Source organism: Camelina sativa, chromosome 10 (genome assembly GCF_030686135.1).
Source record: "Camelina sativa cultivar CO46 ecotype springtype chromosome 10, ASM3068613v1".
Lineage (NCBI taxonomy): Eukaryota > Viridiplantae > Streptophyta > Magnoliopsida > Brassicales > Brassicaceae > Camelina > Camelina sativa.
The window spans coordinates 17,707,455-17,779,543 of record NC_141889.1 but is presented as its reverse complement, the minus strand read 5'-3'; the positions used below and the strand labels follow the sequence as shown (position 1 = coordinate 17,779,543).

At 41.2% G+C, this 72,089-nt stretch overlaps 1 long non-coding RNA gene across 1 annotated transcript; it reads left to right on the top strand.

Moving 5' to 3' along the window:
- The first annotated feature begins 15,665 nt into the window (after positions 1-15,665).
- LOC147936250 (uncharacterized) lies at positions 15,666-62,569 on the top strand. The gene is made up of 4 exons (XR_015568952.1): positions 15,666-15,987; positions 16,059-17,052; positions 60,457-60,888; positions 61,973-62,569. It is a non-coding gene; the product is annotated as an uncharacterized LOC147936250 (long non-coding RNA).
- Positions 62,570-72,089: the final 9,520 nt, after the last annotated feature.

Sequence of the window (72,089 nt, the reverse complement as noted above, 5' to 3'; positions counted from 1 at the left end):
GGTGAGGCCGAGCTGCACAAGGAAGAAGAGAGTAGCCGGTAAGGCTGCTAGTACAAGAAGTGTGGCCGGTAAGGCCATGAGTGGTGTGGGAGCGGCCAGTAAGGCCGTGAGCACAATAAGAGTGGCCAGTAAGGCCATATGGGCCGTGAGAACAATGAGAGTGGTCAGCAAGGCCATAAGAGCAATGTGAGAAGAATTGTGAAGTAAAGGCCTTATAAGAAGAAGAGGCCCAAGAAGAAGTTAAATGTCTCACAAAGGGAAAAGAAGGGAAGGAAGGAAGCATGTGAGACCTTGGTTGGTGAAGAATGAGACAACCAAGGGAAGGAGCTGTCCCTTTCACCATACACCCACTTGTGCACCAACGGCTATATGTCACTCTCACCTCTCATTTATCTCAAACGGCCATATACATTTGTTCTCCTATATTAAGCATTGTAATCTCTCATTTTGTAATACATCACAACACATTATTCAATAGAAGAGAAACCGATTTCCTCTCTATACTTGTGTTCTTGTTTCATATTAACAATGTAGAGAGTTTAGGATTAGCGGTTAGGGGCTGCCCTTAAGGCAGCCTATTCTCTTCTCAAATCCACCTAAACTCTTCTTATTTACTGCTTTACTTAGCCTAGATTACTGATTCTTAATCCTCCTTCTCCTAAGTACACAAACTCTAAGTGTTGTGATACTAGAAGAGGATAAGTCTCAAACTAGTGCTTCTCCTAGTTAGGATCCGCTTACTCTCTAGTATTTGGGTTCTATCTAGCTTGTTTATGGGGAGTTCATCACAAGTTGATGTTCTCTCCTCCCCCTTGAGAATGAGTTAGTTTGTTGTGGGTAAAGGGGGATTCATTCACCAAGTGTTTGTCTACCCTCTCTTGTGAGCTTTGTCTCATAAATCCCAACAGAATCAACGTTTTCTTGGTTTTAGCCTGTTTCAGGACAAAATGGGTAAAAGTGGTATCTAAACACTCCAAATTCAACCCGAACTCTTATAATTAGTCAAATGCATTGGATTGCTACATATTTTGACCCTAGAAAGACTAACATAGCGGTTTACTGCTTCAAATCAATGTTTTCTCTCGGTTTTAGCCTGTTTTCTTGGTCTAAGCCTCTTTTGGGATAAAACGGGTTTAAGTGTTGTCTAGACACTCCAAATGCATCCCGAACTCTTACAACTAGTCAAATGCATTGGATTGTCACACATTCTGACCCTAGAAACAGTAACAAAGCAGTTTACTGCTTAGAATCAACGTTTTCTCGGTTTTAGCCTGTTTCAGGAAAAAATGGGTAAAAATGGTGTCTAAACACTCCAAATTCAACCCGAACTCTTATAATTAGTCAAATGCATTGGATTGTTACATATTGTGACCCTAGAAAGAGTAACATAGCGGTTTACTGCTTCAAATCAATGTTTTCTCTCGGTTTTAGCCTGTTTTCTCGGTCTAAGCCTGTTTTGGGATAAAACGGGTTTAAGTGTCGTCTAAACACTCCAAATTCATCCCGAACTCTTACAACTAGTCAAATGCATTGGATTGTCACAGATTCTGAAACTAGAAACAGAAACAAATCTGTTTACTGCTTAGAATCAATGTTTTCTCGGTTTTAGCCTGTTTCAGGACAAAATGGGTAAAAGTGGTGTCTAAACACTCCAAATTCAACCCGAACTCTTATAATTAGTCAACTGCATTGGATTGTTACAGATTTTTACCCTAGAAAGAGTAACATAGCGGTTTACTGCTTCAAATCAATGTTTTCTCTCGGTTTTAGCCTGTTTTCTCAGTCTAAGCCTGTTTTGGGATAAAACGGGTTTAAGTGTTGTCTAAACACTCCAAATTCATCCCGAACTCTTACAACTAGTCAAATGCATTGGATTTTCACACATTCTGACCCTAGAAACAGTAACAAAGCTGTTTACTGCTTAGAATCAACGTTTTCTTGGTTTGAGCCTGTTTTAGGACAAAATGGGTAAAAGTGGTGTCTAAACACTCCAAATTCAACCCGAACTCTTATAATTAGTCAAATGCATTGGATTGTTACAGATTTTGACCCTAGAAAGAGTAACATAGCGGTTTACTGCTTTAAATCAATGTTTTCTCTCGGTTTTAGCCTGTTTTCTCGGTCTAAGCCTGTTTTGGGATAAAACGGGTTTAAGTGTTGTCTAAACACTCCAAATTCATCCCGAACTCTTACAACTAGTCAAATGCATTGGATTGTCACACATTCTGACCCTAGAAACAGTAACAAAGCAGTTTACTGCTTAGAATCAACGTTTTCTCGGTTTTAGCCTGTTTCAGGAAAAAATGGGTAAAAATGGTGTCTAAACACTCCAAATTCAACCCGAACTCTTATAATTAGTCAAATGCATTGGATTGTTACATATTGTGACCCTAGAAAGAGTAACATAGCGGTTTACTGCTTCAAATCAATGTTTTCTCTCGGTTTTAGCCTGTTTTCTCGGTCTAAGCCTGTTTTGGGATAAAACGGGTTTAAGTGTTGTCTAAACACTCCAAATTCATCCCGAACTCTTACAACTAGTCAAATGCATTGGATTGTCACACATTCTGACCCTAGAAACAGTAACAAAGCTGTTTACTGCTTAGAATCAACGTTTTCTCGGTTTTAGCCTGTTTCAGGAAAAAATGGGTAAAAATGGTGTCTAAACACTCCAAATTCAACCCGAACTCTTATAATTAGTCAAATGCATTGGATTGTTACATATTGTGACCCTAGAAAGAGTAACATAGCGGTTTACTGCTTCAAATCAATGTTTTCTCTCGGTTTTAGCCTGTTTTCTCAGTCTAAGCCTGTTTTGGGATAAAACGGGTTTAAGTGTTGTCTAAACACTCCAAATTCATCCCGAACTCTTACAACTAGTCAAATGCATTGGATTGTCACACATTCTTATTAGAATGTACCAAGGAGGAGAGAGGAGAGGCCGGTAAGGCCGAACCTTGGAAGAAGAGAAGAAAGGCCGGAAAGGCCATGTAAAGGCCGGTAAGGCCATGTCCGTGTCCGTGAGCGACCATGTACCGTGTCCGGTACCATGTACCGTGTCCGTGAACGGACCCATGTCCGGAGAGCGGCCAGTTAGGCCGTGAACACATTGAAGAGCAGGCCCGTCCGTACAGGCCCGTCCGTACAGGCCCGTCCGTACAGGCCCGTCCGTACAGGCCCGTCCGTACTATTAGTATATATGAAGGAGAAGAGAGAGTGAGGCCGGTGAGGCCGAGCTGCACAAGGAAGAAGAGAGTGGCCGGTAAGGCTGCTAGTACAAGAAGTGTGGCCGGTAAGGCCATGAGTGGTGTGGGAGCGGCCAGTAAGGCCGTGAGCACAATAAGAGTGGCCAATAAGGCCATGTGGGCCGTGAGAGCAAGGAGAGTGGTCAGCAAGGCCATAAGTGCAATATAAGAAGAACAAAGGCCTTATAAGAAGAAGAAGCCCAAGAAGAAGGAAATATCTCACAAGGAAGGGAAGAAGGATCCAATGGCCATAAGGGAAGGAGATCTAACGGTCACAAGGCATGGAAGGGAAGGAAATCACGTGTGGCTTTGGTTGGGAAGCATAGCGAGTCAACCAAAGACAAGGAGCTGTCCCTTTCATCTCTCCTTTGAATCCCTTGTGTGCCTAACGGCTCTATGCCTTTGTTTTCTCTATATTAAGCTGTAATTCTCTCATATGTAATCATTACAATATTATTCAATAAGAAGAGAATCCGATTTCCCCTCTTTTACCTTGTGTTCTTGTTCTTAGCTTCAATGTAGATAGTTTAGGGAATCGGTTAGAGGCTGCCCTTAAGGCAGCCTATTCTCTTCCCAAATCTCACCTAAAGTCTTCTTATTTACTGCTTTACTTAGCCTAGATTACTGATTCTTAATCCTCCTTCTCCTAAGTACACAAACTCTAAGTGTTGTGATACTAGAACAAGGATAAGTCTCAAACTAGTGCTTCTCCTAGTTAGGATCCGCTTACTCTCTAGTATTTGGGTTCTATCTAGCTTGTTTATGGGGAGTTCATCACAAGTTGATGTTCTCTCCTCCCCCTTGAGAATGAGTTAGTTTGTTGTGGGTAAAGGGGGATTCATTCACCAAGTGTTTGTCTACCCTCTCTTGTGAGCTTTGTCTCATAAATCCCAACATGGTATCAGAGCAGGTTCTGTTCTTGGTGATTTAAACTCATTCTCAAAGTCGTTTTCTTAGGAGTTAGCTTAGTTAAAGTTTTAGACTTTGCTTAGGTGTTAAATCGCTTAGCTTAGTTTCTTTAAAGCTTTAATTTTGCTTTTGTTGATTAAATCGATTCTCTAGCAGCTCATTGTTGAGTAAGCTTGGTCTCTTGTCTTGTTAGAATTTGTAGACCAAGTGTGTGGAAAGAAATCGATTTTACAAGCCCCATCCTTAAGCTTTACCGATTTGGTAATAGCTTTGTTTATTTTGGGATGTGTGGGAAGTGATGAACCATTGAGCAAATTGTGTTGTTCAGGGTGAGGATTCACGGTTCTTGTGTGCTTGTATGAGCCACGAAATTCTTAGGATTTAGCTCTCTTAGGATTTAGTTAATTTTCCTCTAAAGGTTTGATTTTGCTTTTGTTAAATTTCCTTTAAAGGCTTAATTACTAAATCGCTACTTCTTCTTCTCAATGTTGAGAAAGCTTTGTTTCTGGCCCTATGGTGTGTCCAGATTCAAGCTTGAAGAAGAGAGAGATCTTAATTTTCGCATCTCATGTCCGCTTGGTCAACTAGACTAAAGCTGTTCAAAGATGCATTCTTTTAACCGTTGGACAATAGGCTGTTCCAAAGGCTTTTGTTGTTTCTTCTTTGCTTGGGACCACGAAAAACATCTTCTATATGTTATCTTCGTGGATCTAAAGCCTTAATCTCTTGAAGAACACTTGTTTAAGTGATTCTACAAGGAGTTTTGTTGTTAAACCTTTGGAGAAACTAATTTTCCATAAGGTCCATTGTGTTTCAGCCATTAAAGCACCAAAAGAGATTGTCTTCTTGGATGTTCTTGGCTGTCAAAGCTTCGTTCAACTCAAGAAAACAGAGTGAAACTCTGTCCATAAGAACTCTTGAGCAGATTCTCTATTCTACTCTCCATTCATCTTATACTACCGCCAATACTCTCCCTTATACTCTCACTTTCTATACTCTTGGTTACTGATTCTCTGTTCTCTATTTATACTCTTACTTATTCTCTAAATTCTATTTTATTTTTCAGTATTATTCTCTATACTCTAATCTCTAACAATCTCTTGTTTAGAATCTGTTCCATTGATTTTTGGTTTCAGTTTCAGCATTGAAGATTGTGTGGAGCTCGCTCACTATCTCAAGGAGAAGAAGTGGCGAGGTTGAAGGCTACAAGATAGCCATGTAAGAGCGCAGCACAATGCCTGGAGTTAGAACCAAGGGCCACCAAGTCTTTGTTAAGCTGGTGGAAGGTGATGAATCAGTCCAAGAGCATGTGTGTTAGTGCCAAGTTGTTGATCGGATGTGCACAATGGTCTTTAGGAAAGGTGATGCACAAGGTTTCAACTGTTGATTGGATGTGCACAAGAACGGTGATGCACAAGGCTTCAACTGAGGTGATGAGGTTTCAGCCCATCATCAAGTAAAGGTTACGGGGGAGATCAAGTGACTTCAGACCGTACCTCACAGATTCTGCTCGGCCACAAGCAAAAGTCTTTACTTAAAGCTCAGCCGAAGCGTCTCAAAGATCGACTCGGACGAAACCCTTCCACTGCGATTCGGCTTCCGCGTTCTTCATTAAAGTTCGAGACCACAGAGTCATCTTGCCAGTGGAAGTGGAATCATACCAATCCGAGCAGCCGTTCGAAAGTTATGTCCGATTCAGTGGGCATGTGTCAGTCTGACAAATAAAACTGACCAGGTTTAAAAACCATGGTTAGAGTAGGAGCGGTCTCAAGGAGGAATTCCAAACCGCAACAGTGATCAACTCTCTCCCTCCTATCCATCAAAACACCATAAAGGCTGTGCTCTAAACTCTTCTCTATTTTAATTCATAAATTCATTACCTTAGTTTCATTACTAGTCTTTAGTCTTTAATATGTTCTCTTAAATTGTCACACTTTTAGAAATTTTCTTTGATATTCCTCATAGCAAACACTTATTCTTTTCTTCTTTATCACTTGTTTAAGGGGTAAAGGAGACTATGAGAGCCTCAAAGAAATTCTAAAGGCGCAAGGATGGAGATCATAAGGAATGTGCTAAAGGCAAGGTGGGCTAAGGAGTAGGAGCGGTTCAAATCATGAAGAGAAGGGAGCTAGTTCTTTGCAAACCAAGGTCAAGGGACATCATGGATAGTGGAGTCTATACTCTTTCCTTAACAAAGTTTTATCCCAAGAGGTTTTCTTTGTTGAGGTTTTTTTAATGAGGTAGATGACACTAGTCCACCCTTGATCTTTGGTCCCCATGGTGTCCCACCGATCAAGCGTGCGGGGGAGTATTAGAATGTACCAAGGAGGAGAGAGGAGAGGCCGGTAAGGCCGAACCTTGGAAGAAGAGAAGAAAGGCCGGAAAGGCCATGTAAAGGCCGGTAAGGCCATGTCCGTGTCCGTGAGCGACCATGTACCGTGTCCGGTACCATGTACCGTGTCCGTGAACGGACCCATGTCCGGAGAGCGGCCAGTTAGGCCGTGAACACATTGAAGAGCAGGCCCGTCCGTACAGGCCCGTCCGTACAGGCCCGTCCGTACAGGCCCGTCCGTACTATTAGTATATATGAAGGAGAAGAGAGAGTGAGGCCGGTGAGGCCGAGCTGCACAAGGAAGAAGAGAGTGGCCGGTAAGGCTGCTAGTACAAGAAGTGTGGCCGGTAAGGCCATGAGTGGTGTGGGAGCGGCCAGTAAGGCCGTGAGCACAATAAGAGTGGCCAATAAGGCCATGTGGGCCGTGAGAGCAAGGAGAGTGGTCAGCAAGGCCATAAGTGCAATATAAGAAGAACAAAGGCCTTATAAGAAGAAGAAGCCCAAGAAGAAGGAAATATCTCACAAGGAAGGGAAGAAGGATCCAATGGCCATAAGGGAAGGAGATCTAACGGTCACAAGGCATGGAAGGGAAGGAAATCACGTGTGGCTTTGGTTGGGAAGCATAGCGAGTCAACCAAAGACAAGGAGCTGTCCCTTTCATCTCTCCTTTGAATCCCTTGTGTGCCTAACGGCTCTATGCCTTTGTTTTCTCTATATTAAGCTGTAATTCTCTCATATGTAATCATTACAATATTATTCAATAAGAAGAGAATCCGATTTCCCCTCTTTTACCTTGTGTTCTTGTTCTTAGCTTCAATGTAGATAGTTTAGGGAATCGGTTAGAGGCTGCCCTTAAGGCAGCCTATTCTCTTCCCAAATCTCACCTAAAGTCTTCTTATTTACTGCTTTACTTAGCCTAGATTACTGATTCTTAATCCTCCTTCTCCTAAGTACACAAACTCTAAGTGTTGTGATACTAGAACAAGGATAAGTCTCAAACTAGTGCTTCTCCTAGTTAGGATCCGCTTACTCTCTAGTATTTGGGTTCTATCTAGCTTGTTTATGGGGAGTTCATCACAAGTTGATGTTCTCTCCTCCCCCTTGAGAATGAGTTAGTTTGTTGTGGGTAAAGGGGGATTCATTCACCAAGTGTTTGTCTACCCTCTCTTGTGAGCTTTGTCTCATAAATCCCAACAATTCTGACCCTAGAAACAGTAACAAAGCAGTTTACTGCTTAGAATCAACGTTTTCTCGGTTTTAGCCTGTTTCAGGAAAAAATGGGTAAAAATGGTGTCTAAACACTCCAAATTCAACCCGAACTCTTATAATTAGTCAAATGCATTGGATTGTTACATATTGTGACCCTAGAAAGAGTAACATAGCGGTTTACTGCTTCAAATCAATGTTTTCTCTCGGTTTTAGCCTGTTTTCTCGGTCTAAGCCTGTTTTGGGATAAAACGGGTTTAAGTGTTGTCTAAACACTCCAAATTCATCCCGAACTCTTATAACTAGTCAAATGCATTGGATTGTCACACATTCTGACCCTAGAAACAGTAACAAAGCTGTTTACTGCTTAGAATCAACGTTTTCTTGGTTTGAGCCTGTTTTAGGACAAAATGGGTAAAAGTGGTGTCTAAACACTCCAAATTCAACCCGAACTCTTATAATTAGTCAAATGCATTGGATTGTTACAGATTTTGACCCTAGAAAGAGTAACATAGCGGTTTACTGCTTTAAATCAATGTTTTCTCTCGGTTTTAGCCTGTTTTCTTGGTCTAAGCCTGTTTTGGGATAAAACGGGTTTAAGTGTTGTCTAAACACTCCAAATTCATCCCGAACTCTTACAACTAGTCAAATGCATTGGATTGTCACACATTCTGACCCTAGAAACAGTAACAAAGCAGTTTACTGCTTAGAATTATTAGTATATAAGAAGGAGAAGAGAGAGGGAGGCCGGTGAGGCCGAGCTGCACAAGGAAGAAGAGAGTAGCCGGTAAGGCTGCTAGTACAAAAAGTGTGGCCGGTAAGGCCATGAGTGGTGTGAGAGCGGCCAGTAAGGCCGTGAGCACAAGAAGAAGGGCCGTGGAGGCCCATGAAGGCACATAAGAGATGTGCCAATCTCGTGTCCGTACGGTCAGCCTCTCCCTATGTCCGTACGGTCGTGCTCTTAGGGCTGCTCTCGGTCCATGTGATGGAAAGGCCGAGTTTGAGTGGCTTAGGAGAAGGAAAACGAGGCCTTACAAGAGAGAGAGGCCCATGAAGAAGAAGGAAAAGGAAGGAAGAAGGAAAAGGAAGGAAGGGAGATTCACGTGTGCTTTTGGTTAGGTGAAGGAAGAGAGAAGTCGCTCTCTTCTTCCTCTACTCGAGACAAACGGCTACAAGTCACTTTCATACCTTCCCCTTCTCTCTTTGTGTCTAACGGTCATATGACCTTGTTTCTCCTATATTAAGATGTAATCTCTCATATGTAATACATCACAACACATTATTCAATAGAAGAGAAACCGATTTCCTCTCTATACTTGTGTTCTTGTTTCATATTAACAATGTAGAGAGTTTAGGATTAGCGGTTAGGGGCTGCCCTTAAGGCAGCCTATTCTCTTCTCAAATCCACCTAAACTCTTCTTATTTACTGCTTTACTTAGCCTAGATTACTGATTCTTAATCCTCCTTCTCCTAAGTACACAAACTCTAAGTGTTGTGATACTAGAAGAGGATAAGTCTCAAACTAGTGCTTCTCCTAGTTAGGATCCGCTTACTCTCTAGTATTTGGGTTCTATCTAGCTTGTTTATGGGGAGTTCATCACAAGTTGATGTTCTTATTGATCAAGAGAATAAGCCTAAGGCAGCCATGGCCGTCCGTACAATTATGGGGCCGTCCGTACAACCAAGCAATAAGGCCGAGTCATGTAAGTGTGTAAAGACAATGAGGAGGCCTGCTCTCCTTAGGCCCATGAGAAGGATCTAGAATGTCGCTTGTAGCCGTTAGAGAGGAGGAACAAGTGGAGTCACGGGTTATGTTGTGTTTAAGGAGACTAGGACGGGTCACTATCACCGTTGGGATTAGTTCTATCTCTCTCCTTGTCCCTATCACTTATACGATCGGTTGGTAGAGGGTGTAGCCCTAATTTTCCCTTGATATATATAGACTTTAGCCTACATTGTAATATGTATTCTTATGGAACAATAACCTAATCTTTTCTTCTTCCTCATTCTCTTTGTCTACCGATATCTCTCATCAATCTCTTGATTCTCTTCTTTATTCTACAAAGTCTTACATGGTATCAGAGCAAGTTCTTCGATTCTCTACAGTCTAATCTCATTCTCCTACTCATTTCTACACTCTAGTCTCCTTATCTTCGTTTCTTCTTACTCGCATCTCCTTTATTCTCCGGGTAAAAGCTTTACCCATCGGTCCATAGAAATCCGACCATGGAAAACGCCAAGCCCATTGTTTCACCGGTTGTCCTAAAGGGGACAAACTACTTGCTGTGGACAAGAACCACAAGAACCGCCCTTGGAGGTCGTGGCCTTTGGAGTCATGTCGAGTCCGACTATGTCCCAAAGAAAAACCCCAAAGGAGAGGACGCTTCCGAGGCGGAAGCGGAGGAAGAGAGCGAGAGGAAGGCCAAATGGTTCCAAGAAGACCAAGTTGTCCTATCTGTTCTCCAAAACTCTCTGGACACGCCTATCCTTGAGGCCTACTCATATTGCGAGACGGCCAAGGAACTGTGGGAAACACTTAAAGGCGTGTATGGTAATGTCTCTAACATGACTAGAGTCTTTGAGGTCAAGAAGGCCATAAATGATCTTAACCAAGATGATGTGGAGTTCACTAAGCATCTTGGTAAGTTCCGTGCACTATGGTCCGAGCTTGACATGTTGCGGCCAAGTACACTTGAGGCAAGTGTGCTAAACGAAAGAAAGGAGCAAGACAAAGTCTTCGGACTCCTACTTACCTTGAACCCGTCCTTCAACGACCTCTTGAAGCACATCCTAAGGGCAGAGAAGCTCCCCTCCTTTGAGGATATTTGCTCCCAAATTCAGAAAGAGCAAGGATCCCTTGATTTGTTTAGCGGTAAGGGGGAGCTTGCTTCGGCCAACAAAGGAATGTACAAGCAAGAGGAGAGGAAGTTGTTGGTGTGCGACCACTGCAAGAAGCGGGGTCATCTGAAAGACAAGTGCTGGGTTCTCCATCCTCATCTCAAGCCGGCCAAGTTCAAAGCCAACCTCTCAAAGGAAGCGGTTAGCGATAAAGGAGCCGGATCATCAAAGCAGGGAGATGAGGTGGCCATGACCGCAGCCTACGGAGATGTGGTGAGGAAGTCAGACCTTGAGGCTCTCATCCGCTCCATTGCTTCACTCAAGGAGTCTGGTATCTCTTTCTTTACTTCTAGGCCTAGCAAATCGCTTGTTATTGACTCGGGAGCCTCACATCATATGATTAGTAACCCTAGTTTAATTGACAACATAAAACCGGCCTTAGGAAATGTTGTTATTGCAAATGGAGAACAAATACCAGTAAAGGGAATAGGGGACTTGAAACTATTTGATAAAACCTCAAAAGCTTTCTTTATGCCTACCTTTACCTCCAATTTACTATCGGTTAAGAGGGCCACAAATGATTTGAATTGTTATGCAATCTTTGGTCCTAACAATGTTTATTTTCAGGATATTGAGACTGGAAAGGTTCTTGGAGAAGGGCAAGGGAGTGGAGATCTCTATGTCCTAGAGAAAACCGATCCAAATTTATCCTCTACTAAGTCTTGTTTTGTTGTTGATTCGAATATGGTGTGGCATGCTAGGCTAGGCCACCCACATTCACGTGCTTTAGGGTTGATGTTTCCTAATATTTCTTTTGATAACTCTACTTGTGAACCTTGTATTCTTGGAAAACATTGCAAGTCTATCTTTCCTAAGTCAACTACTATTTATGAGAATTGTTTTGATTTGGTTCACTCAGATGTTTGGACATCACCATGCCTATCTAGAGATAATAACAAGTATTTTGTGACTTTTATTGATGAAAAATCAAAATACACTTGGATTACCTTGTTGCCATCTAAAGATAGAGTATTTGATGCCTTTATCAATTTTCAAAATTATGTGACTAATCACTTCAATGCTAAACTTAAGGTACTTAGGTCTGATAATGGGGGGGAATACACAAGTTGCAAGTTCAAAGAACATCTCTCCAAGCATGGCATTCTCCATCAAACTAGTTGTCCCTACACGCCACAACAAAATGGTGTGGCCGAGAGGAAGAACCGGCACCTCATGGAAGTGGCGCGGGCAATCATGTTCCATTCGAGTGTTCCTAAACGATATTGGGGTGATGCCGTGATGACTGCATGCTACCTAATCAACCGAACACCAACTAGAGTTCTTCATGACTTATCTCCATTTGAAGTACTAAACAAATTTAAACCATCTCTTGATCACTTACGAGTTTTCGGCTGTGTTTGTTTTGTGTTAGTACCAGGAGAACAAAGGAGTAAGCTGGATGCCAAAAGTACAAAGTGTATGTTCATTGGCTACTCCACCACACAAAAGGGGTACAAATGTTATGATCCGGCCACAAGTCGACTATATGTCTCTCGAGACGTCCGGTTTCTAGAACATGTGGGCTACCATGACAAGAGGGATTGGAACAGCCTTAAAGATCTCTCTCACTCACCTAATGACCGAGCTTCGAGTCTACGGTTCCTTCTTGATCACCTTGGCAACCCATCTCCACCAACGGGTGCCGTGCGGCCAACACTAAGTCAAAATTCTACCGATGGTGGGTCTGACCAAGGAGATGCAAATGACAATGGTTCAGCCCAAGATGGTGAATCTCTCGGGTCTGGCCTACCCATAACCGGTGTTCCCGTCCCTGGCCCTACAACGGACACGCATGCTCCGGCGGCGGCCTCTACCGAGGAAAACACGGAGACGGCTCCTACGGACGGTACGTCCACCGTGTTGCCTAGCGTGGATCCACTTCCGGCACCAGTCCTGCGTCGGAGCACCAGACCTCGATCAGATCCCTCCACTTGGAAGAACAAGCGTGTCTATTACAACAGCCAAGCTGTCGCTCATCCCATTCAGTCCGTTTGTTCCCTTGAGCTGTTACCTGCTGATCACCAAGCTTTCTTCGGCCAAGTGGACGCCAATTGGATCCCGCAGACATATGATGAAGCTAAGGAACATCAAGTTTGGTTAGATGCGGTCAAGAATGAAACTGGCGCCATGATCCGGAATCATACGTGGGACGAATCGGATCTTCCTCAAGGCAAGCGGGCAGTTAGCTCCAAATGGGTGTTTACCATAAAGTATTTGAGCAATGGTGACATTGAACGGCATAAAGCCAGGTTAGTGGCCCGTGGCTTCACCCAAACCTATGGCGCGGACTACACGGACACCTTTGCACCCGTGGCCAAGCTCCATACGGTTCGGGTTGTGCTGTCTCTTGCTGTCAACCTCTCATGGGACTTATGGCAGATGGATGTGAAGAACGCCTTCCTTCAAGGTGAACTTGATGAAGAAGTGTACATGACGCCTCCTCCCGGCCTTGAAGACATGGTTACACCCGGAAAAGTCTTGAGGCTACGTAAGGCCATCTATGGCCTTAAGCAGTCCCCACGAGCGTGGTACCACAAACTAAGCTCCACTCTCAAGACTGATGGTTTTACGCGATCGGAGGCTGATCATACTCTCTTCACGCGTCGCACCTCTATTGGTTGGGTGGTGGTGCTCATATACGTCGACGACATCATCGTGACTGGTGATGATAAGGCGGCCATTCAGGACACCAAGGACTCTCTCAAGTCGGTATTTGACATCAAGGACCTTGGGGAACTCAAATACTTTCTTGGTATTGAGATTTGTCGCTCACCGGAAGGACTCTTCCTCTCACAACGCAAGTTTACTCTTGACTTGTTAGAGGAGACTGGCAAGCTTGGTGTGTCTCCGGTTGCTACGCCCCTTGATGAAGATTACCAGCTCAAGCGAAAGGGGGAGAGCTTACGGGCAAAAGAAGGCCGACCTAAGGAACCGATGGACGAGCCATTCTTAGACGTCACACGCTACCGCCGGCTTGTAGGTAAGCTGATATACCTTACTATCACACGACCTGACATATCCTATGCTGTGAATCAGGTTAGCCAACATATGAAGGCACCAAGCAAGTACCAATGGAGTCAAGTCGAAAGGATCCTAAGCTATCTCAAGGGCAGTCCGGGTCAAGGTATTTGGATGGGCAAGAATGACAACACCGAAATCGTTGGCTATTGTGATGCGGATTACAATGGCGACACGCTGGATAGGAGATCCACCACTGGGTACTGCACGTTTGTTGGAGGCAACTTGGTTACATGGAGGTCTAAGAAACAAAAGGTGGTTTCATGCTCTAGCGCCGAGGCCGAGTATAGAGCTATGAGGAAGCTCACTAACGAGATGACATGGCTGAAGGGCCTACTCAAGGACTTAGGCATCGAGACAAAGCAGCCCATGACCATGCACTGCGACAATGAAGCGGCTATCCACATTGCCACAAACTCAGTCTTTCATGAGAGGACCAAGCACATAGAAAGCGATTGCCACAAGGTGAGAGAGAAGATTGAAGAAGGAGTGGTGTTACCATGCCACACAAGGAGTCAAGATCAGCTAGCTGACATCTTCACCAAGTCTGCAAGCTCCAAGGTTTGTGATCACATCTACAGCAAACTTGGACTTGTAGACATTACACGGCCATGATCAAGCTTCCCTAATCCGTGGACAGCACACTCTTTTTCCCTTGACTTGGTTTTGTCCCGTGAGGTTTTCTAAGTCAAGGTTTTTAATGAGGTGCTGCTTCACGGGTTCCAAGCTTAGCCATTTCACTCGGCTAAGCTTGAGGGGGAGTATTGATCAAGAGAATAAGCCTAAGGCAGCCATGGCCGTCCGTACAATTATGGGGCCGTCCGTACAACCAAGCAATAAGGCCGAGTCATGTAAGTGTGTAAAGACAATGAGGAGGCCTGCTCTCCTTAGGCCCATGAGAAGGATCTAGAATGTCGCTTGTAGCCGTTAGAGAGGAGGAACAAGTGGAGTCACGGGTTATGTTGTGTTTAAGGAGACTAGGACGGGTCACTATCACCGTTGGGATTAGTTCTATCTCTCTCCTTGTCCCTATCACTTATACGATCGGTTGGTAGAGGGTGTAGCCCTAATTTTCCCTTGATATATATAGACTTTAGCCTACATTGTAATATGTATTCTTATGGAACAATAACCTAATCTTTTCTTCTTCCTCATTCTCTTTGTTTACCGATATCTCTCATCAATCTCTTGATTCTCTTCTTTATTCTACAAAGTCTTACAGTTCTCTCCTCCCCCTTGAGAATGAGTTAGTTTGTTGTGGGTAAAGGGGGATTCATTCACCAAGTGTTTGTCTACCCTCTCTTGTGAGCTTTGTCTCATAAATCCCAACATGGTATCAGAGCAGGCTCTGTTCTTGGTGACTCAAACTCGTTCTCAAGTTGGTTCTCTTAGGAGTTAGCTTAATTAAAGTTTTAATCCTAGCCTAGGTGTTAAATCGCTTAGCTTAGTTTCTTTAAAACTTTAATTTTGCTTTTGTTGTTAAATCGATTCTCTAGCAGCTCAATGTTGAGTAAGCTTGGTCTTGGGTCTTTGTAGAGTTCATAGACCAAGTGTGTGAAAGAAATCGATTTTAAAACCTCATCCTTAGGCTTCACCGATTGGGTAAAAGCTTGGGTTTAAATTGAGGTGGTGATGAACCAAGGAGCAAATTGTTCTTGTTCTTGGTAAGGATTCACGTGTTTTTAGGCTTGTATAGAGCCACGAAATCCTTAGGATTTTTCCTAGGATTCTCTTAAGATTTAGTTAATTTTCCTTTAAAGGTTTAATTTTGCTTTTGTTAAATTTCCTTTAAAGTTTAATTACTAAATCACTTCTTCTTCTTCTCAAGGTTGAGAAAGCTTTGTTTCTGGTCATATGGTGTGTCCAGGTTCGAGTTTGAGGAAGAGAGAGACTTTATTTTAGCATGTAGAGCCCGCTTGGTCAAATAGATTCAAGTTGGTCCAAGATGCATTCTTTTAACCGTTGGACAATAGGCTGTTCCAAAGGCTTTTGTTGTTTCTTCTTTGCTTGGGACCACGAAAAACATCTTCTATATGTTATCTTCGTGGATCTAAAGCCTTAATCTCTTGAAGAACACTTGTTTAAGTGATTCTACAAGGAGTTTTGTTGTTAAACCTTTGGAGAAACTAATTTTCCATAAGGTCCATTGTGTTTCAGCCATTAAAGCACCAAAAGAGATTGTCTTCTTGGATGTTCTTGGCTGTCAAAGCTTCTTTCAACTCAAGAAAACAGAGTTAAACTCTGTCCATAAGAACTCTTGAGCAGATTCTCTATTCTACTCTCCATTCATCTTATACTACCGCCAATACTCTCCCTTATACTCTCACTTTCTATTCTCCATATATACTCTTATTAATTCTCTAAATTCTCTATTTAATTTCAGTAATATTCTCTATACTCTAATCTCTAACAATCTCTTGTTTAGAATCTGTTCCATTGATTTTTGGTTTCAGTTTCAGCATTGAAGATTGTGTGGAGCTCGCTCACTATCTCAAGGAGAAGAAGTGGCGAGGTTGAAGGCTACAAGATAGCCATGTAAGAGCGCAGCACAATGCCTGGAGTTAGAACCAAGGGCCACCAAGTCTTTGTTAAGCTGGTGGAAGGTGATGAATCAGTCCAAGAGCATGTGTGTTAGTGCCAAGTTGTTGATCGGATGTGCACAATGGTCTTTAGGAAAGGTGATGCACAAGGTTTCAACTGTTGATTGGATGTGCACAAGAACGGTGATGCACAAGGCTTCAACTGAGGTGATGAGGTTTCAGCCCATCATCAAGTAAAGGTTACGGGGGAGATCAAGTGACTTCAGACCGTACCTCACAGATTCTGCTCGGCCACAAGCAAAAGTCTTTACTTAAAGCTCAGCCGAAGCGTCTCAAAGATCGACTCGGACGAAACCCTTCCACTGCGATTCGGCTTCCGCGTTATTCATTAAAGTTCGAGACCACAGAGTCATCTTGCCAGTGGAAGTGGAATCATACCAATCCGAGCAGCCGTTCGAAAGTTATGTCCGATTCAGTGGGCATGTGTCAGTCTGACAAATAAAACTGACCGGGTTTAAAACCATGGTTAGAGGAGCGGTCTCAAGGAGGAATTCCAAACCGCAACAGTGATCAACTCTCTCCCTCCTATCCATCAAAACACCATAAAGGCTGTGCTCTAAACTCTTCTCTATTTTAATTCATAAATTCATTACCTTAGCTTCATTACTAGTCTTTAGTCTTTAATATGATTCTTCTTAAATTGTCACACTTTTAGAAATTTTCTTTGATATTCCTCATAGCAAACACTTATTCTTTTCTTCTTTATCACTTGTTTAAGGGTAAAGGAGACTATGAGAGCCTCAAAGGAATTCTAAAGGAACAAGGATGGAGATCATAAGGAATGTGCTAAAGGCAAGGAGGGCTAAGGAAGTGTAGCGGTTCAAAGGCTTAAAGAGAAAGAGAGCTGGTTCTTGACAAACCAAGATCAATGCTGTTGGGATTTATGAGACAAAGCTCACAAGAGAGGGTAGACAAACACTTGGTGAATGAATCCCCCTTTACCCACAACAAACTAACTCATTCTCAAGGGGGAGGAGAGAACATCAACTTGTGATGAACTCCCCATAAACAAGCTAGATAGAACCCAAATACTAGAGAGTAAGCGGATCCTAACTAGGAGAAGCACTAGTTTGAGACTTATCCTCTTCTAGTATCACAACACTTAGAGTTTGTGTACTTAGGAGAAGGAGGATTAAGAATCAGTAATCTAGGCTAAGTAAAGCAGTAAATAAGAAGAGTTTAGGTGGATTTGAGAAGAGAATAGGCTGCCTTAAGGGCAGCCCCTAACCGCTAATCCTAAACTCTCTACATTGTTAATATGAAACAAGAACACAAGTATAGAGAGGAAATCGGTTTCTCTTCTATTGAATAATGTGTTGTGATATATTACAAAATGAGAGATTACAATGCTTAATATAGGAGAACAAATGTATATGGCCGTTTGAGATAAATGAGAGGTGAGAGTGACATATAGCCGTTGGTGCACAAGTGGGTGTATGGTGAAAGGGACAGCTCCTTCCCTTGGTTGTCTCATTCTTCACCAACCAAGGTCTCACATGCTTCCTTCCTTCCCTTCTTTTCCCTTTGTGAGACATTTAACTTCTTCTTGGGCCTCTTCTTCTTATAAGGCCTTTACTTCACAATTCTTCTCACATTGCTCTTATGGCCTTGCTGACCACTCTCATTGTTCTCACGGCCCATATGGCCTTACTGGCCACTCTTATTGTGCTCACGGCCTTACTGGCCGCTCCCACACCACTCATGGCCTTACCGGCCACACTTCTTGTACTAGCAGCCTTACCGGCTACTCTCTTCTTCCTTGTGCAGCTCGGCCTCACCGGCCTCCCTCTCTCTTCTCCTTCTTATATACTAATACTCCCCCGCACGTTTGATCTGCAGGGCACCATGGGGACCAAAGATCAAGCGTGGACACGTGAGGACTACCTCATTAAAAACCTTAACAAAGAAAACCACTTGGGAGAAAACTTTGTTAAGTAAAAAGAGTGTAGTCTCCACGGTCCTTGATGTCGCATTGATCTTGGTTTGTCAAGAACCAGCTCTCTTTCTCTTTAAGCCTTTGAACCGCTACACTTCCTTAGCCCTCCTTGCCTTTAGCACATTCCTTATGATCTCCATCCTTGTTCCTTTAGAATTCCTTTGAGGCTCTCATAGTCTCCTTTACCCTTAAACAAGTGATAAAGAAGAAAAGAATAAGTGTTTGCTATGAGGAATATCAAAGAAAATTTCTAAAAGTGTGACAATTTAAGAAGAATCATATTAAAGACTAAAGACTAGTAATGAAGCTAAGGTAATGAATTTATGAATTAAAATAGAGAAGAGTTTAGAGCACAGCCTTTATGGTGTTTTGATGGATAGGCGGGAGAGAGTTGATCACTGATGCGGTTTGGAATTCCTCCTTGAGACCGCTTCTCTAACCATGGTTTTTAACCCGGTCAGTTTTATCGTCAGACTGACATATGCCCACTGAATCGGACATAACTTTCGAACGGCTGCTCGGATTGGTATGATTCTACTTCCACTGGCAAGATGACTCCATGGTCTCGAACTTTGTTGAAGAACGCGGAAGCTGAATCGCAGTGGAAGGGTTTCGTCCGAGTCGATCTTTGAGACGCTTCGGCTGAGCTTTAAGTAAAAACTTTTGCTTGTGGCCGAGCAGAATCTGTGAGGTACGGTCTGAAGTCACTTGATCTCCCCCGTAACCTTTACTTGATGATGGGCTGAAACCTCATCACCTCAGTTGAAGCCTTGTGCATCACCGTTCTTGTGCACATCCAATCAACAGTTGAAACCTTGTGCATCACCTTTCCTAAAGACCATTGTGCACATCCGATCAACAACTTGGCACTAACACACATGCTCTTGGACTGATTCATCACCTTCCACCAGCTTAACAAAGACTTGGTGGCCCTTGGTTCTAACTCCAGGCATTGTGCTGCGCTCTTACATGGCTATCTTGTAGCCTTCAACCTCGCCACTTCTTCTCCTTGAGATAGTGAGCGAGCTCCACACAATCTTCAATGCTGAAACTGAAACCAAAAATCAATGGAACAGATTCTAAACAAGAGATTGTTAGAGATTAGAGAATAGAGAATATAGAATATTACTGAAAATAAAATAGAATTTAGAGAATAAGTAACCAAGTATAAGTAACCAAGAGAATAAAGTATAAGAGAGTATAAGAGAGAATATGGGCGATAGTATAAGGTGAATGGAGAGTAGAATAGAGCTCAAGAGTTCCTATGGACAGAGTTAGACTCTGTTTTCTTGAGTTTGCAGAAGCTTTGACAGCCAAGAACAACCAAGAAGACAATCTCTTTTGGTGCTTTAATGGCTGAAACACATGGACCTTATGGAAAATTAGTTTCTCCAAAGGTTTAGGACACTTCTCATGGTAGAATCACTTAAACAGGTGTTCTCCAAGAGTCTAATGCCTTCAAGGATCACGAAAGAGCATATAGAAGATGCTTTCCATGTTCAAAATTCAAATAAAAGAAGAAACACCTTTGGAACAACCTTTTGTCCATTGGTTAAAAGAATGCATCTTGGACCAACTTGAATCTATTTGACCAAGCGGGCTCTACATGCTAAAATAGTCTCTCTCTTCCTCAAACTCGAACCTGGACACACCATATGACCAGAAACAAAGCTTTCTCAACCTTGAGAAGAAGAAGAAGTGATTTAGTAATTAAACTTTAAAGGAAATTTAACAAAAGCAAAATTAAACCTTTAAAGGAAAATTAACTAAATCTTAAGAGAATCCTAGGAAAAATCCTAAGGATTTCGTGGCTCTATACAAGCCTAAAAACACGTGAATCCTTACCAAGAACAAGAACAATTTGCTCCTTGGTTCATCACCACCTCAATTTAAACCCAAGCTTTTACCCAATCGGTGAAGCCTAAGGATGAGGTTTTAAAATCGATTTCTTTCACACACTTGGTCTATGAACTCTACAAAGACCCAAGACCAAGCTTACTCAACATTGAGCTGCTAGAGAATCGATTTAACAACAAAAGCAAAATTAAAGTTTTAAAGAAACTAAGCTAAGCGATTTAACACCTAGGCTAGGATTAAAACTTTAATTAAGCTAACTCCTAAGAGAACCAACTTGAGAACGAGTTTGAGTCACCAAGAACAGAGCCTGCTCTGATACCATGTTGGGATTTATGAGACAAAGCTCACAAGAGAGGGTAGACAAACACTTGGTGAATGAATCCCCCTTTACCCACAACAAACTAACTCATTCTCAAGGGGGAGGAGAGAACATCAACTTGTGATGAACTCCCCATAAACAAGCTAGATAGAACCCAAATACTAGAGAGTAAGCGGATCCTAACTAGGAGAAGCACTAGTTTGAGACTTATCCTCTTCTAGTATCACAACACTTAGAGTTTGTGTACTTAGGAGAAGGAGGATTAAGAATCAGTAATCTAGGCTAAGTAAAGCAGTAAATAAGAAGAGTTTAGGTAGATTTGAGAAGAGAATAGGCTGCCTTAAGGGCAGCCCCTAACCGCTAATCCTAAACTCTCTACATTGTTAATATGAAACAAGAACACAAGTATAGAGAGGAAATCGGTTTCTCTTCTATTGAATAATGTGTTATGATATATTACAAAATGAGAGATTACAATGCTTAATATAGGAGAACAAATGTATATGGCCGTTTGAGATAAATGAGAGGTGAGAGTGACATATAGCCGTTGGTGCACAAGTGGGTGTATGGTGAAAGGGACAGCTCCTTCCCTTGGTTGTCTCATTCTTCACCAACCAAGGTCTCACATGCTTCCTTCCTTCCCTTCTTTTCCCTTTGTGAGACATTTAACTTCTTCTTGGGCCTCTTCTTCTTATAAGGCCTTTACTTCACAATTCTTCTCACATTGCTCTTATGGCCTTGCTGACCACTCTCATTGTTCTCACGGCCCATATGGCCTTACTGGCCACTCTTATTGTGCTCACGGCCTTACTGGCCGCTCCCACACCACTCATGGCCTTACCGGCCACACTTCTTGTACTAGCAGCCTTACCGGCTACTCTCTTCTTCCTTGTGCAGCTCGGCCTCACCGGCCTCCCTCTCTCTTCTCCTTCTTATATACTAATAAATGCGACATCAAGGACCGTGGAGACTACACTCTTTTTACTTAACAAAGTTTTCTCCCAAGTGGTTTTCTTTGTTAAGGTTTTTAATGAGGTAGTCCTCACGTGTCCACGCTTGATCTTTGGTCCCCATGGTGCCCTGCAGATCAAACGTGCGGGGGAGTATTAGTATATAAGAAGGAGAAGAGAGAGGGAGGCCGGTGAGGCCGAGCTGCACAAGGAAGAAGAGAGTAGCCGGTAAGGCTGCTAGTACAAAAAGTGTGGCCGGTAAGGCCATGAGTGGTGTGAGAGCGGCCAGTAAGGCCGTGAGCACAAGAAGAAGGGCCGTGGAGGCCCATGAAGGCACATAAGAGATGTGCCAATCTCGTGTCCGTACGGTCAGCCTCTCCCTATGTCCGTACGGTCGTGCTCTTAGGGCTGCTCTCGGTCCATGTGATGGAAAGGCCGAGTTTGAGTGGCTTAGGAGAAGGAAAACGAGGCCTTACAAGAGAGAGAGGCCCATGAAGAAGAAGGAAAAGGAAGGAAGAAGGAAAAGGAAGGAAGGGAGATTCACGTGTGCTTTTGGTTAGGTGAAGGAAGAGAGAAGTCGCTCTCTTCTTCCTCTACTCGAGACAAACGGCTACAAGTCACTTTCATACCTTCCCCTTCTCTCTTTGTGTCTAACGGTCATATGACCTTGTTTCTCCTATATTAAGATGTAATCTCTCATATGTAATACATCACAACACATTATTCAATAGAAGAGAAACCGATTTCCTCTCTATACTTGTGTTCTTGTTTCATATTAACAATGTAGAGAGTTTAGGATTAGCGGTTAGGGGCTGCCCTTAAGGCAGCCTATTCTCTTCTCAAATCCACCTAAACTCTTCTTATTTACTGCTTTACTTAGCCTAGATTACTGATTCTTAATCCTCCTTCTCCTAAGTACACAAACTCTAAGTGTTGTGATACTAGAAGAGGATAAGTCTCAAACTAGTGCTTCTCCTAGTTAGGATCCGCTTACTCTCTAGTATTTGGGTTCTATCTAGCTTGTTTATGGGGAGTTCATCACAAGTTGATGTTCTCTCCTCCCCCTTGAGAATGAGTTAGTTTGTTGTGGGTAAAGGGGGATTCATTCACCAAGTGTTTGTCTACCCTCTCTTGTGAGCTTTGTCTCATAAATCCCAACAAGAATCAACGTTTTCTCGGTTTTAGCCTGTTTCAGGAAAAAATGGGTAAAAATGGTGTCTAAACACTCCAAATTCAACCCGAACTCTTATAATTAGTCAAATGCATTGGATTGTTACATATTGTGACCCTAGAAAGAGTAACATAGCGGTTTACTGCTTCAAATCAATGTTTTCTCTCGGTTTTAGCCTGTTTTCTTGGTCTAAGCCTCTTTTGGGATAAAACGGGTTTAAGTGTTGTCTAGACACTCCAAATGCATCCCGAACTCTTACAACTAGTCAAATGCATTGGATTGTCACACATTCTGACCCTAGAAACAGTAACAAAGCAGTTTACTGCTTAGAATCAACGTTTTCTCGGTTTTAGCCTGTTTCAGGAAAAAATGGGTAAAAATGGTGTCTAAACACTCCAAATTCAACCCGAACTCTTATAGTTAGTCAAATGCATTGGATTGTTACATATTGTGACCCTAGAAAGAGTAACATAGCGGTTTACTGCTTCAAATCAATGTTTTCTCTCGGTTTTAGCCTGTTTTCTCGGTCTAAGCCTGTTTTGGGATAAAACGGGTTTAAGTGTTGTCTAAACACTCCAAATTCATCGCGAACTCTTACAACTAGTCAAATGCATTGGATTGTCACACATTCTGACCCTAGAAACAGTAACAAAGCTGTTTACTGCTTAGAATCAACGTTTTCTTGGTTTTAGCCTGTTTTAGGACAAAATGGGTAAAAGTGGTGTCTAAACACTCCAAATTCAACCCGAACTCTTATAATTAGTCAAATGCATTGGATTGCTACAGATTTTGACCCTAGAAAGACTAACATAGCGGTTTACTGCTTCAAATCAATGTTTTCTCTTGGTTTTAGCCTGTTTTCTCGGTCTAAGCCTGTTTTGGGATAAAACGGGTTTAAGTGTTGTCTAAACACTCCAAATTCATCCCGAACTTTTACAACTAGTCAAATGCATTGGATTGTCACACATTCTGACCCTAGAAACAGTAACAAAGCTGTTTACTGCTTAGAATCAACGTTTTCTTGGTTTTAGCCTGTTTCAGGACAAAATGGGTAAAAGTGGTATCTAAACACTCCAAATTCAACCCGAACTCTTATAATTAGTCAAATGCATTGGATTGCTACATATTTTGACCCTAGAAAGACTAACATAGCGGTTTACTGCTTCAAATCAATGTTTTCTCTCGGTTTTAGCCTGTTTTCTTGGTCTAAGCCTCTTTTGGGATAAAACGGGTTTAAGTGTTGTCTAGACACTCCAAATGCATCCCGAACTCTTACAACTAGTCAAATGCATTGGATTGTCACACATTCTGACCCTAGAAACAGTAACAAAGCAGTTTACTGCTTAGAATCAACGTTTTCTCGGTTTTAGCCTGTTTCAGGAAAAAATGGGTAAAAATGGTGTCTAAACACTCCAAATTCAACCCGAACTCTTATAATTAGTCAAATGCATTGGATTGTTACATATTGTGACCCTAGAAAGAGTAACATAGCGGTTTACTGCTTCAAATCAATGTTTTCTCTCGGTTTTAGCCTGTTTTCTCGGTCTAAGCCTGTTTTGGGATAAAACGGGTTTAAGTGTCGTCTAAACACTCCAAATTCATCCCGAACTCTTACAACTAGTCAAATGCATTGGATTGTCACACATTCTGACCCTAGAAACAGTAACAAAGCTGTTTACTGCTTAGAATCAACGTTTTCTTGGTTTTAGCCTGTTTCAGGACAAAATGGGTAAAAGTGGTGTCTAAACACTCCAAATTCAACCCGAACTCTTATAATTAGTCAAATGCATTGGATTGTTACATATTGTGACCCTAGAAAGAGTAACATAGCAGTTTACTGCTTCAAATCAATGTTTTCTCTCGGTTTTAGCCTGTTTTCTCGGTCTAAGCCTGTTTTGGGATAAAACGGGTTTAAGTGTTGTCTAAACACTCCAAATTCATCCCGAACTCTTACAACTAGTCAAATGCATTGGATTGTCACACATTCTGACCCTAGAAACAGTAACAAAGCTGTTTACTGCTTAGAATCAACGTTTTCTCGGTTTTAGCCTGTTTCAGGAAAAAATGGGTAAAAATGGTGTCTAAACACTCCAAATTCAACCCGAACTCTTATAATTAGTCAAATGCATTGGATTGTTACATATTGTGACCCTAGAAAGAGTAACATAGCGGTTTACTGCTTCAAATCAATGTTTTCTCTCGGTTTTAGCCTGTTTTCTCAGTCTAAGCCTGTTTTGGGATAAAACGGGTTTAAGTGTTGTCTAAACACTCCAAATTCATCCCGAACTCTTACAACTAGTCAAATGCATTGGATTGTCACACATTCTGACCCTAGAAACAGTAACAAAGCAGTTTACTGCTTAGAATCAACGTTTTCTCGGTTTTAGCCTGTTTCAGGAAAAAATGGGTAAAAATGGTGTCTAAACACTCCAAATTCAACCCAAACTCTTATAATTAGTCAAATGCATTGGATTGTTACATATTGTGACCCTAGAAAGAGTAACATAGCGGTTTACTGCTTCAAATCAATGTTTTCTCTCGGTTTTAGCCTGTTTTCTCGGTCTAAGCCTGTTTTGGGATAAAACGGGTTTAAGTGTTGTCTAAACACTCCAAATTCATCCCGAACTCTTACAACTAGTCAAATGCATTGGATTGTCACACATTCTGACCCTAGAAACAGTAACAAAGCTGTTTACTGCTTAGAATCAACGTTTTCTTGGTTTTAGCCTGTTTCAGGACAAAATGGGTAAAAGTGGTATCTAAACACTCCAAATTCAACCCGAACTCTTATAATTAGTCAAATGCATTGGATTGCTACATATTTTGACCCTAGAAAGACTAACATAGCGGTTTACTGCTTCAAATCAATGTTTTCTCTCGGTTTTAGCCTGTTTTCTTGGTCTAAGCCTCTTTTGGGATAAAACGGGTTTAAGTGTTTTCTAGACACTCCAAATGCATCCCGAACTCTTACAACTAGTCAAATGCATTGGATTGTCACACATTCTGACCCTAGAAACAGTAACAAAGCAGTTTACTGCTTAGAATCAACGTTTTCTCGGTTTTAGCCTGTTTCAGGAAAAAATGGGTAAAAATGGTGTCTAAACACTCCAAATTCAACCCGAACTCTTATAATTAGTCAAATGCATTGGATTGCTACATATTTTGACCCTAGAAAGACTAACATAGCGGTTTACTGCTTCAAATCAATGTTTTCTCTCGGTTTTAGCCTGTTTTCTCGGTCTAAGCCTGTTTTGGGATAAAACGGGTTTAAGTGTCGTCTAAACACTCCAAATTCATCCCGAACTCTTACAACTAGTCAAATGCATTGGATTGTCACAGATTCTGACCCTAGAAACAGAAACAAAGCTGTTTACTGCTTAGAATCAACGTTTTCTTGGTTTTAGCCTGTTTTAGGACAAAATGGGTAAAAGTGGTGTCTAAACACTCCAAATTCAACCCGAACTCTTATAATTAGTCAAATGCATTGGATTGTTACAGATTTTGACCCTAGAAAGAGTAACATAGCGGTTTACTGCTTTAAATCAATGTTTTCTCTCGGTTTTAGCCTGTTTTCTCGGTCTAAGCCTGTTTTGGGATAAAACGGGTTTAAGTGTTGTCTAAACACTCCAAATTCATCCCGAACTCTTACAACTAGTCAAATGCATTGGATTGTCACACATTCTGACCCTAGAAACAGTAACAAAGCTGTTTACTGCTTAGAATCAACGTTTTCTTGGTTTTAGCCTGTTTCAGGACAAAATGGGTAAAAGTGGTGTCTAAACACTCCAAATTCAACCCGAACTCTTATAATTAGTCAAATGCATTGGATTGTTACATATTGTGACCCTAGAAAGAGTAACATAGCGGTTTACTGCTTCAAATCAATGTTTTCTCTCGGTTTTAGCCTGTTTTCTTGGTCTAAGCCTGTTTTGGGATAAAACGGGTTTAAGTGTTGTCTAAACACTCCAAATTCATCCCGAACTCTTACAACTAGTCAAATGCATTGGATTGTCACACATTCTGACCCTAGAAACAGTAACAAAGCAGTTTACTGCTTAGAATCAACGTTTTCTCGGTTTTAGCCTGTTTCAGGAAAAAATGGGTAAAAGTGGTATCTAAACACTCCAAATTCAACCCGAACTCTTATAATTAGTCAAATGCATTGGATTGTTACATATTGTGACCCTAGAAAGAGTAACATAGCGGTTTACTGCTTCAAATCAATGTTTTCTCTCGGTTTTAGCCTGTTTTCTCAGTCTAAGCCTGTTTTGGGATAAAACGGGTTTAAGTGTTGTCTAGACACTCCAAATGCATCCCGAACTCTTACAACTAGTCAAATGCATTGGATTGTCACACATTCTGACCCTAGAAACAGTAACAAAGCTGTTTACTGCTTAGAATCAACGTTTTCTTGGTTTTAGCCTGTTTTAGGACAAAATGGGTAAAAGTGGTGTTTAAACACTCCAAATTCAACCCGAACTCTTATAATTAGTCAAATGCATTGGATTGCTACAGATTTTGACCCTAGAAAGACTAACATAGCGGTTTACTGCTTCAAATCAATGTTTTCTCTCGGTTTTAGCCTGTTTTCTCGGTCTAAGCCTGTTTTGGGATAAAACGGGTTTAAGTGTTGTCTAAACACTCCAAATTCATCCCGAACTCTTACAACTAGTCAAATGCATTGGATTGTCACACATTCTGACCCTAGAAACAGTAACAAAGCTGTTTACTGCTTAGAATCAACGTTTTCTTGGTTTTAGCCTGTTTCAGGACAAAATGGGTAAAAGTGGTGTCTAAACACTCCAAATTCAACCCGAACTCTTATAATTAGTCAAATGCATTGGATTGCTACAGATTTTGACCCTAGAAAGAGTAACATAGCGGTTTACTGCTTCAAATCAATGTTTTCTCTTGGTTTTAGCCTGTTTTCTCGGTCTAAGCCTGTTTTGGGATAAAACGGGTTTAAGTGTTGTCTAAACACTCCAAATTCATCCCGAACTCTTACAACTAGTCAAATGCATTGGATTGTCACACATTCTGACCCTAGAAACAGTAACAAAGCTGTTTACTGCTTAGAATCAACGTTTTCTTGGTTTGAGCCTGTTTTAGGACAAAATGGGTAAAAGTGGTGTCTAAACACTCCAAATTCAACCCGAACTCTTATAATTAGTCAAATGCATTGGATTGTTACAGATTTTGACCCTAGAAAGAGTAACATAGCGGTTTACTGCTTTAAATCAATGTTTTCTCTCGGTTTTAGCCTGTTTTCTTGGTCTAAGCCTGTTTTGGGATAAAACGGGTTTAAGTGTTGTCTAAACACTCCAAATTCATCCCGAACTCTTACAACTAGTCAAATGCATTGGATTGTCACACATTCTGAACCTAGAAACAGTAACAAAGCAGTTTACTGCTTAGAATCAACGTTTTCTCGGTTTTAGCCTGTTTCAGGAAAAAATGGGTAAAAATGGTGTCTAAACACTCCAAATTCAACCCGAACTCTTATAATTAGTCAAATGCATTGGATTGTTACATATTGTGACCCTAGAAAGAGTAACATAGCGGTTTACTGCTTCAAATCAATGTTTTCTCTCGGTTTTAGCCTGTTTTCTCGGTCTAAGCCTGTTTTGGGATAAAACGGGTTTAAGTGTTGTCTAAACACTCCAAATTCATCCCGAACTCTTACAACTAGTCAAATGCATTGGATTGTCACACATTCTGACCCTAGAAACAGTAACAAAGCTGTTTACTGCTTAGAATCAACGTTTTCTTGGTTTTAGCCTGTTTCAGGACAAAATGGGTAAAAGTGGTATCTAAACACTCCAAATTCAACCCGAACTCTTATAATTAGTCAAATGCATTGGATTGCTACATATTTTGACCCTAGAAAGACTAACATAGCGGTTTACTGCTTCAAATCAATGTTTTCTCTCGGTTTTAGCCTGTTTTCTTGGTCTAAGCCTCTTTTGGGATAAAACGGGTTTAAGTGTTGTCTAGACACTCCAAATGCATCCCGAACTCTTACAACTAGTCAAATGCATTGGATTGTCACACATTCTGACCCTAGAAACAGTAACAAAGCAGTTTACTGCTTAGAATCAACGTTTTCTCGGTTTTAGCCTGTTTCAGGAAAAAATGGGTAAAAATGGTGTCTAAACACTCCAAATTCAACCCGAACTCTTATAATTAGTCAAATGCATTGGATTGTTACATATTGTGACCCTAGAAAGAGTAACATAGCGGTTTACTGCTTCAAATCAATGTTTTCTCTCGGTTTTAGCCTGTTTTCTCGGTCTAAGCCTGTTTTGGGATAAAACGGGTTTAAGTGTCGTCTAAACACTCCAAATTCATCCCGAACTCTTACAACTAGTCAAATGCATTGGATTGTCACAGATTCTGACCCTAGAAACAGAAACAAAGCTGTTTACTACTTAGAATCAACGTTTTCTTGGTTTGAGCCTGTTTTAGGACAAAATGGGTAAAAGTGGTGTCTAAACACTCCAAATTCAACCCGAACTCTTATAATTAGTCAAATGCATTGGATTGATACAGATTTTGACCCTAGAAAGAGTAACATAGCGGTTTACTGCTTTAAATCAATGTTTTCTCTCGGTTTTAGCCTGTTTTCTCGGTCTAAGCCTGTTTTGGGATAAAACGGGTTTAAGTGTCGTCTAAACACTCCAAATTCATCCCGAACTCTTACAACTAGTCAAATGCATTGGATTGTCACAGATTCTGACCCTAGAAACAGAAACAAATCTGTTTACTGCTTAGAATCAATGTTTTCTCGGTTTTAGCCTGTTTCAGGACAAAATGGGTAAAAGTGGTGTCTAAACACTCCAAATTCAACCCGAACTCTTATAATTAGTCAAATGCATTGGATTGCTACAGATTTTGACCCTAGAAAGACTAACATAGCGGTTTACTGCTTCAAATCAATGGTTTCTCTTAGTTTTAGCCTGTTTTCTCGGTCTAAGCCTGTTTTGGGATAAAACGGGTTTAAGTGTTGTCTAAACACTCCAAATTCATCCCGAACTCTTACAACTAGTCAAATGCATTGGATTGTCACACATTCTGACCCTAGAAACAGTAACAAAGCTGTTTACTGCTTAGAATCAACGTTTTCTTGGTTTTAGCCTGTTTTAGGACAAAATGGGTAAAAGTGGTGTCTAAACACTCCAAATTCAACCCGAACTCTTATAATTAGTCAAATGCATTGGATTGCTACAGATTTTGACCCTAGAAAGACTAACATAGCGGTTTACTGCTTCAAATCAATGTTTTCTCTTGGTTTTAGCCTGTTTTCTCGGTCTAAGCCTGTTTTGGGATAAAACGGGTTTAAGTGTTGTCTAAACACTCCAAATTCATCCCGAACTCTTACAACTAGTCAAATGCATTGGATTGTCACACATTCTGACCCTAGAAACAGTAACAAAGCTGTTTACTGCTTAGAATCAACGTTTTCTTGGTTTGAGCCTATTTTAGGACAAAATGGGTAAAAGTGGTGTCTAAACACTCCAAATTCAACCCGAACTCTTATAATTAGTCAAATGCATTGGATTGTTACAGATTTTGACCCTAGAAAGAGTAACATAGCGGTTTACTGCTTTAAATCAATGTTTTCTCTCGGTTTTAGCCTGTTTTCTTGGTCTAAGCCTGTTTTGGGATAAAACGGGTTTAAGTGTTGTCTAAACACTCCAAATTCATCCCGAACTCTTACAACTAGTCAAATGCATTGGATTGTCACACATTCTGACCCTAGAAACAGTAACAAAGCAGTTTACTGCTTAGAATCAACGTTTTCTCGGTTTTAGCCTGTTTCAGGAAAAAATGGGTAAAAATGGTGTCTAAACACTCCAAATTCAACCCGAACTCTTATAATTAGTCAAATGCATTGGATTGTTACATATTGTGACCCTAGAAAGAGTAACATAGCGGTTTACTGCTTCAAATCAATGTTTTCTCTCGGTTTTAGCCTGTTTTCTCGGTCTAAGCCTGTTTTGGGATAAAACGGGTTTAAGTGTTGTCTAAACACTCCAAATTCATCCCGAACTCTTACAACTAGTCAAATGCATTGGATTGTCACACATTCTGACCCTAGAAACAGTAACAAAGCTGTTTACTGCTTAGAATCAACGTTTTCTTGGTTTGAGCCTGTTTTAGGAAAAAATGGGTAAAAATGGTGTCTAAACACTCCAAATTCAACCCGAACTCTTATAATTAGTCAAATGCATTGGATTGTTACAGATTTTGACCCTAGAAAGAGTAACATAGCGGTTTACTGCTTTAAATCAATGTTTTCTCTCGGTTTTAGCCTGTTTTCTTGGTCTAAGCCTGTTTTGGGATAAAACGGGTTTAAGTGTTGTCTAAACACTCCAAATTCATCCCGAACTCTTACAACTAGTCAAATGCATTGGATTGTCACACATTCTGACCCTAGAAACTGTTGGGATTTATGAGACAAAGCTCACAAGAGAGGGTAGACAAACACTTGGTGAATGAATCCCCCTTTACCCACAACAAACTAACTCATTCTCAAGGGGGAGGAGAGAACATCAACTTGTGATGAACTCCCCATAAACAAGCTAGATAGAACCCAAATACTAGAGAGTAAGCGGATCCTAACTAGGAGAAGCACTAGTTTGAGACTTATCCTTGTTCTAGTATCACAACACTTAGAGTTTGTGTACTTAGGAGAAGGAGGATTAAGAATCAGTAATCTAGGCTAAGTAAAGCAGTAAATAAGAAGACTTTAGGTGAGATTTGGGAAGAGAATAGGCTGCCTTAAGGGCAGCCTCTAACCGATTCCCTAAACTATCTACATTGAAGCTAAGAACAAGAACACAAGGTAAAAGAGGGGAAATCGGATTCTCTTCTTATTGAATAATATTGTAATGATTACATATGAGAGAATTACAGCTTAATATAGAGAAAACAAAGGCATAGAGCCGTTAGGCACACAAGGGATTCAAAGGAGAGATGAAAGGGACAGCTCCTTGTCTTTGGTTGACTCGCTATGCTTCCCAACCAAAGCCACACGTGATTTCCTTCCCTTCCATGCCTTGTGACCGTTAGATCTCCTTCCCTTATGGCCATTGGATCCTTCTTCCCTTCCTTGTGAGATATTTCCTTCTTCTTGGGCTTCTTCTTCTTATAAGGCCTTTGTTCTTCTTATATTGCACTTATGGCCTTGCTGACCACTCTCCTTGCTCTCACGGCCCACATGGCCTTATTGGCCACTCTTATTGTGCTCACGGCCTTACTGGCCGCTCCCACACCACTCATGGCCTTACCGGCCACACTTCTTGTACTAGCAGCCTTACCGGCCACTCTCTTCTTCCTTGTGCAGCTCGGCCTCACCGGCCTCACTCTCTCTTCTCCTTCATATATACTAATAGTACGGACGGGCCTGTACGGACGGGCCTGTACGGACGGGCCTGTACGGACGGGCCTGTACGGACGGGCCTGCTCTTCAATGTGTTCACGGCCTAACTGGCCGCTCTCCGGACATGGGTCCGTTCACGGACACGGTACATGGTACCGGACACGGTACATGGTCGCTCACGGACACGGACATGGCCTTACCGGCCTTTACATGGCCTTTCCGGCCTTTCTTCTCTTCTTCCAAGGTTCGGCCTTACCGGCCTCTCCTCTCTCCTCCTTGGTACATTCTAATACTCCCCCGCACGCTTGATCGGTGGGACACCATGGGGACCAAAGATCAAGGGTGGACTAGTGTCATCTACCTCATTAAAAAAACCTCAACAAAGAAAACCTCTTGGGATAAAACTTTGTTAAGGGAAAAAGAGTATAGACTCCACTATCCATGATGTCCCTTGACCTTGGTTTGCAAAGAACTAGCTCCCTTCTCTTCATGATTTGAACCGCTCCTACTCCTTAGCCCACCTTGCCTTTAGCACATTCCTTATGATCTCCATCCTTGCGCCTTTAGAATTTCTTTGAGGCTCTCATAGTCTCCTTTACCCCTTAAACAAGTGATAAAGAAGAAAAGAATAAGTGTTTGCTATGAGGAATATCAAAGAAAATTTCTAAAAGTGTGACAATTTAAGAGAACATATTAAAGACTAAAGACTAGTAATGAAACTAAGGTAATGAATTTATGAATTAAAATAGAGAAGAGTTTAGAGCACAGCCTTTATGGTGTTTTGATGGATAGGAGGGAGAGAGTTGATCACTGTTGCGGTTTGGAATTCCTCCTTGAGACCGCTCCTACTCTAACCATGGTTTTTAAACCTGGTCAGTTTTATTTGTCAGACTGACACATGCCCACTGAATCGGACATAACTTTCGAACGGCTGCTCGGATTGGTATGATTCCACTTCCACTGGCAAGATGACTCTGTGGTCTCGAACTTTAATGAAGAACGCGGAAGCCGAATCGCAGTGGAAGGGTTTCGTCCGAGTCGATCTTTGAGACGCTTCGGCTGAGCTTTAAGTAAAGACTTTTGCTTGTGGCCGAGCAGAATCTGTGAGGTACGGTCTGAAGTCACTTGATCTCCCCCGTAACCTTTACTTGATGATGGGCTGAAACCTCATCACCTCAGTTGAAGCCTTGTGCATCACCGTTCTTGTGCACATCCAATCAACAGTTGAAACCTTGTGCATCACCTTTCCTAAAGACCATTGTGCACATCCGATCAACAACTTGGCACTAACACACATGCTCTTGGACTGATTCATCACCTTCCACCAGCTTAACAAAGACTTGGTGGCCCTTGGTTCTAACTCCAGGCATTGTGCTGCGCTCTTACATGGCTATCTTGTAGCCTTCAACCTCGCCACTTCTTCTCCTTGAGATAGTGAGCGAGCTCCACACAATCTTCAATGCTGAAACTGAAACCAAAAATCAATGGAACAGATTCTAAACAAGAGATTGTTAGAGATTAGAGTATAGAGAATAATACTGAAAAATAAAATAGAATTTAGAGAATAAGTAAGAGTATAAATAGAGAACAGAGAATCAGTAACCAAGAGTATAGAAAGTGAGAGTATAAGGGAGAGTATTGGCGGTAGTATAAGATGAATGGAGAGTAGAATAGAGAATCTGCTCAAGAGTTCTTATGGACAGAGTTTCACTCTGTTTTCTTGAGTTGAACGAAGCTTTGACAGCCAAGAACATCCAAGAAGACAATCTCTTTTGGTGCTTTAATGGCTGAAACACAATGGACCTTATGGAAAATTAGTTTCTCCAAAGGTTTAACAACAAAACTCCTTGTAGAATCACTTAAACAAGTGTTCTTCAAGAGATTAAGGCTTTAGATCCACGAAGATAACATATAGAAGATGTTTTTCGTGGTCCCAAGCAAAGAAGAAACAACAAAAGCCTTTGGAACAGCCTATTGTCCAACGGTTAAAAGAATGCATCTTTGAACAGCTTTAGTCTAGTTGACCAAGCGGACATGAGATGCGAAAATTAAGATCTCTCTCTTCTTCAAGCTTGAATCTGGACACACCATAGGGCCAGAAACAAAGCTTTCTCAACATTGAGAAGAAGAAGTAGCGATTTAGTAATTAAGCCTTTAAAGGAAATTTAACAAAAGCAAAATCAAACCTTTAGAGGAAAATTAACTAAATCCTAAGAGAGCTAAATCCTAAGAATTTCGTGGCTCATACAAGCACACAAGAACCGTGAATCCTCACCCTGAACAACACAATTTGCTCAATGGTTCATCACTTCCCACACATCCCAAAATAAACAAAGCTATTACCAAATCGGTAAAGCTTAAGGATGGGGCTTGTAAAATCGATTTCTTTCCACACACTTGGTCTACAAATTCTAACAAGACAAGAGACCAAGCTTACTCAACAATGAGCTGCTAGAGAATCGATTTAATCAACAAAAGCAAAATTAAAGCTTTAAAGAAACTAAGCTAAGCGATTTAACACCTAAGCAAAGTCTAAAACTTTAACTAAGCTAACTCCTAAGAAAACGACTTTGAGAATGAGTTTAAATCACCAAGAACAGAACCTGCTCTGATACCATGTTGGGATTTATGAGACAAAGCTCACAAGAGAGGGTAGACAAACACTTGGTGAATGAATCCCCCTTTACCCACAACAAACTAACTCATTCTCAAGGGGGAGGAGAGAACATCAACTTGTGATGAACTCCCCATAAACAAGCTAGATAGAACCCAAATACTAGAGAGTAAGCGGATCCTAACTAGGAGAAGCACTAGTTTGAGACTTATCCTTGTTCTAGTATCACAACACTTAGAGTTTGTGTACTTAGGAGAAGGAGGATTAAGAATCAGTAATCTAGGCTAAGTAAAGCAGTAAATAAGAAGACTTTAGGTGAGATTTGGGAAGAGAATAGGCTGCCTTAAGGGCAGCCTCTAACCGATTCCCTAAACTATCTACATTGAAGCTAAGAACAAGAACACAAGGTAAAAGAGGGGAAATCGGATTCTCTTCTTATTGAATAATATTGTAATGATTACATATGAGAGAATTACAGCTTAATATAGAGAAAACAAAGGCATAGAGCCGTTAGGCACACAAGGGATTCAAAGGAGAGATGAAAGGGACAGCTCCTTGTCTTTGGTTGACTCGCTATGCTTCCCAACCAAAGCCACACGTGATTTCCTTCCCTTCCATGCCTTGTGACCGTTAGATCTCCTTCCCTTATGGCCATTGGATCCTTCTTCCCTTCCTTGTGAGATATTTCCTTCTTCTTGGGCTTCTTCTTCTTATAAGGCCTTTGTTCTTCTTATATTGCACTTATGGCCTTGCTGACCACTCTCCTTGCTCTCACGGCCCACATGGCCTTATTGGCCACTCTTATTGTGCTCACGGCCTTACTGGCCGCTCCCACACCACTCATGGCCTTACCGGCCACACTTCTTGTACTAGCAGCCTTACCGGCCACTCTCTTCTTCCTTGTGCAGCTCGGCCTCACCGGCCTCACTCTCTCTTCTCCTTCATATATACTAATAGTACGGACGGGCCTGTACGGACGGGCCTGTACGGACGGGCCTGTACGGACGGGCCTGTACGGACGGGCCTGCTCTTCAATGTGTTCACGGCCTAACTGGCCGCTCTCCGGACATGGGTCCGTTCACGGACACGGTACATGGTACCGGACACGGTACATGGTCGCTCACGGACACGGACATGGCCTTACCGGCCTTTACATGGCCTTTCCGGCCTTTCTTCTCTTCTTCCAAGGTTCGGCCTTACCGGCCTCTCCTCTCTCCTCCTTGGTACATTCTAATAGAAACAGTAACAAAGCAGTTTACTGCTTAGAATCAACGTTTTCTCGGTTTTAGCCTGTTTCAGGAAAAAATGGGTAAAAATGGTGTCTAAACACTCCAAATTCAACCCGCACTCTTATAAATAGTCAAATGCATTGGATTGTTACATATTGTGACCCTAGAAAGAGTAACATAGCGGTTTACTGCTTCAAATCAATGTTTTCTCTCGGTTTTAGCCTGTTTTCTCGGTCTAAGCCTGTTTTGGGATAAAACGGGTTTAAGTGTCGTCTAAACACTCCAAATTCATCCCGAACTCTTACAACTAGTCAAATGCATTGGATTGTCACACATTCTGACCCTAGAAACAGTAACAAAGCTGTTTACTGCTTAGAATCAACGTTTTCTTGGTTTTAGCCTGTTTCAGGACAAAATGGGTAAAAGTGGTGTCTAAACACTCCAAATTCAACCCGAACTCTTATAATTAGTCAAATGCATTGGATTGCTACATATTTTGACCCTAGAAAGAGTAACATAGCGGTTTACTGCTTCAAATCAATGTTTTCTCTCGGTTTTAGCCTGTTTTCTTGGTCTAAGCCTCTTTTGGGATAAAACGGGTTTAAGTGTTGTCTAGACACTCCAAATGCATCCCGAACTCTTACAACTAGTCAAATGCATTGGATTGTCACACATTCTGACCCTAGAAACAGTAACAAAGCAGTTTACTGCTTAGAATCAACGTTTTCTCGGTTTTAGCCTGTTTCAGGAAAAAATGGGTAAAAATGGTGTCTAAACACTCCAAATTCAACCCGAACTCTTATAATTAGTCAAATGCATTGGATTGTTACATATTGTGACCCTAGAAAGAGTAACATAGCGGTTTACTGCTTCAAATCAATGTTTTCTCTCGGTTTTAGCCTGTTTTCTCGGTCTAAGCCTGTTTTGGGATAAAACGGGTTTAAGTGTTGTCTAAACACTCCAAATTCATCCCGAACTCTTACAACTAGTCAAATGCATTGGATTGTCACACATTCTGACCCTAGAAACAGTAACAAAGCTGTTTACTGCTTAGAATCAACGTTTTCTTGGTTTTAGCCTGTTTCAGGACAAAATGGGTAAAAGTGGTATCTAAACACTCCAAATTCAACCCGAACTCTTATAATTAGTCAAATGCATTGGATTGCTACATATTTTGACCCTAGAAAGACTAACATAGCGGTTTACTGCTTCAAATCAATGTTTTCTCTCGGTTTTAGCCTGTTTTCTTGGTCTAAGCCTCTTTTGGGATAAAACGGGTTTAAGTGTTGTCTAGACACTCCAAATGCATCCCGAACTCTTACAACTAGTCAAATGCATTGGATTGTCACACATTCTGACCCTAGAAACAGTAACAAAGCAGTTTACTGCTTAGAATCAACGTTTTCTCGGTTTTAGCCTGTTTCAGGAAAAAATGGGTAAAAATGGTGTCTAAACACTCCAAATTCAACCCGAACTCTTATAATTAGTCAAATGCATTGGATTGTTACATATTGTGACCCTAGAAAGAGTAACATAGCGGTTTACTGCTTCAAATCAATGTTTTCTCTCGGTTTTAGCCTGTTTTCTCGGTCTAAGCCTGTTTTGGGATAAAACGGGTTTAAGTGTCGTCTAAACACTCCAAATTCATCCCGAACTCTTACAACTAGTCAAATGCATTGGATTGTCACAGATTCTGACCCTAGAAACAGAAACAAAGCTGTTTACTACTTAGAATCAACGTTTTCTTGGTTTGAGCCTGTTTTAGGACAAAATGGGTAAAAGTGGTGTCTAAACACTCCAAATTCAACCCGAACTCTTATAATTAGTCAAATGCATTGGATTGATACAGATTTTGACCCTAGAAAGAGTAACATAGCGGTTTACTGCTTTAAATCAATGTTTTCTCTCGGTTTTAGCCTGTTTTCTCGGTCTAAGCCTGTTTTGGGATAAAACGGGTTTAAGTGTCGTCTAAACACTCCAAATTCATCCCGAACTCTTACAACTAGTCAAATGCATTGGATTGTCACAGATTCTGACCCTAGAAACAGAAACAAATCTGTTTACTGCTTAGAATCAATGTTTTCTCGGTTTTAGCCTGTTTCAGGACAAAATGGGTAAAAGTGGTGTCTAAACACTCCAAATTCAACCCGAACTCTTATAATTAGTCAAATGCATTGGATTGCTACAGATTTTGACCCTAGAAAGACTAACATAGCGGTTTACTGCTTCAAATCAATGTTTTCTCTTAGTTTTAGCCTGTTTTCTCGGTCTAAGCCTGTTTTGGGATAAAACGGGTTTAAGTGTTGTCTAAACACTCCAAATTCATCCCGAACTCTTACAACTAGTCAAATGCATTGGATTGTCACACATTCTGACCCTAGAAACAGTAACAAAGCTGTTTACTGCTTAGAATCAACGTTTTCTTGGTTTTAGCCTGTTTTAGGACAAAATGGGTAAAAGTGGTGTCTAAACACTCCAAATTCAACCCGAACTCTTATAATTAGTCAAATGCATTGGATTGCTACAGATTTTGACCCTAGAAAGACTAACATAGCGGTTTACTGCTTCAAATCAATGTTTTCTCTTGGTTTTAGCCTGTTTTCTCGGTCTAAGCCTGTTTTGGGATAAAACGGGTTTAAGTGTTGTCTAAACACTCCAAATTCATCCCGAACTCTTACAACTAGTCAAATGCATTGGATTGTCACACATTCTGACCCTAGAAACAGTAACAAAGCTGTTTACTGCTTAGAATCAACGTTTTCTTGGTTTGAGCCTGTTTTAGGACAAAATGGGTAAAAGTGGTGTCTAAACACTCCAAATTCAACCCGAACTCTTATAATTAGTCAAATGCATTGGATTGTTACAGATTTTGACCCTAGAAAGAGTAACATAGCGGTTTACTGCTTCAAATCAATGTTTTCTCTCGGTTTTAGCCTGTTTTCTCGGTCTAAGCCTCTTTTGGGATAAAACGGGTTTAAGTGTTGTCTAAACACTCCAAATGCATCCCGAACTCTTACAACTAGTCAAATGCATTGGATTGTCACACATTCTGACCCTAGAAACAGTAACAAAGCAGTTTACTGCTTAGAATCAACGTTTTCTTGGTTTGAGCCTGTTTCAGGAAAAAATGGGTAAAAATGGTGTCTAAACACTCCAAATTCAACCCGAACTCTTATAATTAGTCAAATGCATTGGATTGTTACAGATTTTGACCCTAGAAAGAGTAACATAGCGGTTTACTGCTTCAAATCAATGTTTTCTCTCGGTTTTAGCCTGTTTTCTCGGTCTAAGCCTGTTTTGGGATAAAACGGGTTTAAGTGTTGTCTAAACACTCCAAATTCATCCCGAACTCTTACAACTAGTCAAATGCATTGGATTGTCACACATTCTGACCCTAGAAACAGTAACAAAGCTGTTTACTGCTTAGAATCAACGTTTTCTTGGTTTGAGCCTATTTTAGGACAAAATGGGTAAAAGTGGTGTCTAAACACTCCAAATTCAACCCGAACTCTTATAATTAGTCAAATGCATTGGATTGATACAGATTTTGACCCTAGAAAGAGTAACATAGCGGTTTACTGCTTTAAATCAATGTTTTCTCTCGGTTTTAGCCTGTTTTCTCGGTCTAAGCCTGTTTTGGGATAAAACGGGTTTAAGTGTCGTCTAAACACTCCAAATTCATCCCGAACTCTTACAACTAGTCAAATGCATTGGATTGTCACAGATTCTGACCCTAGAAACAGAAACAAATCTGTTTACTGCTTAGAATCAATGTTTTCTCGGTTTTAGCCTGTTTCAGGACAAAATGGGTAAAAGTGGTGTCTAAACACTCCAAATTCAACCCGAACTCTTATAATTAGTCAAATGCATTGGATTGCTACAGATTTTGACCCTAGAAAGACTAACATAGCGGTTTACTGCTTCAAATCAATGTTTTCTCTTAGTTTTAGCCTGTTTTCTCGGTCTAAGCCTGTTTTGGGATAAAACGGGTTTAAGTGTTGTCTAAACACTCCAAATTCATCCCGAACTCTTACAACTAGTCAAATGCATTGGATTGTCACACATTCTGACCCTAGAAACAGTAACAAAGCTGTTTACTGCTTAGAATCAACGTTTTCTTGGTTTTAGCCTGTTTTAGGACAAAATGGGTAAAAGTGGTGTCTAAACACTCCAAATTCAACCCGAACTCTTATAATTAGTCAAATGCATTGGATTGCTACAGATTTTGACCCTAGAAAGACTAACATAGCGGTTTACTGCTTCAAATCAATGTTTTCTCTTGGTTTTAGCCTGTTTTCTCGGTCTAAGCCTGTTTTGGGATAAAACGGGTTTAAGTGTTGTCTAAACACTCCAAATTCATCCCGAACTCTTACAACTAGTCAAATGCATTGGATTGTCACACATTCTGACCCTAGAAACAGTAACAAAGCTGTTTACTGCTTAGAATCAACGTTTTCTTGGTTTGAGCCTGTTTTAGGACAAAATGGGTAAAAGTGGTGTCTAAACACTCCAAATTCAACCCGAACTCTTATAATTAGTCAAATGCATTGGATTGTTACAGATTTTGACCCTAGAAAGAGTAACATAGCGGTTTACTGCTTCAAATCAATGTTTTCTCTCGGTTTTAGCCTGTTTTCTCGGTCTAAGCCTCTTTTGGGATAAAACGGGTTTAAGTGTTGTCTAAACACTCCAAATGCATCCCGAACTCTTACAACTAGTCAAATGCATTGGATTGTCACACATTCTGACCCTAGAAACAGTAACAAAGCAGTTTACTGCTTAGAATCAACGTTTTCTTGGTTTGAGCCTGTTTCAGGAAAAAATGGGTAAAAATGGTGTCTAAACACTCCAAATTCAACCCGAACTCTTATAATTAGTCAAATGCATTGGATTGTTACAGATTTTGACCCTAGAAAGAGTAACATAGCGGTTTACTGCTTCAAATCAATGTTTTCTCTCGGTTTTAGCCTGTTTTCTCGGTCTAAGCCTGTTTTGGGATAAAACGGGTTTAAGTGTTGTCTAAACACTCCAAATTCATCCCGAACTCTTACAACTAGTCAAATGCATTGGATTGTCACACATTCTGACCCTAGAAACAGTAACAAAGCTGTTTACTGCTTAGAATCAACGTTTTCTTGGTTTGAGCCTATTTTAGGACAAAATGGGTAAAAGTGGTGTCTAAACACTCCAAATTCAACCCGAACTCTTATAATTAGTCAAATGCATTGGATTGTTACAGATTTTGACCCTAGAAAGAGTAACATAGCGGTTTACTGCTTTAAATCAATGTTTTCTCTCGGTTTTAGCCTGTTTTCTTGGTCTAAGCCTGTTTTGGGATAAAACGGGTTTAAGTGTTGTCTAAACACTCCAAATTCATCCCGAACTCTTACAACTAGTCAAATGCATTGGATTGTCACACATTCTGACCCTAGAAACAGTAACAAAGCAGTTTACTGCTTAGAATCAACGTTTTCTCGGTTTTAGCCTGTTTCAGGAAAAAATGGGTAAAAATGGTGTCTAAACACTCCAAATTCAACCCGAACTCTTATAATTAGTCAAATGCATTGGATTGTTACATATTGTGACCCTAGAAAGAGTAACATAGCGGTTTACTGCTTCAAATCAATGTTTTCTCTCGGTTTTAGCCTGTTTTCTCGGTCTAAGCCTGTTTTGGGATAAAACGGGTTTAAGTGTTGTCTAAACACTCCAAATTCATCCCGAACTCTTACAACTAGTCAAATGCATTGGATTGTCACAGATTCTGACCCTAGAAACAGAAACAAATCTGTTTACTGCTTAGAATCAATGTTTTCTCGGTTTTAGCCTGTTTCAGGACAAAATGGGTAAAAGTGGTGTCTAAACACTCCAAATTCAACCCGAACTCTTATAATTAGTCAAATGCATTGGATTGCTACAGATTTTGACCCTAGAAAGACTAACATAGCGGTTTACTGCTTCAAATCAATGTTTTCTCTTAGTTTTAGCCTGTTTTCTCGGTCTAAGCCTGTTTTGGGATAAAACGGGTTTAAGTGTTGTCTAAACACTCCAAATTCATCCCGAACTCTTACAACTAGTCAAATGCATTGGATTGTCACACATTCTGACCCTAGAAACAGTAACAAAGCTGTTTACTGCTTAGAATCAACGTTTTCTTGGTTTTAGCCTGTTTTAGGACAAAATGGGTAAAAGTGGTGTCTAAACACTCCAAATTCAACCCGAACTCTTATAATTAGTCAAATGCATTGGATTGCTACAGATTTTGACCCTAGAAAGACTAACATAGCGGTTTACTGCTTCAAATCAATGTTTTCTCTTGGTTTTAGCCTGTTTTCTCGGTCTAAGCCTGTTTTGGGATAAAACGGGTTTAAGTGTTGTCTAAACACTCCAAATTCATCCCGAACTCTTACAACTAGTCAAATGCATTGGATTGTCACACATTCTGACCCTAGAAACAGTAACAAAGCTGTTTACTGCTTAGAATCAACGTTTTCTTGGTTTGAGCCTGTTTTAGGACAAAATGGGTAAAAGTGGTGTCTAAACACTCCAAATTCAACCCGAACTCTTATAATTAGTCAAATGCATTGGATTGTTACAGATTTTGACCCTAGAAAGAGTAACATAGCGGTTTACTGCTTCAAATCAATGTTTTCTCTCGGTTTTAGCCTGTTTTCTCGGTCTAAGCCTCTTTTGGGATAAAACGGGTTTAAGTGTTGTCTAAACACTCCAAATGCATCCCGAACTCTTACAACTAGTCAAATGCATTGGATTGTCACACATTCTGACCCTAGAAACAGTAACAAAGCAGTTTACTGCTTAGAATCAACGTTTTCTTGGTTTGAGCCTGTTTCAGGAAAAAATGGGTAAAAATGGTGTCTAAACACTCCAAATTCAACCCGAACTCTTATAATTAGTCAAATGCATTGGATTGTTACAGATTTTGACCCTAGAAAGAGTAACATAGCGGTTTACTGCTTCAAATCAATGTTTTCTCTCGGTTTTAGCCTGTTTTCTCGGTCTAAGCCTGTTTTGGGATAAAACGGGTTTAAGTGTTGTCTAAACACTCCAAATTCATCCCGAACTCTTACAACTAGTCAAATGCATTGGATTGTCACACATTCTGACCCTAGAAACAGTAACAAAGCTGTTTACTGCTTAGAATCAACGTTTTCTTGGTTTGAGCCTATTTTAGGACAAAATGGGTAAAAGTGGTGTCTAAACACTCCAAATTCAACCCGAACTCTTATAATTAGTCAAATGCATTGGATTGTTACAGATTTTGACCCTAGAAAGAGTAACATAGCGGTTTACTGCTTTAAATCAATGTTTTCTCTCGGTTTTAGCCTGTTTTCTTGGTCTAAGCCTGTTTTGGGATAAAACGGGTTTAAGTGTTGTCTAAACACTCCAAATTCATCCCGAACTCTTACAACTAGTCAAATGCATTGGATTGTCACACATTCTGACCCTAGAAACAGTAACAAAGCAGTTTACTGCTTAGAATCAACGTTTTCTCGGTTTTAGCCTGTTTCAGGAAAAAATGGGTAAAAATGGTGTCTAAACACTCCAAATTCAACCCGAACTCTTATAATTAGTCAAATGCATTGGATTGTTACATATTGTGACCCTAGAAAGAGTAACATAGCGGTTTACTGCTTCAAATCAATGTTTTCTCTCGGTTTTAGCCTGTTTTCTCGGTCTAAGCCTGTTTTGGGATAAAACGGGTTTAAGTGTTGTCTAAACACTCCAAATTCATCCCGAACTCTTACAACTAGTCAAATGCATTGGATTGTCACACATTCTGACCCTAGAAACAGTAACAAAGCTGTTTACTGCTTAGAATCAACGTTTTCTTGGTTTGAGCCTGTTTTAGGAAAAAATGGGTAAAAATGGTGTCTAAACACTCCAAATTCAACCCGAACTCTTATAATTAGTCAAATGCATTGGATTGTTACAGATTTTGACCCTAGAAAGAGTAACATAGCGGTTTACTGCTTTAAATCAATGTTTTCTCTCGGTTTTAGCCTGTTTTCTCGGTCTAAGCCTGTTTTGGGATAAAACGGGTTTAAGTGTCGTCTAAACACTCCAAATTCATCCCGAACTCTTACAACTAGTCAAATGCATTGGATTGTCACAGATTCTGACCCTAGAAACAGAAACAAATCTGTTTACTGCTTAGAATCAATGTTTTCTCGGTTTTAGCCTGTTTCAGGACAAAATGGGTAAAAGTGGTGTCTAAACACTCCAAATTCAACCCGAACTCTTATAATTAGTCAAATGCATTGGATTGCTACAGATTTTGACCCTAGAAAGACTAACATAGCGGTTTACTGCTTCAAATCAATGTTTTCTCTTAGTTTTAGCCTGTTTTCTCGGTCTAAGCCTGTTTTGGGATAAAACGGGTTTAAGTGTTGTCTAAACACTCCAAATTCATCCCGAACTCTTACAACTAGTCAAATGCATTGGATTGTCACACATTCTGACCCTAGAAACAGTAACAAAGCTGTTTACTGCTTAGAATCAACGTTTTCTTGGTTTTAGCCTGTTTTAGGACAAAATGGGTAAAAGTGGTGTCTAAACACTCCAAATTCAACCCGAACTCTTATAATTAGTCAAATGCATTGGATTGCTACAGATTTTGACCCTAGAAAGACTAACATAGCGGTTTACTGCTTCAAATCAATGTTTTCTCTTGGTTTTAGCCTGTTTTCTCGGTCTAAGCCTGTTTTGGGATAAAACGGGTTTAAGTGTTGTCTAAACACTCCAAATTCATCCCGAACTCTTACAACTAGTCAAATGCATTGGATTGTCACACATTCTGACCCTAGAAACAGTAACAAAGCTGTTTACTGCTTAGAATCAACGTTTTCTTGGTTTGAGCCTGTTTTAGGACAAAATGGGTAAAAGTGGTGTCTAAACACTCCAAATTCAACCCGAACTCTTATAATTAGTCAAATGCATTGGATTGTTACAGATTTTGACCCTAGAAAGAGTAACATAGCGGTTTACTGCTTCAAATCAATGTTTTCTCTCGGTTTTAGCCTGTTTTCTCGGTCTAAGCCTCTTTTGGGATAAAACGGGTTTAAGTGTTGTCTAAACACTCCAAATGCATCCCGAACTCTTACAACTAGTCAAATGCATTGGATTGTCACACATTCTGACCCTAGAAACAGTAACAAAGCAGTTTACTGCTTAGAATCAACGTTTTCTTGGTTTGAGCCTGTTTCAGGAAAAAATGGGTAAAAATGGTGTCTAAACACTCCAAATTCAACCCGAACTCTTATAATTAGTCAAATGCATTGGATTGTTACAGATTTTGACCCTAGAAAGAGTAACATAGCGGTTTACTGCTTCAAATCAATGTTTTCTCTCGGTTTTAGCCTGTTTTCTCGGTCTAAGCCTGTTTTGGGATAAAACGGGTTTAAGTGTTGTCTAAACACTCCAAATTCATCCCGAACTCTTACAACTAGTCAAATGCATTGGATTGTCACACATTCTGACCCTAGAAACAGTAACAAAGCTGTTTACTGCTTAGAATCAACGTTTTCTTGGTTTGAGCCTATTTTAGGACAAAATGGGTAAAAGTGGTGTCTAAACACTCCAAATTCAACCCGAACTCTTATAATTAGTCAAATGCATTGGATTGTTACAGATTTTGACCCTAGAAAGAGTAACATAGCGGTTTACTGCTTTAAATCAATGTTTTCTCTCGGTTTTAGCCTGTTTTCTTGGTCTAAGCCTGTTTTGGGATAAAACGGGTTTAAGTGTTGTCTAAACACTCCAAATTCATCCCGAACTCTTACAACTAGTCAAATGCATTGGATTGTCACACATTCTGACCCTAGAAACAGTAACAAAGCAGTTTACTGCTTAGAATCAACGTTTTCTCGGTTTTAGCCTGTTTCAGGAAAAAATGGGTAAAAATGGTGTCTAAACACTCCAAATTCAACCCGAACTCTTATAATTAGTCAAATGCATTGGATTGTTACATATTGTGACCCTAGAAAGAGTAACATAGCGGTTTACTGCTTCAAATCAATGTTTTCTCTCGGTTTTAGCCTGTTTTCTCGGTCTAAGCCTGTTTTGGGATAAAACGGGTTTAAGTGTTGTCTAAACACTCCAAATTCATCCCGAACTCTTACAACTAGTCAAATGCATTGGATTGTCACACATTCTGACCCTAGAAACAGTAACAAAGCTGTTTACTGCTTAGAATCAACGTTTTCTTGGTTTGAGCCTGTTTTAGGAAAAAATGGGTAAAAATGGTGTCTAAACACTCCAAATTCAACCCGAACTCTTATAATTAGTCAAATGCATTGGATTGTTACAGATTTTGACCCTAGAAAGAGTAACATAGCGGTTTACTGCTTTAAATCAATGTTTTCTCTCGGTTTTAGCCTGTTTTCTTGGTCTAAGCCTGTTTTGGGATAAAACGGGTTTAAGTGTTGTCTAAACACTCCAAATTCATCCCGAACTCTTACAACTAGTCAAATGCATTGGATTGTCACACATTCTGACCCTAGAAACAGTAACAAAGCAGTTTACTGCTTAGAATCAACGTTTTCTCGGTTTTAGCCTGTTTCAGGAAAAAATGGGTAAAAATGGTGTCTAAACACTCCAAATTCAACCCGAACTCTTATAAATAGTCAAATGCATTGGATTGTTACATATTGTGACCCTAGAAAGAGTAACATAGCGGTTTACTGCTTCAAATCAATGTTTTCTCTCGGTTTTAGCCTGTTTTCTCGGTCTAAGCCTGTTTTGGGATAAAACGGGTTTAAGTGTCGTCTAAACACTCCAAATTCATCCCGAACTCTTACAACTAGTCAAATGCATTGGATTGTCACACATTCTGACCCTAGAAACAGTAACAAAGCTGTTTACTGCTTAGAATCAACGTTTTCTTGGTTTTAGCCTGTTTCAGGACAAAATGGGTAAAAGTGGTGTCTAAACACTCCAAATTCAACCCGAACTCTTATAATTAGTCAAATGCATTGGATTGCTACATATTTTGACCCTAGAAAGAGTAACATAGCGGTTTACTGCTTCAAATCAATGTTTTCTCTCGGTTTTAGCCTGTTTTCTTGGTCTAAGCCTCTTTTGGGATAAAACGGGTTTAAGTGTTGTCTAGACACTCCAAATGCATCCCGAACTCTTACAACTAGTCAAATGCATTGGATTGTCACACATTCTGACCCTAGAAACAGTAACAAAGCAGTTTACTGCTTAGAATCAACGTTTTCTCGGTTTTAGCCTGTTTCAGGAAAAAATGGGTAAAAATGGTGTCTAAACACTCCAAATTCAACCCGAACTCTTATAATTAGTCAAATGCATTGGATTGTTACATATTGTGACCCTAGAAAGAGTAACATAGCGGTTTACTGCTTCAAATCAATGTTTTCTCTCGGTTTTAGCCTGTTTTCTCGGTCTAAGCCTGTTTTGGGATAAAACGGGTTTAAGTGTCGTCTAAACACTCCAAATTCATCCCGAACTCTTACAACTAGTCAAATGCATTGGATTGTCACAGATTCTGACCCTAGAAACAGAAACAAATCTGTTTACTGCTTAGAATCAATGTTTTCTCGGTTTTAGCCTGTTTCAGGACAAAATGGGTAAAAGTGGTGTCTAAACACTCCAAATTCAACCCGAACTCTTATAATTAGTCAACTGCATTGGATTGTTACAGATTTTTACCCTAGAAAGAGTAACATAGCGGTTTACTGCTTCAAATCAATGTTTTCTCTCGGTTTTAGCCTGTTTTCTCAGTCTAAGCCTGTTTTGGGATAAAACGGGTTTAAGTGTTGTCTAAACACTCCAAATTCATCCCGAACTCTTACAACTAGTCAAATGCATTGGATTGTCACACATTCTGACCCTAGAAACAGTAACAAAGCTGTTTACTGCTTAGAATCAACGTTTTCTTGGTTTGAGCCTGTTTTAGGACAAAATGGGTAAAAGTGGTGTCTAAACACTCCAAATTCAACCCGAACTCTTATAATTGTTAGACTTTGTAGAATAAAGAAGAGAATCAAGAGATTGATGAGAGATATCGGTAGACAAAGAGAATGAGGAAGAAGAAAAGATTAGGTTATTGTTCCATAAGAATACATATTACAATGTAGGCTAAAGCCTATATATATCAAGGGAAAATTAGGGCTACACCCTCTACCAACCGATCGTATAAGTGATAGGGACAAGGAGAGAGATAGAACTAATCCCAACGGTGATAGTGACCCGTCCTAGTCTCCTTAAACACAACATAACCCGTGACTCCACTTGTTCCTCCTCTCTAACGGCTACAAGCGACATTCTAGATCCTTCTCATGGGCCTAAGGAGAGCAGGCCTCCTCATTGTCTTTACACACTTACATGACTCGGCCTTATTGCTTGGTTGTACGGACGGCCCCATAATTGTACGGACGGCCATGGCTGCCTTAGGCTTATTCTCTTGATCAATACTCCCCCTCAAGCTTAGCCAAGTGAAATGGCTAAGCTTGGAACCCGTGAAGCAGCACCTCATTAAAAACCTTGACTTAGAAAACCTCATGGGACAAAACCAAGTCAAGGGAAAAAGAGTGTGCCGTCCACGGATTAGGGAAGCTTGATCATGGCCGTGTAATGTCTACAAGTCCAAGTTTGCTGTAGATGTGATCACAAACCTTGGAGCTTGCAGACTTGGTGAAGATGTCAGCTAGCTGATCTTGACTCCTTGTGTGGCATGGTAACACCACTCCTTCTTCAATCTTCTCTCTCACCTTGTGGCAATCGCTTTCTATGTGCTTGGTCCTCTCATGAAAGACTGAGTTTGTGGCAATGTGGATGGCCGCTTCATTGTCGCAGTGCATGGTCATGGGCTGCTCTGTCTCGATGCCTAAGTCCTTGAGTAGGCCCTTCAGCCATGTCATCTCGTTAGTGAGCTTCCTCATAGCTCTATACTCGGCCTCGGCGCTAGAGCATGAAACCACCTTTTGTTTCTTAGACCTCCATGTAACCAAGTTGCCTCCAACAAACGTGCAGTACCCAGTGGTGGATCTCCTATCCAGCGTATCGCCATTGTAATCCGCATCACAATAGCCAACGATTTCGGTGTTGTCATTCTTGCCCATCCAAATACCTTGACCCGGACTGCCCTTGAGATAGCTTAGGATCCTTTCGACTTGACTCCATTGGTACTTGCTTGGTGCCTTCATATGTTGGCTAACCTGATTCACAGCGTAAGATATGTCAGGTCGTGTGATAGTAAGGTATATCAGCTTACCTACAAGCCGGCGGTAGCGTGTGACGTCTAAGAATGGCTCGTCCATTGGTTCCTTAGGTCGGCCTTCTTTTGCCCGTAAGCTCTCCCCCTTTCGCTTGAGCTGGTAATCTTCATCAAGGGGCGTAGCAACCGGAGACACACCAAGCTTGCCAGTCTCCTCTAACAAGTCAAGAGTATACTTGCGTTGTGAGAGGAAGAGTCCTTCCGGTGAGCGACAAATCTCAATACCAAGAAAGTATTTGAGTTCCCCAAGGTCCTTGATGTCAAATACCGACTTGAGAGAGTCCTTGGTGTCCTGAATGGCCGCCTTATCATCACCAGTCACGATGATGTCGTCGACGTATATGAGCACCACCACCCAACCAATAGAGGTGCGACGCGTGAAGAGAGTATGATCAGCCTCCGATCGCGTAAAACCATCAGTCTTGAGAGTGGAGCTTAGTTTGTGGTACCACGCTCGTGGGGACTGCTTAAGGCCATAGATGGCCTTACGTAGCCTCAAGACTTTTCCGGGTGTAACCATGTCTTCAAGGCCGGGAGGAGGCGTCATGTACACTTCTTCATCAAGTTCACCTTGAAGGAAGGCGTTCTTCACATCCATCTGCCATAAGTCCCATGAGAGGTTGACAGCAAGAGACAGCACAACCCGAACCGTATGGAGCTTGGCCACGGGTGCAAAGGTGTCCGTGTAGTCCGCGCCATAGGTTTGGGTGAAGCCACGGGCCACTAACCTGGCTTTATGCCGTTCAATGTCACCATTGCTCAAATACTTTATGGTAAACACCCATTTGGAGCTAACTGCCCGCTTGCCTTGAGGAAGATCCGATTCGTCCCACGTATGATTCCGGATCATGGCGCCAGTTTCATCCTTGACCGCATCTAACCAAACTTGATGTTCCTTGGCTTCATCATATGTCTGCGGGATCCAATTGGCGTCCACTTGGCCGAAGAAAGCTTGGTGATCAGCAGGTAACAGCTCAAGGGAACAAACGGACTGAATGGGATGAGCGACAGCTTGGCTGTTGTAATAGACACGCTTGTTCTTCCAAGTGGAGGGATCCGACCGAGGTCTGGTGCTCCGACGCAGGACTGGTGCTGGAAGTGGATCCACGCTAGGCAACACGGTGGACGTACCGTCCGTAGGAGCCGTCTCCGTGTTTTCCTCGGTAGAGGCCGCCGCCGGAGCATGCGTGTCCGTTGTAGGGCCAGGGACGGGAACACCGGTTATGGGTAGGCCAGACTCGAGAGATTCACCATCTTGGGCTGAACCATTGTCATTTGCATCTCCTTGGTCAGACCCACCATCGGTAGAAATTTGACTTAGTGTTGGCCGCACGGCACCCGTTGGTGGAGATGGGTTGCCAAGGTGATCAAGAAGGAACCGTAGACTCGAAGCTCGGTCATTAGGTGAGTGAGAGAGATCTTTAAGGCTGTTCCAATCCCTCTTGTCATGGTAGCCCACATGTTCTAGAAACCGGACATCTCGAGAGACATATAGTCGACTTGTGGCCGGATCATAACATTTGTACCCCTTTTGTGTGGTAGAGTAGCCAATGAACATACACTTTGTACTTTTGGCATCCAGCTTACTCCTTTGTTCTCCTGGTACTAACACAAAACAAACACAGCCGAAAACTCGTAAGTGATCAAGAGATGGTTTAAATTTGTTTAGTACTTCAAATGGAGATAAGTCATGAAGAACTCTAGTTGGTGTTCGGTTGATTAGGTAGCATGCAGTCATCACGGCATCACCCCAATATCGTTTAGGAACACTCGAATGGAACATGATTGCCCGCGCCACTTCCATGAGGTGCCGGTTCTTCCTCTCGGCCACACCATTTTGTTGTGGCGTGTAGGGACAACTCGTTTGATGGAGAATGCCATGCTTGGAGAGATGTTCTTTGAACTTGCAATTTGTGTATTCCCCCCCATTATCAGACCTAAGTACCTTAAGTTTAGCATTGAAGTGATTAGTCACATAATTTTGAAAATTGATAAAGGCATCAAATACTCTATCTTTAGATGGCAACAAGGTAATCCAAGTGTATTTTGATTTTTCATCAATAAAGGTCACAAAATACTTGTTATTATCTCTAGATAGGCATGGTGATGTCCAAACATCTGAGTGAACTAAATCAAAACAATTCTCATAAATAGTAGTTGACTTAGGAAAGATAGACTTGCAATGTTTTCCAAGAATACAAGGTTCACAAGTAGAATTATCAAAAGAAATATTAGGAAACATCAACCCTAAAGCACGTGAATGTGGGTGGCCTAGCCTAGAATGCCACACCATATTCGAATCAACAACAAAACAAGACTTAGTAGAGGATAAATTTGGATCGGTTTTCTCTAGGACATAGAGATCTCCACTCCCTTGCCCTTCTCCAAGAACCTTTCCAGTCTCAATATCCTGAAAATAAACATTGTTAGGACCAAAGATTGCATAACAATTCAAATCATTTGTGGCCCTCTTAACCGATAGTAAATTGGAGGTAAAGGTAGGCATAAAGAAAGCTTTTGAGGTTTTATCAAATAGTTTCAAGTCCCCTATTCCCTTTACTGGTATTTGTTCTCCATTTGCAATAACAACACTTCCTAAGGCCGGTTTTATGTTGTCAATTAAACTAGGATTACTAATCATATGATGTGAGGCTCCCGAGTCAATAACAAGCGATTTGCTAGGCCTAGAAGTAAAGAAAGAGATACCAGACTCCTTGAGTGAAGCAATGGAGCGGATGAGAGCCTCAAGGTCTGACTTCCTCACCACATCTCCGTAGGCTGCGGTCATGGCCACCTCATCTCCCTGCTTTGATGATCCGGCTCCTTTATCGCTAACCGCTTCCTTTGAGAGGTTGGCTTTGAACTTGGCCGGCTTGAGATGAGGATGGAGAACCCAGCACTTGTCTTTCAGATGACCCCGCTTCTTGCAGTGGTCGCACACCAACCACTTCCTCTCCTCTTGCTTGTACGTTCCTTTGTTGGCCGAAGCAAGCTCTCCCTTACCGCTAAACAAATCAAGGGATCCTTGCTCTTTCTGAATTTGGGAGCAAATATCTTCAAAGGAGGGGAGCTTCTCTGCCCTTAGGATGTGCTTCAAGAGGTCGTTGAAGGACGGGTTCAAGGTAAGTAGGAGTCCGAAGACTTTGTCTTGCTCCTTTCTTTCGTTTAGCACACTTGCCTCAAGTGTACTTGGCCGCAACATGTCAAGCTCGGACCATAGTGCACGGAACTTACCAAGATGCTTAGTGAACTCCACATCATCTTGGTTAAGATCATTTATGGCCTTCTTGACCTCAAAGACTCTAGTCATGTTAGAGACATTACCATACACGCCTTTAAGTGTTTCCCACAGTTCCTTGGCCGTCTCGCAATATGAGTAGGCCTCAAGGATAGGCGTGTCCAGAGAGTTTTGGAGAACAGATAGGACAACTTGGTCTTCTTGGAACCATTTGGCCTTCCTCTCGCTCTCTTCCTCCGCTTCCGCCTCGGAAGCGTCCTCTCCTTTGGGGTTTTTCTTTGGGACATAGTCGGACTCGACATGACTCCAAAGGCCACGACCTCCAAGGGCGGTTCTTGTGGTTCTTGTCCACAGCAAGTAGTTTGTCCCCTTTAGGACAACCGGTGAAACAATGGGCTTGGCGTTTTCCATGGTCGGATTTCTATGGACCGATGGGTAAAGCTTTTACCCGGAGAATAAAAGAGATGCGAGTGAGAAGAAACGAAGATAAGGAGACTAGAGTGTAGAAATGAGTAGGAGAATGAGATTAGACTGTAGAGAATCGAAGAACTCGCTCTGATACCATGTTAGACTTTGTAGAATAAAGAAGAGAATCAAGAGATTGATGAGAGATATCGGTAGACAAAGAGAATGAGGAAGAAGAAAAGATTAGGTTATTGTTCCATAAGAATACATATTACAATGTAGGCTAAAGCCTATATATATCAAGGGAAAATTAGGGCTACACCCTCTACCAACCGATCGTATAAGTGATAGGGACAAGGAGAGAGATAGAACTAATCCCAACGGTGATAGTGACCCGTCCTAGTCTCCTTAAACACAACATAACCCGTGACTCCACTTGTTCCTCCTCTCTAACGGCTACAAGCGACATTCTAGATCCTTCTCATGGGCCTAAGGAGAGCAGGCCTCCTCATTGTCTTTACACACTTACATGACTCGGCCTTATTGCTTGGTTGTACGGACGGCCCCATAATTGTACGGACGGCCATGGCTGCCTTAGGCTTATTCTCTTGATCAATAATAATTAGTCAAATGCATTGGATTGTTACAGATTTTGACCCTAGAAAGAGTAACATAGCGGTTTACTGCTTTAAATCAATGTTTTCTCTCGGTTTTAGCCTGTTTTCTCGGTCGAAGCCTGTTTTGGGATAAAACGGGTTTAAGTGTTGTCTAAACACTCCAAATTCATCCCGAACTCTTACAACTAGTCAAATGCATTGGATTGTCATACATTCTGACCCTAGAAACAGTAACAAAGCAGTTTACTGCTTAGAATCAACGTTTTCTCGGTTTTAGCCTGTTTCAGGAAAAAATGGGTAAAAATGGTGTCTAAACACTCCAAATTCAACCCGAACTCTTATAATTAGTCAAATGCATTGGATTGTTACATATTGTGACCCTAGAAAGAGTAACATAGCGGTTTACTGCTTCAAATCAATGTTTTCTCTCGGTTTTAGCCTGTTTTCTCGGTCTAAGCCTGTTTTGGGATAAAACGGGTTTAAGTGTTGTCTAAACACTCCAAATTCATCCCGAACTCTTACAACTAGTCAAATGCATTGGATTGTCACACATTCTGACCCTAGAAACAGTAACAAAGCTGTTTACTGCTTAGAATCAACGTTTTCTTGGTTTGAGCCTGTTTTAGGACAAAATGGGTAAAAGTGGTGTCTAAACACTCCAAATTCAACCCGAACTCTTATAATTAGTCAAATGCATTGGATTGTTACAGATTTTGACCCTAGAAAGAGTAACATAGCGGTTTACTGCTTTAAATCAATGTTTTCTCTCGGTTTTAGCCTGTTTTCTCGGTCGAAGCCTGTTTTGGGATAAAACGGGTTTAAGTGTTGTCTAAACACTCCAAATTCATCCCGAACTCTTACAACTAGTCAAATGCATTGGATTGTCATACATTCTGACCCTAGAAACAGTAACAAAGCAGTTTACTGCTTAGAATCAACGTTTTCTCGGTTTTAGCCTGTTTCAGGAAAAAATGGGTAAAAATGGTGTCTAAACACTCCAAATTCAACCCGAACTCTTATAATTAGTCAAATGCATTGGATTGTTACATATTGTGACCCTAGAAAGAGTAACATAGCGGTTTACTGCTTCAAATCAATGTTTTCTCTCGGTTTTAGCCTGTTTTCTCGGTCTAAGCCTGTTTTGGGATAAAACGGGTTTAAGTGTTGTCTAAACACTCCAAATTCATCCCGAACTCTTACAACTAGTCAAATGCATTGGATTGTCACACATTCTGACCCTAGAAACAGTAACAAAGCTGTTTACTGCTTAGAATCAACGTTTTCTTGGTTTGAGCCTGTTTTAGGAAAAAATGGGTAAAAATGGTGTCTAAACACTCCAAATTCAACCCGAACTCTTATAATTAGTCAAATGCATTGGATTGATACAGATTTTGACCCTAGAAAGAGTAACATAGCGGTTTACTGCTTTAAATCAATGTTTTCTCTCGGTTTTAGCCTGTTTTCTCGGTCTAAGCCTGTTTTGGGATAAAACGGGTTTAAGTGTCGTCTAAACACTCCAAATTCATCCCGAACTCTTACAACTAGTCAAATGCATTGGATTGTCACAGATTCTGACCCTAGAAACAGAAACAAATCTATTTACTGCTTAGAATCAATGTTTTCTCGGTTTTAGCCTGTTTCAGGACAAAATGGGTAAAAGTGGTGTCTAAACACTCCAAATTCAACCCGAACTCTTATAATTAGTCAAATGCATTGGATTGCTACAGATTTTGACCCTAGAAAGACTAACATAGCGGTTTACTGCTTCAAATCAATGTTTTCTCTTAGTTTTAGCCTGTTTTCTCGGTCTAAGCCTGTTTTGGGATAAAACGGGTTTAAGTGTTGTCTAAACACTCCAAATTCATCCCGAACTCTTACAACTAGTCAAATGCATTGGATTGTCACACATTCTGACCCTAGAAACAGTAACAAAGCTGTTTACTGCTTAGAATCAACGTTTTCTTGGTTTTAGCCTGTTTTAGGACAAAATGGGTAAAAGTGGTGTCTAAACACTCCAAATTCAACCCGAACTCTTATAATTAGTCAAATGCATTGGATTGCTACAGATTTTGACCCTAGAAAGACTAACATAGCGGTTTACTGCTTCAAATCAATGTTTTCTCTTGGTTTTAGCCTGTTTTCTCGGTCTAAGCCTGTTTTGGGATAAAACGGGTTTAAGTGTTGTCTAAACACTCCAAATTCATCCCGAACTCTTACAACTAGTCAAATGCATTGGATTGTCACACATTCTGACCCTAGAAACAGTAACAAAGCTGTTTACTGCTTAGAATCAACGTTTTCTTGGTTTGAGCCTGTTTTAGGACAAAATGGGTAAAAGTGGTGTCTAAACACTCCAAATTCAACCCGAACTCTTATAATTAGTCAAATGCATTGGATTGTTACAGATTTTGACCCTAGAAAGAGTAACATAGCGGTTTACTGCTTCAAATCAATGTTTTCTCTCGGTTTTAGCCTGTTTTCTCGGTCTAAGCCTCTTTTGGGATAAAACGGGTTTAAGTGTTGTCTAAACACTCCAAATGCATCCCGAACTCTTACAACTAGTCAAATGCATTGGATTGTCACACATTCTGACCCTAGAAACAGTAACAAAGCAGTTTACTGCTTAGAATCAACGTTTTCTTGGTTTGAGCCTGTTTCAGGAAAAAATGGGTAAAAATGGTGTCTAAACACTCCAAATTCAACCCGAACTCTTATAATTAGTCAAATGCATTGGATTGTTACAGATTTTGACCCTAGAAAGAGTAACATAGCGGTTTACTGCTTCAAATCAATGTTTTCTCTCGGTTTTAGCCTGTTTTCTCGGTCTAAGCCTCTTTTGGGATAAAACGGGTTTAAGTGTTGTCTAAACACTCCAAATGCATCCCGAACTCTTACAACTAGTCAAATGCATTGGATTGTCACACATTCTGACCCTAGAAACAGTAACAAAGCAGTTTACTGCTTAGAATCAACGTTTTCTTGGTTTGAGCCTGTTTCAGGAAAAAATGGGTAAAAATGGTGTCTAAACACTCCAAATTCAACCCGAACTCTTATAATTAGTCAAATGCATTGGATTGTTACAGATTTTGACCCTAGAAAGAGTAACATAGCGGTTTACTGCTTCAAATCAATGTTTTCTCTCGGTTTTAGCCTGTTTTCTCGGTCTAAGCCTGTTTTGGGATAAAACGGGTTTAAGTGTTGTCTAAACACTCCAAATTCATCCCGAACTCTTACAACTAGTCAAATGCATTGGATTGTCACACATTCTGACCCTAGAAACAGTAACAAAGCTGTTTACTGCTTAGAATCAACGTTTTCTTGGTTTGAGCCTATTTTAGGACAAAATGGGTAAAAGTGGTGTCTAAACACTCCAAATTCAACCCGAACTCTTATAATTAGTCAAATGCATTGGATTGTTACAGATTTTGACCCTAGAAAGAGTAACATAGCGGTTTACTGCTTTAAATCAATGTTTTCTCTCGGTTTTAGCCTGTTTTCTTGGTCTAAGCCTGTTTTGGGATAAAACGGGTTTAAGTGTTGTCTAAACACTCCAAATTCATCCCGAACTCTTACAACTAGTCAAATGCATTGGATTGTCACACATTCTGACCCTAGAAACAGTAACAAAGCAGTTTACTGCTTAGAATCAACGTTTTCTCGGTTTTAGCCTGTTTCAGGAAAAAATGGGTAAAAATGGTGTCTAAACACTCCAAATTCAACCCGAACTCTTATAATTAGTCAAATGCATTGGATTGTTACATATTGTGACCCTAGAAAGAGTAACATAGCGGTTTACTGCTTCAAATCAATGTTTTCTCTCGGTTTTAGCCTGTTTTCTCGGTCTAAGCCTGTTTTGGGATAAAACGGGTTTAAGTGTTGTCTAAACACTCCAAATTCATCCCGAACTCTTACAACTAGTCAAATGCATTGGATTGTCACACATTCTGACCCTAGAAACAGTAACAAAGCTGTTTACTGCTTAGAATCAACGTTTTCTTGGTTTGAGCCTGTTTTAGGAAAAAATGGGTAAAAATGGTGTCTAAACACTCCAAATTCAACCCGAACTCTTATAATTAGTCAAATGCATTGGATTGTTACAGATTTTGACCCTAGTATTAGAATGTACCAAGGAGGAGAGAGGAGAGGCCGGTAAGGCCGAGCCTTGGAAGAAGAGAAGACAGGCCGGAAAGGCCATGTAAAGGCCGGTAAGGCCATGTCCGTGTCCGTGAGCGACCATGTACCGTGTCCGGTACCATGTACCGTGTCCGTGAACGGACCCATGTCCGGTGAGCGGCCAGTTAGGCCGTGAACACATTGAAGAGAAGGCCCGTCCGTACAGGCCCGTCCGTACAGGCCCGTCCGTACAGGCCCGTCCGTACGATGAAGAGAAGGCCCGTCCGTACGGTCGTGCTCTTAGGGCTGCTCTCGGTCCATGTGATGGAAAGGCCGAAGTTTGAGTGGCTTAGGAGAAGGAAAACGAGGCCTTACAAGAGAGAGAGGCCCATCTCACAAAGAAAAGGAAGGAAGGGAGAAGATTCACGTGAGCGTTTGGTGAAGGAAGGAAGTCGCTTTCACCAAGTTGAATTGAGAACGTCCCTATCACCTTCTTCTTCTCTCTTTGTGTCTAACGGTCATATGACCTTCTTCTCCTATATTAATGTATAATCTCTCATATGTAAAAGACATCACATTATTATTCAATAGAAGAGAAACCGATTTCCTCTCTATACTTGTGTTCTTGTTTCATATTAACAATGTAGAGAGTTTAGGATTAGCGGTTAGGGGCTGCCCTTAAGGCAGCCTATTCTCTTCTCAAATCCACCTAAACTCTTCTTATTTACTGCTTTACTTAGCCTAGATTACTGATTCTTAATCCTCCTTCTCCTAAGTACACAAACTCTAAGTGTTGTGATACTAGAAGAGGATAAGTCTCAAACTAGTGCTTCTCCTAGTTAGGATCCGCTTACTCTCTAGTATTTGGGTTCTATCTAGCTTGTTTATGGGGAGTTCATCACAAGTTGATGTTCTCTCCTCCCCCTTGAGAATGAGTTAGTTTGTTGTGGGTAAAGGGGGATTCATTCACCAAGTGTTTGTCTACCCTCTCTTGTGAGCTTTGTCTCATAAATCCCAACATGGTATCAGAGCAGGTTCTGTTCTTGGTGTTTTAAACTCATTCTCAAAGTCGTTTTCTTAGGAGTTAGCTTAGTTAAAGTTTAGACTTTGCTTAGGTGTTAAATCGCTTAGCTTAGTTTCTTTAAAGCTTTAATTTTGCTTTTGTTGATTAAATCGATTCTCTAGCAGCTCATTGTTGAGTAAGCTTGGTCTCTTATCTTGTTAGAATTTGTAGACCAAGTGTGTGGAAAGAAATCGATTTTACAAGCCCCATCCTTAAGCTTTACCGATTTGGTAATAGCTTTGTTTATTTTGGGATGTGTGGGAAGTGATGAACCATTGAGCAAATTGTGTTGTTCATGGTGAGGATTCACGGTTCTTGTGTGCTTGTATGAGCCACGAAATTCTTAGGATTTAATTCTCTTAGGATTTAGTTAATTTTCCTCTAAAGGTTTAATTTAGCTTTTGTTAAATTTCCTTTAAAGGCTTAATTACTAAATCGATTCTTCTTCTTCTCAAGGTTGAGAAAGCTTTGTTTCTGGCCATATGGTGTGTCCAGATTCGAGTTTGGGGAAGAGAGAGTTCTTGTTTTTAGCATGTATGGCCCGCTTGGTCAAATAGATTCAAGTTGGTCCAAGATGCATTCTTTTAACCAATGGACAAAAGGTTGTTCCAAAGGTGTTTCTTCTTTTATTTGATTTTTGAACATGGAAAGCATCTTCTATATGCTCTTTCGTGATCTTTGAAGGCATTAGACTCTTGGAGAACACCTGTTTAAGTGATTCTACCATGAGAAGTGTCCCAAACCGCTGGAGAAATTAATTTTCCAAACGGTCCATTGTGTTTCAGCCATTAAAGCACCAAAAGAGATTGTCTTCTTGGATGTTCTTGGCTGTCAAAGCTTCTTTCAACTCAAGAAAACAGAGTTAAACTCTGTCCATAAGAACTCTTGAGCAGATTCTCTATTCTACTCTCCATTCATCTTATACTACCGCCTATACTCTCCCTTATACTCTCACTTTCTATACTCTTGGTTACTGATTCTCTGTTCTCTATTTATACTCTTAATTATTCTCTAAATTCTATTTTATTTTTCAGTAATATTCTCTATACTCTAATCTCTAACAATCTCTTGTTTAGAATCTGTTCCATTGAATTTGGTTTCAGCTTCAGCCTTGAAGATTGTGTGGAGCTCGCCTACTATCTCAAGAAGAAGAAGTGGCGAGGTTGAAGGCTACAAGATAGCCATGTAAGAGCGCAGCACAATGCCTGGAGTTAGAACCAAGGGCCACCAAGTCTTTGTTAAGCTGGTGGAATGTGATGAATCAGTCCAAGAGCATGTGTGTTAGTGCCAAGTTGTTGATCGGATGTGCACAATGGTCTTTAAGAAAGGTGATGCACAAGGTTTCAACTGTTGATCGGATGTGCACAAGAACGGTGATGCACAAGGTTTCAACTGAGGTGATGAGGTTTCAGCCCATCATCAAGTAAAGGTTACGGGGGAGATCAACTATCAAGTGACTTCAGACCGTACCTCACAGATTCTGCTCGGCCACAAGCGAAAGTTTTTACTTAAAGCTCAGCCGAAGCGTCTCAAAGATCGACTCGGACGAAACCCTTCCACTGCGATTCAGCTTCCGCGTTCTTCACAAAAGTTCTAGACCATGGAGTCATCTTGCCAGTGGAAGTGGAATCATACCAATCCGAGCAGCCGTTCGAAAGTTATGTCCGATTCAGTGGACATGTATCAGTTTGACAAATAAAACTGACCGGGTTTAAAACCATGGTTAGAAGAGCGGTCTCAAGGAGGAATTCCAAACCGCAACAGTGATCAACTCTCTCCCTCCTATCCATCAAAACACCATAAAGGCTGTGCTCTAAACTCTTCTCTATTTTAATTCATAAATTCATTACCTTAGCTTCATTACTAGTCTTTAGTCTTTAATATGTTCTCTTAAATTGTCACACTTTTAGAAATTTTCTTTGATATTCCTCATAGCAAACACTTATTCTTTTCTTCTTTATCACTTGTTTAAGGGGTAAAGGAGACTATGAGAGCCTCAAAGAAATTCTAAAGGCGCAAGGATGGAGATCATAAGGAATGTGCTAAAGGCAAGGTGGGCTAAGGAGTAGGAGCGGTTCAAATCATGAAGAGAAGGGAGCTAGTTCTTTGCAAACCAAGGTCAAGGGACATCATGGATAGTGGAGTCTATACTCTTTTTCCCTTAACAAAGTTTTATCCCAAGAGGTTTTCTTTGTTGAGGTTTTTAATGAGGTAGATGACACTAGTCCACCCTTGATCTTTGGTCCCCATGGTGTCCCACCGATCAAGCGTGCGGGGGAGTATTAGAATGTACCAAGGAGGAGAGAGGAGAGGCCGGTAAGGCCGAGCCTTGGAAGAAGAGAAGACAGGCCGGAAAGGCCATGTAAAGGCCGGTAAGGCCATGTCCGTGTCCGTGAGCGACCATGTACCGTGTCCGGTACCATGTACCGTGTCCGTGAACGGACCCATGTCCGGTGAGCGGCCAGTTAGGCCGTGAACACATTGAAGAGAAGGCCCGTCCGTACAGGCCCGTCCGTACAGGCCCGTCCGTACAGGCCCGTCCGTACGATGAAGAGAAGGCCCGTCCGTACGGTCGTGCTCTTAGGGCTGCTCTCGGTCCATGTGATGGAAAGGCCGAAGTTTGAGTGGCTTAGGAGAAGGAAAACGAGGCCTTACAAGAGAGAGAGGCCCATCTCACAAAGAAAAGGAAGGAAGGGAGAAGATTCACGTGAGCGTTTGGTGAAGGAAGGAAGTCGCTTTCACCAAGTTGAATTGAGAACGTCCCTATCACCTTCTTCTTCTCTCTTTGTGTCTAACGGTCATATGACCTTCTTCTCCTATATTAATGTATAATCTCTCATATGTAAAAGACATCACATTATTATTCAATAGAAGAGAAACCGATTTCCTCTCTATACTTGTGTTCTTGTTTCATATTAACAATGTAGAGAGTTTAGGATTAGCGGTTAGGGGCTGCCCTTAAGGCAGCCTATTCTCTTCTCAAATCCACCTAAACTCTTCTTATTTACTGCTTTACTTAGCCTAGATTACTGATTCTTAATCCTCCTTCTCCTAAGTACACAAACTCTAAGTGTTGTGATACTAGAAGAGGATAAGTCTCAAACTAGTGCTTCTCCTAGTTAGGATCCGCTTACTCTCTAGTATTTGGGTTCTATCTAGCTTGTTTATGGGGAGTTCATCACAAGTTGATGTTCTCTCCTCCCCCTTGAGAATGAGTTAGTTTGTTGTGGGTAAAGGGGGATTCATTCACCAAGTGTTTGTCTACCCTCTCTTGTGAGCTTTGTCTCATAAATCCCAACACCTAGAAAGAGTAACATAGCGGTTTACTGCTTTAAATCAATGTTTTCTCTCGGTTTTAGCCTGTTTTCTTGGTCTAAGCCTGTTTTGGGATAAAACGGGTTTAAGTTATTAGAATGTACCAAGGAGGAGAGAGGAGAGGCCGGTAAGGCCGAACCTTGGAAGAAGAGAAGAAAGGCCGGAAAGGCCATGTAAAGGCCGGTAAGGCCATGTCCGTGTCCGTGAGCGACCATGTACCGTGTCCGGTACCATGTACCGTGTCCGTGAACGGACCCATGTCCGGAGAGCGGCCAGTTAGGCCGTGAACACATTGAAGAGCAGGCCCGTCCGTACAGGCCCGTCCGTACAGGCCCGTCCGTACAGGCCCGTCCGTACTATTAGTATATATGAAGGAGAAGAGAGAGTGAGGCCGGTGAGGCCGAGCTGCACAAGGAAGAAGAGAGTGGCCGGTAAGGCTGCTAGTACAAGAAGTGTGGCCGGTAAGGCCATGAGTGGTGTGGGAGCGGCCAGTAAGGCCGTGAGCACAATAAGAGTGGCCAATAAGGCCATGTGGGCCGTGAGAGCAAGGAGAGTGGTCAGCAAGGCCATAAGTGCAATATAAGAAGAACAAAGGCCTTATAAGAAGAAGAAGCCCAAGAAGAAGGAAATATCTCACAAGGAAGGGAAGAAGGATCCAATGGCCATAAGGGAAGGAGATCTAACGGTCACAAGGCATGGAAGGGAAGGAAATCACGTGTGGCTTTGGTTGGGAAGCATAGCGAGTCAACCAAAGACAAGGAGCTGTCCCTTTCATCTCTCCTTTGAATCCCTTGTGTGCCTAACGGCTCTATGCCTTTGTTTTCTCTATATTAAGCTGTAATTCTCTCATATGTAAAACATCACAATATTATTCAATAGAAGAGAAACCGATTTCCTCTCTATACTTGTGTTCTTGTTTCATATTAACAATGTAGAGAGTTTAGGATTAGCGGTTAGGGGCTGCCCTTAAGGCAGCCTATTCTCTTCTCAAATCCACCTAAACTCTTCTGATTTACTGCTTTACTTAGCCTAGATTACTGATTCTTAATCCTCCTTCTCCTAAGTACACAAACTCTAAGTGTTGTGATACTAGAAGAGGATAAGTCTCAAACTAGTGCTTCTCCTAGTTAGGATCCGCTTACTCTCTAGTATTTGGGTTCTATCTAGCTTGTTTATGGGGAGTTCATCACAAGTTGATGTTCTCTCCTCCCCCTTGAGAATGAGTTAGTTTGTTGTGGGTAAAGGGGGATTCATTCACCAAGTGTTTGTCTACCCTCTCTTGTGAGCTTTGTCTCATAAATCCCAACATGGTATCAGAGCAGGTTCTGTTCTTGGTGATTTAAACTCATTCTCAAAGTCGTTTTCTTAGGAGTTAGCTTAGTTAAAGTTTTAGACTTTGCTTAGGTGTTAAATCGCTTAGCTTAGTTTCTTTAAAGCTTTAATTTTGCTTTTGTTGATTAAATCGATTCTCTAGCAGCTCATTGTTGAGTAAGCTTGGTCTCTTGTCTTGTTAGAATTTGTAGACCAAGTGTGTGGAAAGAAATCGATTTTACAAGCCCCATCCTTAAGCTTTACCGATTTGGTAATAGCTTTGTTTATTTTGGGATGTGTGGGAAGTGATGAACCATTGAGCAAATTGTGTTGTTCATGGTGAGGATTCACGGTTCTTGTGTGCTTGTATGAGCCACGAAATTCTTAGGATTTAGCTCTCTTAGGATTTAGTTAATTTTCCTCTAAAGGTTTGATTTTGCTTTTGTTAAATTTCCTTTAAAGGCTTAATTACTAAATCGCTACTTCTTCTTCTCAATGTTGAGAAAGCTTTGTTTCTGGCCCTATGGTGTGTCCAGATTCAAGCTTGAAGAAGAGAGAGATCTTAATTTTCGCATCTCATGTCCGCTTGGTCAACTAGACTAAAGCTGTTCAAAGATGCATTCTTTTAACCGTTGGACAATAGGCTGTTCCAAAGGCTTTTGTTGTTTCTTCTTTGCTTGGGACCACGAAAAACATCTTCTATATGTTATCTTCGTGGATCTAAAGCCTTAATCTCTTGAAGAACACTTGTTTAAGTGATTCTACAAGGAGTTTTGTTGTTAAACCTTTGGAGAAACTAATTTTCCATAAGGTCCATTGTGTTTCAGCCATTAAAGCACCAAAAGAGATTGTCTTCTTGGATGTTCTTGGCTGTCAAAGCTTCGTTCAACTCAAGAAAACAGAGTGAAACTCTGTCCATAAGAACTCTTGAGCAGATTCTCTATTCTACTCTCCATTCATCTTATACTACCGCCAATACTCTCCCTTATACTCTCACTTTCTATACTCTTGGTTACTGATTCTCTGTTCTCTATTTATACTCTTACTTATTCTCTAAATTCTATTTTATTTTTCAGTATTATTCTCTATACTCTAATCTCTAACAATCTCTTGTTTAGAATCTGTTCCATTGATTTTTGGTTTCAGTTTCAGCATTGAAGATTGTGTGGAGCTCGCTCACTATCTCAAGGAGAAGAAGTGGCGAGGTTGAAGGCTACAAGATAGCCATGTAAGAGCGCAGCACAATGCCTGGAGTTAGAACCAAGGGCCACCAAGTCTTTGTTAAGCTGGTGGAAGGTGATGAATCAGTCCAAGAGCATGTGTGTTAGTGCCAAGTTGTTGATCGGATGTGCACAATGGTCTTTAGGAAAGGTGATGCACAAGGTTTCAACTGTTGATTGGATGTGCACAAGAACGGTGATGCACAAGGCTTCAACTGAGGTGATGAGGTTTCAGCCCATCATCAAGTAAAGGTTACGGGGGAGATCAAGTGACTTCAGACCGTACCTCACAGATTCTGCTCGGCCACAAGCAAAAGTCTTTACTTAAAGCTCAGCCGAAGCGTCTCAAAGATCGACTCGGACGAAACCCTTCCACTGCGATTCGGCTTCCGCGTTCTTCATTAAAGTTCGAGACCACAGAGTCATCTTGCCAGTGGAAGTGGAATCATACCAATCCGAGCAGCCGTTCGAAAGTTATGTCCGATTCAGTGGGCATGTGTCAGTCTGACAAATAAAACTGACCAGGTTTAAAAACCATGGTTAGAGTAGGAGCGGTCTCAAGGAGGAATTCCAAACCGCAACAGTGATCAACTCTCTCCCTCCTATCCATCAAAAACACCATAAAGGCTGTGCTCTAAACTCTTCTCTATTTTAATTCATAAATTCATTACCTTAGTTTCATTACTAGTCTTTAGTCTTTAATATGTTCTCTTAAATTGTCACACTTTTAGAAATTTTCTTTGATATTCCTCATAGCAAACACTTATTCTTTTCTTCTTTATCACTTGTTTAAGGGGTAAAGGAGACTATGAGAGCCTCAAAGAAATTCTAAAGGCGCAAGGATGGAGATCATAAGGAATGTGCTAAAGGCAAGGTGGGCTAAGGAGTAGGAGCGGTTCAAATCATGAAGAGAAGGGAGCTAGTTCTTTGCAAACCAAGGTCAAGGGACATCATGGATAGTGGAGTCTATACTCTTTTTCCCTTAACAAAGTTTTATCCCAAGAGGTTTTCTTTGTTGAGGTTTTTAATGAGGTAGATGACACTAGTCCACCCTTGATCTTTGGTCCCCATGGTGTCCCACCGATCAAGCGTGCGGGGGAGTATTAGAATGTACCAAGGAGGAGAGAGGAGAGGCCGGTAAGGCCGAACCTTGGAAGAAGAGAAGAAAGGCCGGAAAGGCCATGTAAAGGCCGGTAAGGCCATGTCCGTGTCCGTGAGCGACCATGTACCGTGTCCGGTACCATGTACCGTGTCCGTGAACGGACCCATGTCCGGAGAGCGGCCAGTTAGGCCGTGAACACATTGAAGAGCAGGCCCGTCCGTACAGGCCCGTCCGTACAGGCCCGTCCGTACAGGCCCGTCCGTACTATTAGTATATATAAAGGAGAAGAGAGAGTGAGGCCGGTGAGGCCGAGCTGCACAAGGAAGAAGAGAGTGGCCGGTAAGGCTGCTAGTACAAGAAGTGTGGCCGGTAAGGCCATGAGTGGTGTGGGAGCGGCCAGTAAGGCCGTGAGCACAATAAGAGTGGCCAATAAGGCCATGTGGGCCGTGAGAGCAAGGAGAGTGGTCAGCAAGGCCATAAGTGCAATATAAGAAGAACAAAGGCCTTATAAGAAGAAGAAGCCCAAGAAGAAGGAAATATCTCACAAGGAAGGGAAGAAGGATCCAATGGCCATAAGGGAAGGAGATCTAACGGTCACAAGGCATGGAAGGGAAGGAAATCACGTGTGGCTTTGGTTGGGAAGCATAGCGAGTCAACCAAAGACAAGGAGCTGTCCCTTTCATCTCTCCTTTGAATCCCTTGTGTGCCTAACGGCTCTATGCCTTTGTTTTCTCTATATTAAGCTGTAATTCTCTCATATGTAAAACATCACAATATTATTCAATAGAAGAGAAACCGATTTCCTCTCTATACTTGTGTTCTTGTTTCATATTAACAATGTAGAGAGTTTAGGATTAGCGGTTAGGGGCTGCCCTTAAGGCAGCCTATTCTCTCTATAGGTGTGGGAGCGGCCAGTAAGGCCGTGAGCACAATAAGAGTGGCCAATAAGGCCATGTGGGCCGTGAGAGCAAGGAGAGTGGTCAGCAAGGCCATAAGTGCAATATAAGAAGAACAAAGGCCTTATAAGAAGAAGAAGCCCAAGAAGAAGGAAATATCTCACAAGGAAGGGAAGAAGGATCCAATGGCCATAAGGGAAGGAGATCTAACGGTCACAAGGCATGGAAGGGAAGGAAATCACGTGTGGCTTTGGTTGGGAAGCATAGCGAGTCAACCAAAGACAAGGAGCTGTCCCTTTCATCTCTCCTTTGAATCCCTTGTGTGCCTAACGGCTCTATGCCTTTGTTTTCTCTATATTAAGCTGTAATTCTCTCATATGTAAAACATCACAATATTATTCAATAGAAGAGAAACCGATTTCCTCTCTATACTTGTGTTCTTGTTTCATATTAACAATGTAGAGAGTTTAGGATTAGCGGTTAGGGGCTGCCCTTAAGGCAGCCTATTCTCTTCTCAAATCCACCTAAACTCTTCTGATTTACTGCTTTACTTAGCCTAGATTACTGATTCTTAATCCTCCTTCTCCTAAGTACACAAACTCTAAGTGTTGTGATACTAGAAGAGGATAAGTCTCAAACTAGTGCTTCTCCTAGTTAGGATCCGCTTACTCTCTAGTATTTGGGTTCTATCTAGCTTGTTTATGGGGAGTTCATCACAAGTTGATGTTCTCTCCTCCCCCTTGAGAATGAGTTAGTTTGTTGTGGGTAAAGGGGGATTCATTCACCAAGTGTTTGTCTACCCTCTCTTGTGAGCTTTGTCTCATAAATCCCAACATAAGTGTTGTCTAAACACTCCAAATTCATCCCGAACTCTTACAACTAGTCAAATGCATTGGATTGTCACACATTCTGACCCTAGAAACAGTAACAAAGCAGTTTACTGCTTAGAATCAACGTTTTCTCGGTTTTAGCCTGTTTCAGGAAAAAATGGGTAAAAATGGTGTCTAAACACTCCAAATTCAACCCGAACTCTTATAAATAGTCAAATGCATTGGATTGTTACATATTGTGACCCTAGAAAGAGTAACATAGCGGTTTACTGCTTCAAATCAATGTTTTCTCTCGGTTTTAGCCTGTTTTCTCGGTCTAAGCCTGTTTTGGGATAAAACGGGTTTAAGTGTCGTCTAAACACTCCAAATTCATCCCGAACTCTTACAACTAGTCAAATGCATTGGATTGTCACACATTCTGACCCTAGAAACAGTAACAAAGCTGTTTACTGCTTAGAATCAACGTTTTCTTGGTTTTAGCCTGTTTCAGGACAAAATGGGTAAAAGTGGTGTCTAAACACTCCAAATTCAACCCGAACTCTTATAATTAGTCAAATGCATTGGATTGCTACATATTTTGACCCTAGAAAGAGTAACATAGCGGTTTACTGCTTCAAATCAATGTTTTCTCTCGGTTTTAGCCTGTTTTCTTGGTCTAAGCCTCTTTTGGGATAAAACGGGTTTAAGTGTTGTCTAGACACTCCAAATGCATCCCGAACTCTTACAACTAGTCAAATGCATTGGATTGTCACACATTCTGACCCTAGAAACAGTAACAAAGCAGTTTACTGCTTAGAATCAACGTTTTCTCGGTTTTAGCCTGTTTCAGGAAAAAATGGGTAAAAATGGTGTCTAAACACTCCAAATTCAACCCGAACTCTTATAATTAGTCAAATGCATTGGATTGTTACATATTGTGACCCTAGAAAGAGTAACATAGCGGTTTACTGCTTCAAATCAATGTTTTCTCTCGGTTTTAGCCTGTTTTCTCGGTCTAAGCCTGTTTTGGGATAAAACGGGTTTAAGTGTCGTCTAAACACTCCAAATTCATCCCGAACTCTTACAACTAGTCAAATGCATTGGATTGTCACAGATTCTGACCCTAGAAACAGAAACAAAGCTGTTTACTGCTTAGAATCAACGTTTTCTTGGTTTGAGCCTGTTTTAGGACAAAATGGGTAAAAGTGGTGTCTAAACACTCCAAATTCAACCCGAACTCTTATAATTAGTCAAATGCATTGGATTGTTACAGATTTTGACCCTAGAAAGAGTAACATAGCGGTTTACTGCTTTAAATCAATGTTTTCTCTCGGTTTTAGCCTGTTTTCTCGGTCTAAGCCTGTTTTGGGATAAAACGGGTTTAAGTGTTGTCTAAACACTCCAAATTCATCCCGAACTCTTACAACTAGTCAAATGCATTGGATTGTCATACATTCTGACCCTAGAAACAGTAACAAAGCAGTTTACTGCTTAGAATCAACGTTTTCTCGGTTTTAGCCTGTTTCAGGAAAAAATGGGTAAAAATGGTGTCTAAACACTCCAAATTCAACCTGAACTCTTATAATTAGTCAAATGCATTGGATTGTTACATATTGTGACCCTAGAAAGAGTAACATAGCGGTTTACTGCTTCAAATCAATGTTTTCTCTCGGTTTTAGCCTGTTTTCTCGGTCTAAGCCTGTTTTGGGATAAAACGGGTTTAAGTGTTGTCTAAACACTCCAAATTCATCCCGAACTCTTACAACTAGTCAAATGCATTGGATTGTCACACATTCTGACCCTAGAAACAGTAACAAAGCTGTTTACTGCTTAGAATCAACGTTTTCTTGGTTTGAGCCTGTTTTAGGACAAAATGGGTAAAAGTGGTGTCTAAACACTCCAAATTCAACCCGAACTCTTATAATTAGTCAAATGCATTGGATTGCTACAGATTTTGACCCTAGAAAGACTAACATAGCGGTTTACTGCTTCAAATCAATGTTTTCTCTCGGTTTTAGCCTGTTTTCTTGGTCTAAGCCTCTTTTGGGATAAAACGGGTTTAAGTGTTGTCTAGACACTCCAAATGCATCCCGAACTCTTACAACTAGTCAAATGCATTGGATTGTCACACATTCTGACCCTAGAAACAGTAACAAAGCAGTTTACTGCTTAGAATCAACGTTTTCTCGGTTTTAGCCTGTTTCAGGAAAAAATGGGTAAAAATGGTGTCTAAACACTCCAAATTCAACCCGAACTCTTATAATTAGTCAAATGCATTGGATTGTTACATATTGTGACCCTAGAAAGAGTAACATAGCGGTTTACTGCTTCAAATCAATGTTTTCTCTCGGTTTTAGCCTGTTTTCTCGGTCTAAGCCTGTTTTCGGATAAAACGGGTTTAAGTGTCGTCTAAACACTCCAAATTCATCCCGAACTCTTACAACTAGTCAAATGCATTGGATTGTCACAGATTCTGACCCTAGAAACAGAAACAAATCTGTTTACTGCTTAGAATCAATGTTTTCTCGGTTTTAGCCTGTTTCAGGACAAAATGGGTAAAAGTGGTGTCTAAACACTCCAAATTCAACCCGAACTCTTATAATTAGTCAACTGCATTGGATTGTTACAGATTTTTACCCTAGAAAGAGTAACATAGCGGTTTACTGCTTCAAATCAATGTTTTCTCTCGGTTTTAGCCTGTTTTCTCAGTCTAAGCCTGTTTTGGGATAAAACGGGTTTAAGTGTTGTCTAAACACTCCAAATTCATCCCGAACTCTTACAACTAGTCAAATGCATTGGATTGTCACACATTCTGACCCTAGAAACAGTAACAAAGCTGTTTACTGCTTAGAATCAACGTTTTCTTGGTTTGAGCCTGTTTTAGGACAAAATGGGTAAAAGTGGTGTCTAAACACTCCAAATTCAACCCGAACTCTTATAATTAGTCAAATGCATTGGATTGTTACAGATTTTGACCCTAGAAAGAGTAACATAGCGGTTTACTGCTTTAAATCAATGTTTTCTCTCGGTTTTAGCCTGTTTTCTCGGTCTAAGCCTGTTTTGGGATAAAACGGGTTTAAGTGTTGTCTAAACACTCCAAATTCATCCCGAACTCTTACAACTAGTCAAATGCATTGGATTGTCACACATTCTGACCCTAGAAACAGTAACAAAGCAGTTTACTGCTTAGAATCAACGTTTTCTCGGTTTTAGCCTGTTTCAGGAAAAAATGGGTAAAAATGGTGTCTAAACACTCCAAATTCAACCCGAACTCTTATAATTAGTCAAATGCATTGGATTGTTACATATTGTGACCCTAGAAAGAGTAACATAGCGGTTTACTGCTTCAAATCAATGTTTTCTCTCGGTTTTAGCCTGTTTTCTCGGTCTAAGCCTGTTTTGGGATAAAACGGGTTTAAGTGTTGTCTAAACACTCCAAATTCATCCCGAACTCTTACAACTAGTCAAATGCATTGGATTGTCACACATTCTGACCCTAGAAACAGTAACAAAGCTGTTTACTGCTTAGAATCAACGTTTTCTTGGTTTTAGCCTGTTTCAGGACAAAATGGGTAAAAGTGGTATCTAAACACTCCAAATTCAACCCGAACTCTTATAATTAGTCAAATGTTGGTTTAAATTGAGTATGCGGAAGCAAATTAGAGAGAATGTGAGATAAAATGAGAGCTTGTATTAGAATAGCTTTTACAATGTCGGCCAAAGGCCTTAAATAGAATGAAAACTAGGTTAACAATCCCACCAACTCGACAACTTGTAGATAGAGACATGAAGAGAGAGAAGGGAGCGATCCCAAGATAGAAAGCGACGTGACCTTGTCTCCCTAAGGGAAGCTATCTCGTGACTCTTATCCTCCAACGGTCACATTCTTCTTCGAGATCCTTCTAATGGGCTTGGTATTGTTTCCAACCCCAAGCCTTCTCATTTCTCTCAATAGGCCTCAACCTTAAGGGTGGCCATTAGGACGATCGTACGGACGTCCGTACGGACAACCTCCAAGTCTTAAGTAACATGGTCAATACTCCCCCTCAAGCTTAGCCAAGTGAAACGGCTAAGCTTGGAACCCGCACAAGACCACCTCGTTAAAAACCTTAATATGGAAAACCACATGGGACAAAACCATATCAAGGAAAAGAGTGTGCTCTCCACGGGTTAGAGGAGTCTTCTCATGGATGTGTAGGATCGACTAGTCCAAGTTTGCTAGAGATATACTCGCAAATCTGTGGACTAGTGGCTTTTGTGAAAATATCGGCCAGTTGGTCCTTGCTCGGCGTGTGACACGGTAAGACAACCCCTTCTTCAATCTTCTCTCGCACTGTGTGGCAGTCTACTTCGATATGCTTGGTCCTCTCATGGAAAACAGAGTTGGTTGCTATATGTATTGCAGCCTTGTTGTCACAGTGCATAGTGATGGGTTCATCTATCTCCACTCCAAGGTCCTTGAGAAGACCTTTGAGCCAAGTTAGCTCGTTTGTGAGCTTCTTCATGGCCCTATATTCTGACTCGGCACTAGATTGAGACACCACCTTCTGTTTCTTCGACTTCCAAGTGACTAGGTTCCCACCAACAAACGTACAGTATCCTGTTGTAGACCTTCTATCGGTTGTGTCGCCCGCATAATCCGCGTCGCAATAGCCAACAAGCTCGGTATTGTTGTTCTTTCCCATCCAAATGCCGCGGCCAGGGCTTCCCTTTAGATAGCATAGGATCCTCTCAACAGTGTTCCAATCAAAGTTTGTTGGTGCTTTCATGTGCTGGCTTACTTGGTTCACAGCATAGCACAGATCCGGCCGTGTGATGGTGAGGTAAATCAGCTTCCCAACCAGCCGCCTATATCTGCCCACGTCCTCATATGGCTCAGCCAACTTGTTCGGTAACGTCTTCATCTCCCCCTTTCGCTTGACCTGGTAGCCTTCTTCTAGTGGCGTAGAGACCGGTTTAGCCCCCAGCTTACCAGTTTCCTTGAGCAAGTCCAGCGTGTACTTCCGTTGGGAGAGAAAGAGTCCTTCCGGCGATCGGGAGATTTCAATCCCAAGAAAATATTTCAGTTCGCCGAGGTCCTTG